General features: G+C 38.5%; 2 protein-coding genes across 2 annotated transcripts in view; both read left to right on the top strand.

The window, feature by feature from the left end:
• Positions 1-3,407: 3,407 nt before the first annotated feature.
• On the top strand, positions 3,408-29,762 carry LOC145776635 (uncharacterized). Its single transcript, XM_082587866.1, has 17 exons — positions 3,408-3,491; positions 5,165-5,347; positions 5,705-5,862; positions 6,292-6,460; positions 12,190-12,606; positions 13,522-13,673; positions 14,161-14,308; positions 15,120-15,227; positions 15,458-15,634; positions 17,630-17,803; positions 22,027-22,211; positions 22,603-22,829; positions 23,141-23,354; positions 23,787-23,925; positions 25,052-25,226; positions 26,413-26,606; positions 29,282-29,762. The coding sequence occupies exons 1-17, from the start codon at positions 3,425-3,427 to the stop codon at positions 29,344-29,346; spliced, it is 2,952 nt and encodes a 983-aa protein (XP_082443992.1). The 5' UTR covers positions 3,408-3,424; the 3' UTR covers positions 29,347-29,762.
• A 24,065-nt stretch (positions 29,763-53,827) lies between these two features.
• LOC145777646 (uncharacterized) overlaps positions 53,828-63,830 on the top strand; it is a 12,814-nt gene continuing 2,811 nt past the window's right edge. Inside the window, exons 1-3 of the mRNA XM_082589079.1 lie at positions 53,828-53,966; positions 55,918-56,111; positions 58,102-58,186. Coding sequence (XP_082445205.1) covers positions 53,894-53,966; positions 55,918-56,111; positions 58,102-58,186 — 352 coding nt within the window. The 5' untranslated portion in view covers positions 53,828-53,893. The remainder of the gene's footprint in view (positions 53,967-55,917; positions 56,112-58,101; positions 58,187-63,830) is intronic.

Genomic DNA, 63,830 nt, shown 5'->3' with positions numbered 1-63,830 from the left:
TATAAATGAGATAGAAGTATCTGATGCAAAAAGGAGCCTCAAAGCAAATAAAGCTTCAGGCATTTTTGAAATACCTTCTAAATTTATCAAAATGGCTAATGTAATTAGGCTATATGCCATTTTTTAACAAAAGTACTGAATAAATGTGTTTTGCAAAAAATCTTTCCTGATGTACTCAAAAAGAGTCTGATAATACCTGTACCAAAAGTTGGTTCACCTTTAGGCTACACTTTACAGATTTGCGACCAATTTCTTTATTGCCAACTTTTGCCAAAATTTTCGAAAATTTTTATATAAACGGATGATGAATTTTATTGACAAATATAATATTATAACTCCAGCTCAACATGGTTTTCGTGAAAATGATTCAACAAGCTTAGTATTGACAAAAATATATGATGATTTACTTTCTAACTTGAATGATCACAAATGCACATGCTCGGTTTTTGTTGACTTAAGTAAAGCTGTCGATACAGTTGATCATGGCATACTTTTAAAAAAACTTCACCATTATGGCTTTTGTGGCAAGTTTTTAAACGTTTTAACATCTTATCTAACAAATAGAATGCAAAGTACAAAAATTAACGCTAAGAATTCTAATTTCAATGTTGTTAAATGTGGTGTCCCACAGGGGTCAATCCTTGGTCCCTTGCTTTTTCTTCTTTATGTGAATGATCTTCCAAATGCATCTTCTTTTTCAACTACACTCTTTGCTGATGACTCAAACTTTCATATGTCAGATAAATGCCTGTCATCTCTACAAAAAAATGTCAATAGAGAAATAGGAAAAATTGATGTGTGGATGAAATCCAATAAACTTTCATTAAATTATAGTAAAACTACTTATATGATCCTCTGCAACAAAAAAGTGCAGCAGAAAATTTTAGTCTGTCTATCAGTGGCCGATCCATCGAAAGGAAGAAAAGTAGAAACTATCTAGGTGTAACTTTGGATGAGCGATTGACATGGGATAGTCAAAGCAGCTTGCAAAGGTCTGCGGCATAGCATTTAATCTGAGATACATTGCCTCATTAACAATATTACAAACTTTATATTAGGCTATGCTTTGTTTCAATCCAAGATCCAGTACTCGATTATAAATTGGGGAAGAGCAAACTCTACATTGCTTACTCCACTTCAAGTGTTACAAAACAAGTTCATCCGATCCTGCTTATTTTTGCCGAGGTTAACAAATACAACTGTTCTTTATCACCAATTTAATGTGCTCAGAATTGACGATATTATTAAATTAGAGACTGCAAAATTTATGTACAAATATGTGCACAAAATGCCGCCCCTGGCCTTTGCTGGCTGCTTTATTTTTGTAAACGAAATTTACCATCATAAAACCCGTCAGAACCAAAAGAATGATTTATATTTGCCTTCTGCAACGTCAAACTCTGGTAAGAAGATGCTATGTTTTAATGGAGTGAAACTATGGAATCAAATACTAAAAGAAATACAAGAAAAGCCTTACAATGCTTTTGAATTTAAATATAAATGTTTATGAAAGAATTTGTGCTGTGATCACTCCTGAAACATATCATCTGCTTAGTTCTCTGCACATTTTTTTTTTATGTTGCCCTATGTTACTCTACTGTTAATGTATTATGTAAAGTGCTGGTATTGTGCTATATGTGTTAATGTTCTTAATTTTGGGTCTTTTGTTTAAATGTTTGGGTGGCTGCTGACTTTGGTGACCTTTTGGTCTTTCGCTGCCATCCTTGTTGTTTGAATTAGTTGTGTTTTTGTATATTTTTGTTTTTTTATTTTTCGCCAACAAAACAAAAATAAACTGAACTGAACTTTTACCAGCCCAGATTCATGATTCTCGCCGATTGAGGAAAGTTGATCATAGCTTCAAGGTGAGTTATGCCATTGCCTACCAAAACTATACAAACACAAAACATTTAGGCTAATACAAAATAAATTATCCAATATTATTTAGCACACAGTGTTACATTGTCGTTTGTTAGAGATATTTTATTATCTTCTACTGTAATTCAAAATGGCTGCGGTAAGAACATTGTCTGCCACTATCAATGATGGTCCCAATAATTTTTTGGCCCAAAAAGTGGATTTAACGCATTCCAAATTGCAACCAAAGCGCTTTACCAGCAGTTTGAGTTCACTTCAAGCGATAGGCCAGTGTAGAAGAGGAAGTGCCTTTTTTAACATTGTTTGACATCAAAATGATTTAATCAATAATCATATTAAATACTTTTATCAGTGTTATTCGATTATCATGACGTCACACACGTTTCCAAGGAGAGATTTTGAGTTCACAATTTCACTCTGGCCTCGCTGCTGTCTACAAGTCTGATGAACAATCTCACTATTCTTGTCAATCGCAAGCTTTTGATAAATCAAATAACAAAAAACGGATTTCGATAATGTGCAAACCATTAGTAGCTATTGAGGAGACTTGAGCCATTACCTATCTAAGCTATATAAAGGCCATGGCTATATAAAAGCATATATAAAACTCTTCCGGGCACCAATGGCTCGACTCTCCTTATGTCCCCTTGCTCAGTAAAACTTAAGAGTTTCATTAAAACAGCGCTACAAAGTTGATAATATTATTAGGCTATGATAAAAGACATCACATTTAACAATATATTACATATCTTACAAGGAAACTAACTGCTACTATAGGCTACTTTGTGGCTATAAAACTTGATACTTGCAACTCCGAAATCCACTTTTAGCCTTGATTTTCACATTGTCCTACTTCAACGAGTTATAGCCTACTAGATATAACTTCAAAATTGATAGAGTCAAAATGGTAGTGATGTTACATAAAGGAACCCAAATATTAGATTTCATGTTAGCTTTTAATTGTAGGTTGTGTTCAGCCTATCTGTATTCACATTAATAATAATCATATTCACACTAATAATAAGCTTAGGCCAAAGGCTACTTATATTTTATGTTCATTGCGGCAACATTCCGCAGACAATCAGTCACATAGGCTATCCTGCTCGGCTAGGAGTGGCGAAGTGGTGTCAAATCCAAGTCTATTGTAGCAAGGACATACGCTCCAACCACTGCGAGTTTCAATGAGGGCAAGGACTTCTACCTTACCAACGTAGTCATCGACATGCTGGTTGTTTAAGGAGTAATTGAAGGCAATGCAAAGAAGCAATATACATAGATTATTATTGCAGGTAGTAATCCCACTGTTTTACAACAACGTTTTTGAACTGACGCATCATCAACGTGATGTCATTTCCAATCGGTTTGCCATAACATTATTGGATGCCATTTAAAATTGCCCCGGGCCATCTTCTCATCGATATCTGGTTTTTCAGCATCCAAGTTCGTAGCAAAGTTTCTGATGTATCAGCTTTAGATTTTTTCAAGATAGAAAAAATTAATATACGCTACAGTATCTGCTTAAATCGATTTCAAAATTAGCTTTACAATGAAAAGGAAGGAAGCCTTAGTTTTGTTGCTTCTTGGCGTTTTGGCTTATTCGTACGGCCAAATTAGTAAGTACAATTCTATCGTAGTAAGCTACATAAATTAGGACTACTTTGACACCCCTTTGAGTAAAAAATTTTTTTTCATACGTAGCCTTCATCATTTTATTGAGCTATGACTCTTGTGGTAGAAAATATAGAAGAAGTTAGTATTTATTTAGGATTTGTAACCCTAAAGGGAAAGTTATTGGGTAAAGTTACAGGGGTTTTTCAATATGTTTTTTGTGTTTTGGTTTTAATATGGACAACCTTGCCTGATACAAATAAATAAATAAATACTATTATTCATAGCCTACATGAATTTTTGTTTTTAAGAAGTGTTTAGCCTACATAGTACTGAAGATTCTAGACTATAGCCTAACTAAGTGATTGTGTTGTATTCAACTTAATAAAATACGATTTTATTAATTTACGCCTTCATACTGATATTCAAATTTTTTAGAAAGTAACAAAATAATGATTTTACATAACATGGCAAATTATATCCAAAATCCTGATTGAATCATTGTAAGCTACTCGAAAACAAGTAATTCAACAAAGGCGACACCTTTGCAACAAATGCGAGACATAAAACGTTGTGCAATATGAGCGAAACAATAAATTCTTAAACAACCATTAAACATTAAATTAGTGAAATCGTGACTTTAATTTATTTGTATGAAGTAAAGTGAGCGCACTTGCAGTGAAACATCCTGTTCATCAGACAAAGATTTATGCATATAAACAGTTATACACCTACCGTACGTGGTAAATAAACATTGCATTTAACCGACTCACAAAAAGAATTTTCACCGAGCCAAGCAAGACCTGGGTCCCGAGAGATTGTAAAAATGTTGAGGACAAAATAACAAATCAAAAGATTTCTTACAAAGCAATGTCATGATTGGAGGCAGAATCGTGCAGCAGTTTACAAGATCTTGGAGACCATGCAATCTAGGAGGAAAATAAACAACAAACGCCCTTTTCAAACGTTATATGATTTATATAAACATTGCCAAAGTAAAATCCAGCTTTTAACTTGTTCGAGCTTTGAGATAATTTATCCATGTAAATAGAAAAGAGGTTTGGATTTAGCACGCTTCCTTGTAGGACTAAATTAAAAACTTCAAAAAGGTTTAGATATTGTATTTTTCAATAACTAGCTTAGGCAATTAGAGTCAAACCAGGATCGAGATTTGTGATATTAATTGACAGTTAACCTTTTAGTGAAGATAGAACTCAAAAATGATGATTATCTCAACAAAACAAACAAACTAGGCTTTGTGGTATTCTATAGGCTAGTGTTGGCTATAAGTGAATCTCTGTAATCAAGAAAGAACGCTTCGGAAATAGCTTAATTTTCCACTCTTGATTATTCATTAAATTCCGTTGATAATTAGACGTGTTCCTTGACTATTGTTTTCGAAATGCTAAAGATTTTTTAAGTCTGGAAAATGTTTGCATTAGGCCTATGTCAAGCGAAGCTGCCTATAAATATCAAAAAAATTGGCCTTTAAATACTTCAAGATCATTCGAAATGTGATTATTATTGTTATCAATTAGGCCTATAGGTTTTAGGCTGCAATCTATTTGCAGCAGCCTAAAGAATAGATAGTGAAACACTGTATAACTCACAAAAAAATTTGGCAGAATATTTTGTTTTACATCGTATCTGCTGTAATCATACGCTTATTTCATTTCAGGCTCATGCAGTCTTCTTACGCTTCCTCCTAACGGGATAATCAGCAGATGTACTAAAGGAAGCTTGAAAGGATCGAGATGTACTGTGAGATGCAAGTATGGGTTTCGTCAAGAGCAGACTACCAGAACATGCACTTGCTATACAATCTTCTGCGTGTGGGAAGGAACCAATCCATCTTGTGATGGTATAATAAATTAATTTTATGATTTAGCCAATATATGCAAAGACATCTGTTTTTCTTGATTACGTTACGGCTCTTTGAGAATATGATATGAGAATATAATAGAAGAATTCTGCAGGTGTGAGAGCCGTAAAAATTTCGGGTTGGACAAAAATTCAGATGCTGGTTATTTGCACACATACAGCCTATGCTAAAGCTTTAAAAAAAGGATAAAAATATTGAAAAATTTTCTATTTTGTGTGTTTTCTAATTTGAAATAGGTATCAAAGTTTACCAAGGAAATAAGTGACCTAAATCTACCTACTTCGTGTGTTACTATTTCATACTATAGGCTAGTTGTTATCTTTAGTATGGTTTCAGTGGAAGAGTGCGAAAACCCAGATAACGAACACGGAAAAGTTACCATTGTAGACAAGTGGTCTGGAGGGTTTGCCGGTTTGATAGAATTCAAATATGTTCCACCTGTTTTAGTTGAAGGGTGGTCAATTATCTTAAAATTTGACAAAAGTTTAGGACGGGTAAGTTATAATTGTATCCTTTTAATAAACTATTTTTTTTAATTCTTGAAAGCATGATTATAACAAGCGATAGCCTATATCTTTTAATTAGGCATTGTATTTTTTATTCCAACAGTGAGATACAATTCTGGTAAAAAGACTGCTTTGTTGAACCATAACTCTACGAAATTAAGCAACACTTTAGCATTTACAGCAACACAAAAGATAAACAGAGCTTGCCAACCCTTATTGACATAGCGAATTTATCGCAATGTAATTCTGTTTTTGAAATACTTGGCAAAGGCTAGATGTGTAGCTTATAGCATATAGGTGGATTGAAAAGGAGAGACGTCAAAGATTTTTAAATATTTACTTAGTTGAAACATCACTACTTTGTAGCACAGTGGCTGATCCAAGGAAGGGGACGACCATAATTTATTATGTTTTTAGAGAGCTCAGCTTTCGAGCTGGTCTTCAGAGCCAACCTCAGTTAGTTCAAATCATGATAGTTTCACCTTGAGCAGCCCACAATATGATTTTAATTCGACACAAAGAGCATCTTTGAATTTGCGTACACTTTTTGTTGTAAATGGAATCAAAGGGGAAGCACCTACAAGAGGTAAGTTCTTTTAAAAAGTTTGTCATAGGCTACTTTGTCTGTTTAATTGTGCAAAAGATTGTTATTTAAGTTGAATTATGCACAGGATCAGTGGCTCCGAGAGGGGGGGGAAGTCGGGCTACCTTCCCCCCTAGCATAACATTGTAAAGGAAAAACGAGTAGTTTTTCGTTTTGTCACTTTTGAGGGGGGCCCATTTTTACTACTAAAATAAAAAATTTATCAACTTAAAAATAAACAAATGTTTGAATGAAATGCGTAGTTACAAGTACTTTTCGATCATTGTAGATGCTACTTTAGATGTTTCTTATCAAGAACAAACCATTCTCCTTTTGAGTCCGGCTGTGTTATGCTGCTTCAACACGTGAAATCTGTTGCTGTTAAGCCTGCTGATCTCTGCATCACTGAACGTTTTATCTTGTTCTAACTTGAAAACTAGTGCTGCTTTGGCTAAGCGTGTATTATGTTTGCTTGACCAACTGTACCTTGACATGAAAAACTGCGTTTGCCTGGCATATGATAATGGATCCAACATATTTGGAAAAGTGTCCAAGCAAGATTGAAGGAAGTAAACCCTTCTTGCCTATTTTCTGCTTAAGGATGTCATTGCTTAAATGCACTAGAGTTGGACTTCATGGTGTGCAGTGTTGTCCAAATATTATATCAGTTTTGAGTAGTCTAATTAATCGACTATAAGCTTATGTCATCTTCAATTGCAGCCAAGCCAGATAGGAAATTTTAAAGAAAGTTATCCCATTTCCAAGCAGCCTACCTGAGCAGTTTCAAACCTGTGCTTCTCTGCATTATGTAGATCACAGGTCTAAGCGAGATTCACTCTACTAACCTATTTATGCAGCGATAAAGAACTGTGCAATGTTTTTTCGGCCCCAGAGGAGGCCCACACGACGACGACGAATGGACAATAAGCTGATGGATTTAATGAAGTTAAAGGAGGATGTAATTGAAGTTACAGAAAGCTGGAAAGAGTTGACTACTCGCAAGCTTAAGTTGTTATGGGAACTATGAATTAAAAAAAAAAGATTTTATTTTTCTGGGGACGGAACGCTACAACAACTCCGCTTCACCAGGTCAATCTTACAAACGAAATTTATTCTACTGCACGCTATGTTGCAAAGGATTCGCTAGCTGTTGGTAGTTTATTCACAAATGTATCAACAATCTCAAAAATATCGATAGGTTTGAAGTCCTATGGAAATATCATTGTAGGCCTATATCTGATGTGTAGTTGCAAGCATGTGAAGCAAATTTAAACAAGTTGTACAACAATGACATTTTGGATAAGTTTGTAGGCTACTTTTAAAAGAAAGCTACCCAGCAAACTTGAACTGCAAACCGCAACGCATCACCTCAGGCTCATGATATCTGCTCAAGGAAATCATTGATTGCAACTTTCGAAACACTTTTCCAAATATTTTTGTTGCTCTGAAAATTTGTTACGTAAACCAGTACCTCCAGCGGTTGCAGGTTGAAAACGCGGTTTTAGCACACAGAAATTTGTAAGATTTGTTTACGCTCCACCACGACTTAAAACCGAGTGAACAGTTTATGCATGTTGTGCATCAAATTAGACCTTTCAAAATCTTTATTATTTGATGCTGTGATCCGTAACGTTGCATTGCAAAAGGTTCAAAATGGATTGAATGCTTTTTGAGGTATTTTCTTTGCCCACACTGTGTCTGTGTGTTTCCAATTCTTCCTCTGTTAGGGACGGTACATTACGGGACGCGCAACTCCGTTGTTCCTTCAACATTAGAAGGGTTAATTGCCAATTTGACATTTTTTTACGCTTTACTGCAGGCTTGCTTTCAACTAAAAACCTTAAATTACTTTAAAACCAACTTAAATCTTCTTATATAACCCAAAAAAAGTAAAATATTTTGTAAATTAGAAAAAAACGTAACCCTTCTAGTGTTGCGGATAAGCCAAAAGTGGATGAAGTTTCGCATCCCTATGATCTACAATCCCTATTCCTCTATCTACGGTAAGTTATACTAAAATTACCACCTATAACAATTTCGATTCACAACCTGACTGAAGCCAACGCAGATGCAGTGACGCAAACTTGTTAAAGGAGGAGACGTTATCGCCGACCCAAAAGCGATTCTTCCAGGATTCCACACAACAAACAGACAAGAATTCATCAGCAAATACGCCCACACTGCCCAAACACCAGAGAGTTTGCACAAACTAATGCATTCTTTGAATATGGTGCATTTTTCTTGGAAGTGTCTTTATTTGGGGCCAGAATCGTTTTGGTACGGGACCTAAATTATCCTCCCAACGGCCATGGCCAAAGGCACCATGTATGAGGTGTGCATGTGAACATCATATAACTTCACTGCAATTCTTTCAAGAGAAAATATTGAGCAACAATGGCAATTTTGCTCTAAGTGTAGTCGAGTGATTTTTGTTGATTTTCAGATTGAAAGCAGTTTTTTCATATAAATATATACGCTGTTTAAAATCGAAACTTTAAAGGAATTCAATTTCACGATGAGGCGATGAGGAAAGTAGCCAAGTTCCACTTAAGACACATGATGCGAGGCATGATACAAATTCGTCACTTGTATTTTTGCTGAAAAATGTTTTTTTAGGGCCCACTTTTTGTATTGTTTCCCGACCAGTCATGATTTCTCTCGGAGGCCCTGCACAGGATTGCACAAGTTTGGGTAGCTAGCCTACCATTCGGCGCTTATACTGACTAGCAGTTATTTTCAGAAAGGACAAGAAGACATGTCCTCCTAAAGCTGTGGTTCCCAACCAAGAGGTAAATTAACCCCAAAGGGTAGAATGCGATTCTTCAGGGGTAGCGCGGCACCACAACCGCGCTAACAATTTATAGCATTGAACATTTTGACATAATTCTTGACTACTTACTTGTGTGAGAAGAGATTTGCTACTGTGTTGGGTTTGAAAACGAAAAAGAGGAGTAAACTAAACATGCAAAGCGATGCACGTATTGCACTGAGTGTTACAGAGCCAAGGATTACAGCATTGGCCCAAAAGATGCAGTGGCAACCGATACGCAGAATGCTCTAGCTTCTTAAAGAAGTTTTTCGTTTAGTTTTTTCTTGCATTGAATGATTTTAAAAACTTACTGAAAAGTAATGCATAAAACGATATCCTGTATTGTTTTGTTTTTTTCTTTTATAAAATGAAATGTTGAGTTTAATACAGTATTCCATAATCGCTAAATTTATTTGGGTAACGGCTCGAAAGGGTTGGGAAACACTGCCTTGAAGGAATATATACTCAATATCAAACAAACTAGACTCCTGCAAATGTTTCTAGAAAATTACGTCCCCACGTAGATAACGCTACTTCGAAGTGAAAGTGGATTGATTACTATGCAGTTACAATCACTGCGTCATTGACTCCAACACTTGTGGTTGACTTGAATGGTTGATTTGAAAGAATGGTTGACTTGTTGATTGTGCTCTTTTTTAACAAAGTAGTAGTTAATTGAATCGCTATAACAATAAACGTAAGGAATAGGCCTATATGTACCAAGTTCATATCTGTAGCGCACCCAGCATGGGGCTAAGGGCGCTCAAGCCCCCCCCAAACCAGCCACCAAAAAAGAAGTTTTTGTATGTTTCCCATTTATACCTTATGCTTCCAGGTTAGTTATGAATAAGACACAACAATACAACAGGGCTGAGCATTATAACAATATATTTTACATATTTACAAATAGTTTTAAGTCGAAGCCTTCATCAGGAACCTGAAAATATTTATAAAAATCATAAAATGCAATAAGTTTCAACTTCTTGAAGGTAAAGTTAATAATAATAATAATAATAATGTTATGGTTTTATTTATTGTCGCTCTACAACAGCTAAGGTCTTTTAGCGACAGGGCTCATTTTTAATTTATATCAGGTTTACGATGTTATCACATTATTACCCGACTCATTCTCACTGCGATTTGCAGGATAGAACACAATCGGTACCGTTTTTAAAGTCTTCGGTTTGACCCGACCTGGAATCGATCTCAGATCTACCAGCGCCAGAGCCGAAAGCGAAACCACTCGGCCACTTAGCTGGTGAAGGTAAAGTTACATTAGGAAAAGGCAACTACATAAATAACTACAACAAAATTTGCACCACAGGGAACGTGATACATCAAGTAAATGTTGAGAAAAATGGACGCGCCTCCAGCAAATGATTGTTTGATTAAATTTGGGTTGTAGCGTTTGATTAACTGCTTCCTGAATTTTGGTATCAAATTGGGATTTGCCTTTGCGTAAAATTTTAAATGAGTCAGCAGAGAATTTTCGATCTGTGCAAAAAGAACACTCCATGATATGGTCTTTGATGGCTCTTTTTTTTAACTCCCTAAAGTTCAGATGCTCTGTACTCTCGTGGTCAAATGTCTGATGGACATTCCAATGTAGCTTACCGTACGTCAATGCCGAATCACACGGACATGTAAAACTGGTATACGACATTTGAGCAGAGAGACGAAGGCGTCTGGGATCACGGCTCAGACGCTGGTCACGCGGCGCTGGTTCGGCTCTCGGGGTGTGCGCGTGAGCAACGCATTTCAGGACTACTCTCCATTCAGCAGCTTCTAACTCTAATAAATGAAATAATTCCCCAGCAACAACACTTCAACAATCGGACAACGTCACTCTGCCAATCTCGGTAACCGGCCCTTAGTCAAGAGTCTCTACAAGTATGCGAAACTACCAGAAATAACCTATCAAGCCTTTGTCAGTCCGAGAATAAAAATTCAAAAACCAAAACCAAACTTTAGTTGAAAATTCGAACTAATTTTGAATGTTTTGTAAGTAGAAAAAAAGTCCACATCAAATTTACTGTTTACAAAATTAGTGTTTTGTTTCAAACTGTTTTCGCGCTAGTTGTGGTTTTTGCACTTATTTGTGTTGGCAAACAGAAAGCTAATTTTATTTTGTCATACATGACAAAAAAGTCGAGACCTATAGAAGATTGCGAGAGTGGACGTAGGGATGAGGATGCTTCTTCTTCTTCTTGTGTTTGAGGCCGCCACAGATCACGTTGTTACATCCAGGCGCAGCAGCCAATGGATTGTGTGTTCATCGAGCGTTGTGAGGTCCACCTATGGGTTGTGGGCCGTGAGTGCCTTTAAATATTAATCAAAGGGATGGGCATTGGCCTATTGTCACTGTTGTCGTAAATCACTCGGCCGACATTTCTGAATTAGCCCCCCCCTCTAACTTTTTTTCTGGGTGCGCTACTGGTTCATATCGTAATATTGCGCTAAAAATGAAGTTATTAAAAATCTGCGAAAGTGTAGTTCTAGTTTTATTTCACTCTTGGACCTGGCTTCGGAATTATTATGCGTCTATCAATATCAACATCTCTAAATGAACAAACTTAAATTATGAAAGTGCAGTACGAAAAGCTCTTCATCGCGAACAATAGCGCATTGTATCCAACTCCCAAAACAAAGAAGAATCATAATGATGATAATTAAAAGCGCGTGTCGGAGCGTTTAAAAATTTACATATCATAATTAATTCCATAATCCGAACATGCTAAAAATGATAACCAGCTATATTTTGACGTTTAGTCAGTAGCCTACGATTGACTTCATTCCCAGATAAAAACTGTCTTTTCTGCCAGAGCTATTTTATTGTATAGGCCTACGAAAGATTACATTTTAATTTTGTATTTAAACCAAAACTAAACATTCCTCTTTCTGAACATACATTTCTTTGGAACAGGTTATATTGGAATGTATGATCGGAGGATAACCGACGTCACATGTTACAACCCTACATCCGGGATGCAAGCAATGAATGTTTTACCACTTTTTGCTGCCTCCACGTTAGCTGGAAGGTCAACCTCTACAACTTCGGAATTGCTGGTGCCATCTACCACGAAAGAGATAACGACCACACAAACTGCAACAGAAGAAACATCTTTATCACTTACTTCAACATCCACTGCATCGCCAACAACATCTCAACCAAATGAAGCCGTCAAAAGTTTAAACAAAACTTCGACAGACAATGGACCCACAAATTCACCGAGAACTACGGAAACCAGTCTTCCTGTTGAAATAACGACAACTGCAAATTCTACTGAGTTCAAACTGATGCAGCCCTACCTAACTTCAATAGATGGAATGGGGTGTAAACGTAAGTTTATTGAAGCTTCATGGAAGTTACCGAACCTAACTGATTTTGTGTTTTGGCATGTTTAATCGCTCTGTTGCATCATAGTTCGTGGATGTTTGTTTTACTTATAATTCCTTGTGACATCGCAATCTCAGAGCAGAGGTTGAAAGACATCAGCTTCTGTGATATCACAAAACTACCAATGTCCCCTATTACGGTTGAGTTGTGTCATACAGTAGGCTACGGTTTTTTTTTCAACAATAGCCACTCCCAACACGCCAATATATCAATTGACGGCAACATCGTACCGTGCTAAGCTTTCCAAGTCTGCAGTAACACTTTTCTTAACGTTCAGTTTTTCCTCAGCAGAATAACAATATTAAATTGGTGGCATGCTTTTAGTGATGTTTGAAACAAAAATATTGTAAAATTATGTCAACATTTTGAAATATTTCCTTCAATTCTTTGTCCTGGTTTCATTTTTGTTCAAAATTTTTTATCTTGTTTCCTTTTGAATTCCAACAAAGCATTGAGTCATCTTTTGTTCAACTCAGCATGAGAAAACCAAAAATGGAAATTTAGCCGGTTGTAATATGCTCCCGCCTCTTAAAGAAGTTGTTCGTTTAGTTTACCACTACCTTTAAAAACAGGCTTGTCTCAAAATTATATGAAGATTCTTTAGAGCAAAAAATATTCGGTGCTTCCTTTAATTTTACCGGCTTGCTTGAGTAGTTTCAGGCCCCATAGAATTGTCTCGCGCTGGGGTACAAATGCACTCCATGGACTTCTCTGTCAACGTTTGACTGTCATTGCCTACTGGCTAGTGGCTAGCCTAATAGGCTACTGAAGTTTAATGTAAACTTTGTACAATACGCCATACTGTATTAAATAAAAGACACTAAGGCTTTTGTTTCTTTAAATTGCGGCTTGTTTTAGTGCAGCGTGGAAACACGAGCTTCAGAACTCAGAACGGATGGATCGATAGAAATCAAGCTTATTTTAGCGGGAGTGTTATTGTGAGAACAACAACCACAACTGAAGACTGGATAGCTGTGGTTGTCTTTGCACGCCCCTTGAATGAATTAGCGGTAATAATTTCATCACTCTTTAACCTTAACCATCACTTTTTAACCTCTACTCTACAAGTAGGCTATGCGAACCTACAAGGATAAAGATTCAAAACCAACCAACCAACTGCTTCAACAAGAAATCCTTCTGATAACCTTACCCATTATTTTGTTTATTATTTCATTGCTTATAATTTTATTACTTGTTTTTATTGTTAATCTTAGTTTTGTTATAATTTTGTTTGTTGCTTATGCAACGCCAACAAGTACAGCCAGGGAAAAATGACTTCCTTTGAGGCAATGAGAGCTTTACTTTGTTTCTGAACATAAGCACGACAGCACAAGTTCAAAACGACGATATCCTTAATGCCAAAATTCGAAGGCAGGAAAGCAATATGCACAACACCTATAGCTGCTCATCAAAAAGTAACACAAGGGCGTGGGATACATTGTTAATAGTCATTAAAGTTTTAGTGTGACAGTGTACAGTACTTTACTTTCTTTACAGGTGTGGAGGACAGTGGTTGCCGGCAATGAAAGTGATGGTTGTTTATGGAAGCTGAGACCAAAGAGTCACGACTTCGTATTACATCCAGGAGTTCTAGACATTAATTTCATAGCAGAGCTGAAAGAACATGCTGCTGTCAATCCGCTCGGTGCGTACAAATATCGTAGATTAGCCTTTTGTATTTTATTATTATGAGAGTTTTTATGACAACAGAACACTGACTTTAAGTTCACTACATGCATACGAGAGCTGTGCACGAAACAAATTTAAGATATAAAAACGTCGACGAAGAGTGTAAGCCTACTGCTTGAAGAGCTTTAAAGATGTATCGCTTAGTGCGTGCAACCTTGATACTTGACGGTACACAACTCTTGCAACCGATCGAACAAAATTGAAACACATTGTAACTTACATGAACTCGATCTTCAGCTAAGAGGAACTGCGTGTCACTAAATAGGAGAAAATCGGCACAATATGACACTGTAGTGACAATAATGTCTCATAGGCCTATCAATAACAGGCATTTCTTGCACGTGCCTAATAGAAATGTAATGGGCTGTCTGTTTTGTTCTCAACAAGTCTGCAAAGTATGTAACATCAAACTAAAAATCTTCATAACACGATAATATACAATATATACAGCAATACGATATATACATAAAATGTTTCAAAACGTCTCGGCCATCACTAGTACGTAAGTTGTACGCAGCTGGTATTTTAAAATTCACTTTTGATACCCGAATTCCAAAATAACTATATATTTTCTGTTTTTATTCATAAAACTACCAAGACATCAAATCAAATCAGCTGCAGACGTTGAATGAATGTAAAAAACAGTTGATTTGATTTCTGGGTATGATTACTAACAATTTTTATTGACTGCATAAGATAATTTACAGTATAGTAGCACAGATTGTTTCAAGTAGAAAAATCAAGTAATATTTACTTGCATTTTACAGCTGATGTCTACCTCTGCTCAAGGTACTTTGAAACTGGAGATCCAATAAGACTTCCGGTAGATGGAGTTATTGAGCCTGCCCCTCCAGCTAACGTTTTAACAAGCATAAGTGCGTTATGAAAGTTGCATGGTTCTGTTTTTGTTGTCACAAAAACATTTATGCAATCGACATTGTAATGTTGGTTTTGTGCAAGTTAAATGTGTCATTTAGATTTGTGAGAACATTTCATTTTATTTTTTGTTATATTTTATGTGCATTATTGCTACCTAGCTGCGCAGGCAAACGTATCTTTATCATTGTCAAGGAAACGTCTTGTTTCACAGTTGGTATTTTTTCAGTCATTGTCACGACAACAACCGTTTCGACTCCAATGGCGACGTTACCTACAACCTCAACATCGCCTCTTCGACCTAGACCTTCTCAAAGCTCTTCCTCCAGATGCGACCCTTCCGCCCCAATGGGTATCAGGTCCGGAAACACTGGGCAATCACGCCCCCGATGGAGGAGATCGAGAGGTAAGGTCTATGGCACACATCTATGCAAATTTTACAACAATTGGAAAAAAGTAATTCAAAGAAAGAAAATTACGCATTAACAAAAGAGTCAAAAACAAAGATAAACAACTTCGTTTCGTTCTTGCATTATAAAGTTTGAAAACTGATTTATCGGAACACTTGACTGCTGAATTCAAATCAGAGTTCAAATTTCCTACCTCATTGCATTGGCATAGTGAAAAACTTACGTGTAAAACTTTCACTTGCTCAAAAATTTGAGTCAGCATAATATTCTATTAGGCATCATCCATCAACAGTATCATAGCCGATGCGGCCTTTGATGAACTAGATGCTCAGTTCGTAAATTTTTCCAGTGTTCCCTTTGTCGCGCAGTGTCCCAAAGTGTTCTTGGTTGGCTGATTGATGTATTGAAATTGGATATAAATGTTGTTCTTTGTCTGCCACGAGCACGTTTCCCGAGAAGGCGGCCGCTTAGACAGAGATTTTCGAAATCTTCTTTTCTGATAATGTGACCGAGAAATTTGAGTTGCCTTTGAGTTATGTTGTTCAATAGTTCTTTATCTTGATGTACCTGGTTTAAAACTTCTGCATTTGTGATGTGATCAGTATATGAAATCCTGAGCATTCTTCTGTAAAACCACATTTCAGCTGCTTCAATGTTACGCCTAGTTTCTGTGTTGAAGGTCCATGTTTCACAACCATACTGGAGAACAGACCACACTAACACTTTGAGAAGCCGCACCTTCAGAAGAATAGAAAGCTTGCGATCCAATAGAATAGGTCGTAGTCTATTAAAAGCGTCTTTAGCTAGGCCTATTCTTCTTCGTATCTCTTTCTTACATCGTGCGTCCGCTGTTAAGAGAGAACCAAGATAGTTGAAAGAAGACACTTGTTCAATTGTGTTGCCTCCCTGGTGAAGTACAAAGTGGGGTTCAGGACTATGTTTGGAGATAGTCATGCATTTTGTTTTTTTGTCATTAATTTCAATTCCATATTTTGCACTGATGTCTGAAGTTTTGTTAATTAGTGTTTGTAAACCTTCCGGGGATGTCGCTATGAGCACAGTGTCATCAGCATAGCGAATATTGTCTATTAGGCATAAAACAGCATAAAAAGTAGGCTATAGCGTTACTATATTGCTCGGTAACAAGATGGTCTGGGATGAATTTCAAGTTTTTCTTCAACATTTAGGGCAAGAAATAGTCAAGAAATTACAAAATCATCTGGTTCCAGAAAGGCAATACCGTAATTTTCTTTGCTATGAAATATTGCAGTTTTTGTCAGGATTTCAGCCGTTAACAAGTAAAAGTTGATAGGCTATTATTGACTTTTGTTTATAAATATGCTTATTTTTCTGCTTTTTGGCATTTTTCAACAGTGATGTGGATATGATAGATAGATGTCAATCAATACAGTATTTAAAAACTTTTCACATAATTGTTTTCATGAAGTAGAGCGCTTGTATTATGCTGCCTGAAGAAACTCCTAAAATTTTAAAAATCATGAGAGGTTTGAGGCACCCTTGACCCTACTGTCGAGCCCAGACCTGCTAGCAGCACAACCCAGGGGGGAGGGGGACATTGACAATTCCGACACTGAGCTGGTTATCTAAAAGAAAGAAAGGTTTCGTCACCTTTCACATTTGAAGAGCTACGTTCCAATTTGGCTCAGGGCTACATCAATCATAACAAGATGGCCGACTATAAGCGGTTTGGAAAGATAGCTCTGAAACTACCTTTTTATGGTTACCCAATTGGGTCGACGTTGCATAAGTTGCGACTCAAACTAGGTCATTGAAAAAACAGTTCTCAGCCATACTCTAAGTATTGTAGCCAAAAACAGACGTGGAGTGCGGTAGATTTTTTAATAGTTGTTTTAATTAAACAAGTGAAATTGTTTTTAAAAGCATGGCACCACAACAATTAAATTTCGAGACAGGATGCAGACAATGGCTACAAGTATAACACACGTCCAAGATTAATTGTTTTTATGCAGATGGTACCAAGTACGACTACAATGAACTGCTGGTGAAGTCAATCCTCTTCTACGAAGCCCAAAGGTCGGGATCACTACCACGAGGAAGGTACAAGCGTGTTCCTTGGAGAGGCGGCTCGATGTTGAAAGATGGATGTTCAATTGGAGTGGATCTCAGTCGCGGCTGGTTTGATGGTGAGTCTCTTCTGGTTGTTTACTCAGCGTTATAAAAATTAAATGTTGTTCGATCAGACTTGATAGTGAGCTGTGTGCTGGCTTGCATTTACGATAGCATCTGCTTCAAAAGTAGCCTACACTTTTGAAATACACTTTATAAAAGCAGCTTGATTTTTCGCTCGATAACACTATTGGGCTTAAAGGCATACTAAATAAAATTTTCAAACGGGAATCAAACATTAAAATGCGTAAACTGAACATTCAAGAATACATTTAAAAAAAAATTACCGAAATAAAATTGTTTTCAATGGCGCTGGCAAGGCCCAAAGTCCAATATTTCATTTATTTTCATTTTTTTTCAAAATGACCAAAAAGTGCAAACACAGCTCGAGAATACGTCGTAAAAGACAACAATAACAAAAGCCACGTTACAACATCTGATGTTTTAACATCAGATCTGAGGTTTTGAGCAAACTGTCTGATGTTTTGACGTTGAAATCTGATGTTTTGATGTACATACATACATAGCCTACAGTTAAATCGCCGGCAGTAACAACTGTTGCGTGATTAGCTGATTGCTCGTCTTTTATTACGTAGACTGTACAGTCGCACGCTTCGCTGCTCAGGCCCATTCTGGTTTTGAAAGCTCTGACAAAAGTACGCGCGGAATGCTGATGAGACCGCAATGGGGCAAAATTTTATGGAAAATCGTTTTATGGTAGCAAGTTAAACACAAAGAACGTGGAAAATTGCCAAGTCAGGTTTTTTCTTTAGTACCCCTTTAAGTCTCATTAAGAGTCATTATCCTATCATGCTTTTGCAATTTTGCTAATGGTTCATTGAAGTTTTTCCATTGGATATATAGTTACATTTCAACTTGCTAATGATAACTTAAGTTAATGCATCAAAAACATGATTTAAAATGAACATGTATCAAAAGCGTCAACGATTTGCCAAAGTTGCTTTGGAAACATTTCAACTGATGATGGAATCACAATAACTGTTTTATATTGAATTGATAAAGCACGTGAAACCTTGCCAGTTTTGGACGTAGAAATTAAAATTAATGCCATTGGATTTGATACTTGGGTTTGGCCAGGGATGGAGGAACCACGTGGGCCTCGTGGGTCTGGGCCCACCTACTTTATTTTCTGGGTGGGCCTGGCCCACCCACTTTTGAAAGCCAAATTTTTTTGAAAAGGTAGTGAAAACAGCAAATTAGAGAAGGATTTCCAAAAAAAAGCACTTCACTCATTTGATACACACTAGTTTGATTACACAGGCCAACAAAACAATTTTGACACAAAAGGTGAGAGTCATTTCAGAGTAGACCTATTTCAGGGCCCTGATTCCAAAAATGCACTTAGTTTTTTCGAATTTTCGAAACTACCAGGAATTGAATTTCGAACCAAGATTACATTCTTCCTTAACAAGGATAAAATTTTAAGCAGCTACTTTATTGATAGGCCTACGGTATAAATGGCCTTCGTACCTTGATGGGTGTTGCTCAGTAGGCCTATAGTAAGTCTACCATAATAAAGAGTTGCGTTTGTTCATCGATGGCTTTGTTTTGCTTATTCGTCTAGTTTGTTAAGAAAAACAATGTATGTATTTTATTTGTACTTAGTAGCTTAGTTAGTAAGTCTGATATTGTTGATGTCAACAAATATATTAAGGTGATTGATTTCAAATGGCGTTTATACAACTCAGAAATGTGCCTAGGATTACTTTCAGTTTTGTCTATGTAATAAACGACACGATGTTAAATCTATAGGGGCTCAAAATAGCAAAAAAAAATGTTTTTGCTGTAGGCAATCTTAAAAACTAGAGCCAATTCAAAAAAAAAGTGCATTTTCGAAATCAGGGGCCTCGAAATACCCTACAATGACTCTCACATGCCGTGCCTTTAAAAAAAAATTTTTTGTTTGCTGTGTTATCTTTGATAGCTCAATGATGAAATCTAATCTTCAAACTTTTCTGTTGAGCCCACTGTTGATGGGAAGCACGTGTGGGTGTGGTTGCGTGTGGTGATCTATAAATCAATCTAATTGTTCTCCAAGGTTAAAACAATGATATCATTACATACTATGCAGTGCATGCACGTCGGCCTACTGTGTAATGCTGCAGATTATTTCTCCCAGGTTGGTATTATAACTGTGTGTGTATATTGCCTTTTTATTTGTGTGTACATCGCCATATTTTGTACAGCGCTATAGAGCAATTTAACAATTTTGTAATTTATTTGGCCAAATCGGACCCAAAAATGGAAATTTTTCGCTGGTTGGCATAAAAGGCAATCATGAAAACACAATGTATAAGCGATTTGAAGTATTAGGAATGCAGCAATGTTATGGGAGGTCAGGGGGGCGAAGCCCCCCAGAAGTTTGATTAACTTTGACTGCTACGCCTTTGGGCCCACCTACTTTTAAAATGGTTCCTCCATCCCTGGGTTTGGCGCAACCAACCCATACTAGTTTATTTTTGAATTTTGATGCGTATATGCCCATCGAAATGGTAATCTGGTTTAATCACGTGCCTGTTAGCTCGTGCTAAAATGATTTGCGCGAATTTCAACCAAAAAGAAAAGGCTGAAAATGAGGCAAACATGAAGCATTGCTTGTCCATTCTGTTTGTGGGAAAAGAATCTAAAACGTTTGCTTGTAAAATCAGACAGTTTATGAAAAATAAATTTGATGTGAACATTTTTCCTATTTACAAAACATTCAAAATGAGTTCGTATTTTCAATTAAAGTCCCAGGCGCCTTCGTCACTCTGCTCAAATGTCGTATACAGTTTTACATGTCCGTGTGATTCGGCATTGACGAACATCCGTTTGTCTGACCACGAGAGTACGGGAGCATTTGAACTTTAAGGAGTTAAAGAAAAGCGCCATCAAAGACCTTATCATGGAGTGCTCATGTTGCACAGATCGAAAATTCTCTACTGACTCATTTAAAATTTTTAAGCAAAGGCAAATCCCAATTTGACACAAAAATCTAAGAAGCGCTGTTAATCAAACGCTACAACCCAAATTTAAATAAACTATTATTTTCGGGAGGCGCGTCCATTCTCCTCAACACTTAGGCTACTAAATGTATCACGTACCTTGTGGTGCAAATTCTTTTGCAGTTACGTAGTTGCCTTTTCCTAATGTAATTTGTTTTTTTCCGTCGGTTTTTTTCCACGCTATTGCTTTTAATCGCTGCGTATTTCTTACTTAGTCAGTTAGCTGGTTACCTTCAAGAAGTTGCAATTTATTGCATTTTTACAAATATTTTCAGATTCCTGATGAGGGCTTAAGTCAAGCCGAAAACGTTCAACTGTTAAAACTATTTGTAAATATGTAAAATATATTGCTATAATGCCCAACCATATGCATGTTGTATTGTTATGTCTTGCCTGTGTTTGATTCAAGAACGCAAACTCTCTCTCGAAAATATGTTTCCTTATAGTTGACAAAATCAACAAAGCCATAAACATTTTTCAACTGGATTACAGGTTAAATATAGCTGCACCACCTACGAAAGCACATGTTTTCTCATCTAATGTAATCTATTTCATTAAATTGCTTTAGTTTTCATCTAGATTTATTTCCAATGCATGGCTAAGCTTCATTTGGATACATGTCACAGACTCACAGTAACACAATTTTTCCTGAAATTCTCCCATTTCAAGAAACTTTACGTTTCGTCAATCGTATCTTAAGTCACGACTGTGACTTACAAAAATGTGGAAATTTTTCTCTTGACGCAACGCAAATGTAGCTTGTGCATGGAAAAAAGTAGCTACGAAAATGATGGCAACATGTGAAGACACGAGAAGAGATTTGGCGTCACTCATAACCTGCCGTTTTACGCCACTTATCACAAGTGATATGTGTATCTTAAATTGTGTCTTCAGATGAACAGTCTGCACGAATCTTCTCTGCTCTTGTTTTAGCCAAATTTAAGTTCGCTTTCGTCAAAGTAATTTTAGCCAAATTTAAGTTCACTTTCGTCATTTCGTCAAACTTTGTAAGCGTTGTCCAGTTCACAGAATGAAGTATTTTTGTAGGCTATCTACCAATTGATGATGGGTTTCAAACATCAGTTTCGAAGTACTATAATATTGCTTTTTTGCCTGTTGATCAAATTTTAAGCTAATAAGTTTTCAACACAAAATAAACTTTAACATTTTTTTGTAAATTAGTGTTTTGCTAAAAGTGTTTACTTTAAAATACAACGATGGTATATTCCCATCAGCTGGGGACCATGTGAAGTTTACATTTCCGACCGCTGCCGCTGTGACTACTTTAGCCTGGGGTGGAATCGAGTTTAGATCTGCATACAGAGATGCTGGGATTCTTACACGATTCACTGGTTCCTTCAAATGGCCAGTAGAGTGGTTAATCAAAGCCCATACTGCTCCATACGAACTCGTTGCTTTGGTGAGTGTGTTGCTTGTAGGATCGTAAATACAAAAAAGTTAGAAAAACGATCCGCTTTTGCTCAATACAATTATTATTTTTCAAAATTTGTCTCTGATGTAGCCTGGTAGCTTACACTTGGTTGCTGCACACTTTTTTCTTAGGTTTGATTATGGGATGATTTGGTGTATGTAGCTGTTGAAACACGTTTTTGTAGTCGGACACACACGATAATGTACAAAGTACCTGTTTTTTAATTTATTGGCTCGATAAACTTATTGAGTTAATTTTTTTAACTTTAAATCTTTCGAAAGACCGTAATCTTGGTTACAAGAAGATGTTAAAAACATGACGAGCTTTTTCAATCTTTCGATCAGGATAACGAATTCTACAAATTGTTTATATATCGTAGGTTGGAGACATTAAAGCAGATCACAACAACTGGGGAAGACCCGAAGACTGGAATTTGCCGCGTCCAGTTTACAAAATTACAAAAGAAAACCCTGGGTCAGAAGTGGCTGCTGAAACCGCGGCAGCTTTAGCCTCAGCGTCAATTTTTCTTAAAAACTCTCATCGCCAAATTGCTTCCAATGCCCTAGCTCATGCCAGGCAATTGTATGAATTTGCAAAGAAATACAGGTAAAATGGAAGCCAGAAGTACACTTTGGTGTGAGACCTTGGCTAATAATAGTTCAGCAATGGATTTTCTAATATACCGTAGCCTATGCTTCGGTATGCAATTTCAAATAGTTTACTTTGCAAGTCCATTTAAAGCAGTCTTTGACATTCTGTTAGTGTAACTTTACAGATAATGATGGCTCTGTCCTTTCTCCTTAACTCTTTGTGACAAACACTACCAAGAAATTTAAGCAAAAGTGTTATCGTGTAAATTTTCTTTAAAAAAATATTTCACCGCATTCCCCTTAACAATTTCTAAGCCAACTGTTTAGGGGCGATTACCACGAATCTGTCCCTCAAGTGATGGAGTATTATCGATCCTGGAGTGGAGATTCGGACGAGATGATATGGGCGGGATGTTGGCTTTATAAAGCAACTAAAGAAAGCAAATACTTAAATGACGCCCAACGATTATACGCCCAGATTGGGGGACCTTATTTAACAGAGGGAGAGTACTCTTGGGATAGAAAAATGATCGGAGCACAGGTAAAAAAAGCTTTGTAGATACTCGCATTTATTTTTCTAACCTAAACTGCTTCAATTCAATGGAGTTTACTTTTGCAAGCAGAGCGATTAACGGAAATGGTGTTCAACGTACTGTAATTTAAATAATTCATTTGTTAATGTCTTTATTTAAACAAAACAAACAATCATTTGTGACTTCTGATAAGAAAGTATTAATATTTATATTACTGTTTATCATTACTATTATAATAATGGTGTTTATTATTCTGTGCATTATGAATCACTGTAGTAGGCCTGGGCGTTGTAGTGACGTACACTTTCAAACAATTAATACTTGAATGTTCAAACTGTGAAAGAAAGCTCTGTTCTATACTTCTACTCAGTCACTAATCATAGTTATATGAAAGTATTAATATTCAAATATGTTTGTGATATTCTTGGTTTTTTGTCTAGGTGTTGTTGGCCAATCTCACAGGGGAGGGAACATACCGGGCTGGGGTGCAACGCTTTATGAACAAAGTAATAAGACTCACAAAAAGGACTCCACAAGGAATGATATGGATTCGGCGGCACGCGTCTAATCGTTATGCAGGTACAAAGAAGTTAAAGTAGCAAACTGCTGAAACTAACCTCGCAAACGCAATGTCAAGTTGTAATGGTAAGAAACTTTCCCAGATTGAAAACCGTTTTAGTAATTGTATTTACAACGTCAGCACAAGCAAAAACTGCGCTTATGAACAAGAAAACGTCCAAAATCAAGCGACATTGGTTCGATTCTCGGGGTGTGCGCTTGAGCAACGTATTTCAAGGACAGTTTTTTTTCTTTGCGCAACGCTCAGAGTTCAAAATGAACTCTACTGCACCTTGCAGGTTTACGTTTTTCCGTATGAAATGGATTTGTTTTCTGACTCGTCACTAGCAAGGACAGCCTCCCCACCTTAGTATTATGAGTCATGGTTTGACCAGTACATGCCATTACTGGTACCGTTTATAAAGTCTGTCATTTGACCGGACCTGGAATCGAATCTAGGCCTACCAGCATCTCATCCGAAGGTACAAACCATTCGGCCACTGAGCTGATAAAAAGCAATCTTAAAAAAAAAATCAAACAAGGACAGCTCTTCATTCAGCGGCATGTATTGCATGGAATCATTCACTAACAACAAAACTTCAACAACAAGCGGAAAGTATTCTTTGCCAATCTCGGTGACCGGCCTCCGTCAGTGGTTCAAAGCCTCTACAAGTATGCGCAACCTCTAGGATTATGCTCTCAAAAAAGAAGGTTTCTCAGTCACATTACCAACAGTTCTGAGTTAGGTGCCTGGCTAAGTTATTTACAATATTCTTTTTCAGAAGTAGTTTTTATATTTAAAGGTCAATGTATAAGGTCTAGAAAGAAAAACATTTTGAGCATGCATGTAAACTAGAACTAATTGTAAGCCAGAAAAAATTGAGGCTTCAAAATAGTTTTAGTTTTTTTTGCATGCTTAAGCATTGTTTGGTTAAATTTGAAGAAAAATAAAGCAATTATCTACTTTTTTATTGCATTGTAGTCGATGTGATTCTAAAGTAATATTATAGTTATGAATATTTATAATAATAAATAACTAATGACAACTTTTTGCTTGTTATTCTCAAAATAATAATGTAATATTAAATAAGATTAAACCATGAAATATGTGATAACACAAAAAATATTATTTGTTTCGTTCTTCCAGCAAACGCAGCCATGATTGCTCTGATGGCAAGCAACTTGGAACCTCCCTTGCCTAACAGAGAACACTACTTAGCATTTGCGAAGCAACAGATCCATTTGCTTGTTGGCGACGCCGGCCGTAGTTACGTAGTTGGCGTGGGAAGTAACTATACAGCTCGACCACACCACAGAGCAAGGTGTGTACTGTGTAGGCTATCTGGCAAATTTTTGCATTTTGAGAGGCATAACCTATCGTGATTATACCTTCTCAAAGTGAAACCAAAAATGTAAATGTTCAGATTTTCTTTGACATCACTTACTATGGATTCATTAAAAGTAGACAATGACCATTGACCATTGACCAATCTTCCATCCCACGCCAAGCTCAATCTTGAAGTAGTTTGAATAAACATTGGATATTAGCTATTATAGATTATAGAACTGATGCCAATTTTGTAAATTTATTTATTTATAATAATAAGAACTATCAAACCAACATACGACCATTTTCAGGGGCGCCGGAACGATTTTTGACTGGGAGGCAGGATTATGAAAAAAGGGCACTTTTGTTGCTGAAAGGCATTTTTTTAAGTTTTAACATAAGATATAGCGATAATGCTCATCTATCAGCTCATTATCCGGTAATGATACAAGTATCCGGTATAAAAAGAACAAGGGCATCATGCTGTGTTATAATGATGTAACCTACTGTGATACAGAATTTTGTGTCGTGAACATTATTTTGAGGCAAAAATGAAAGATTATAAGTTAATTAGTCTAAAAGCGAATAGCAAAAACTATAATAAATCAAATTGTGCAGTAGCTTACATGACCTTAAAAGGGCACCATTACCCCACCATCCACAAAAAAATTGAGCGCACAGGGGCATCCTCCCCTGCCCCCCTCCGCTTCCGGCGCCCCTGACCATGTTATGAAGGTCGACGTTTGTTGGACATTTAACTAATTTTTACTACAGGGGAAAAATTGTACGGGTGGCGTTGAAAGTTTTTTGACTATGTAGCAATAACTTGCAACGATACCTGGCTGACATCCTTACAAGATGCCTTGTGTGTGTATTAGTTAGTTATCCAGTAAACAGATGATGCCCAAACTTGAATCCAAGCACCGGGAAATGAGAAGAATGAGAGAAGAGTGGCCATTGCATTTTCTTGGCTGCGTTTGCTTCAGCAATTATGCCCACCCAATTTCTTACATCGAGGTGAACAGCGTTTGGGTAGAGGTGAACAGCGTTTTGCAACAGGAGTTTTGAGCCAAGAATCGAACCGGGGTCATATGACTTGAAACCAATCGCTTTATCCACTGCCCAATCCCACCGTCATCGTTATACAGTACACCATCATTATTTTCAAATTGTTTTTCTAGTTCATGCCCTCCTCCGCCCGCTATATGCAACAGGGCAATATCTTACTTTGACCCCAGACCGAATCATTACATTCTGTACGGGGCTCTGGTTGGCGGACCTGATGCAGACGGAAACTTTGAGGACTCTAGGCAGAATTATGCGCAATCGGAAGTCGCGGTTGATTACAATGCGGGATACCAGTCTGCAGTTGCCGGTAAGATTCTGTTAATTGGAATTTTTTAACCTTTTCTAACACTTCAAATCTTAATTTCTATAATTATAATAAAGGGTGGTTTTGAAATACAGGATGACGCACAATATAACACACAATAGGTGTACAGATGTTCTTACAAAAGATCAAAGAGTATCTTCACTGTTCGTGAAGCTTTCAATCACAACGTTCAGTTGTGTTTCCAATCTGAAATCGTGTAAAGGTGAGTCCCATCATTGATTCAAGCCTCGGGGAACGAGAAGATAAGGTTCTCATTAGACTAAGCCTTCGGCATTAACGAGAGTAGGGTGGCCAGTTCCTTTCTCTCAGCCGCCTTTCCTTCAGCAACTACGCCCACCCAATTTGTTACACCCTGGGTAGAGGTGAGCGGTGTTTTTCAACAACCAGCTTAAGCCGGGAGTCGAACCAGGATTGCATGATTGGAAAGCGAGCTCCTTATCCGCTGCGCCATCCCACCGAAATCGTGTAAGCATCGAAATAAAATGGAGGAGTTTCATCAGGGCCGTTGACAGAATTTCTCAGGCCCGATACCAGTTTATTTTTGGGCTTCCTTTATCGACAAAGTTATGAATATAGGCCTAAAGGTTATGTACAAACTTTTATTGATGTTGTTTAAGCATGGTCATTTAACAAATCTTGCGCAATCTTAAAATTTCTTTAATCGCAAAACTTACTCTGTCTAGCGGTTGCTTTTTTGAACTTTTATTTGTCACATGGCGCTAGAGTATTACTTCCCGATTCCATTGATGTTTCACTGGTCATTCTAGGCTCACCAGAAGAGAATTTACAGAACTGCAGACAGTTAGAAAGTTTTTAATTTGATTTCAGAAAGGTGTTTGGGTCTAGGTCAAACATTTGCTGATTGCTGCAATCAGAAAAGCGGTTTTGGTCTAATTTTTAGTGCAGAAATAGGGATAGTAATCTTCTTACCTGTGCCATTTCAGTTTTTGAGTTTGAACAAATATTAGCCTGTTTACTTTAAAATTCGTGTTTCCGGTAATATTCGTAGTTAGAGAAATCACTATACTAGACTAAATTCTCATTTTGCTGTTTGGTAATAAAAGTGGCTATTTTACCACCAGAAAGCTGAAGTGGGCCCGGTACCCAGAAGGGGGCCCGGTACCTTACCATCTGACTGCTGAAGCGGCTGTTTTAACCTCTGATGGCAATTCCTTTATATCTGATTATATATTAAGATCTTGATAATGTTTGAAGTCGTGGAGAATTTTTTTAATTTGAGCCCTTTAAATATTCCGGGCCCGGGTCCAAAAGTACCACCTAGACCCCCCTGTCAACGCCGCTGCGTTTCATTGAAAGCTGTAGCTTGAAATAGCTAGGCAATACGGTAAGCAGAGATGTACGTATACGCGGCATACTTGCGGCGTAGACTTTTTGTTTACGCTAACGCTTGCGGCCACATTTTTTTGGATAGTTTGCGCTTGAGGCTACGCCGTAAAGTTTTCGCGGTTTTTTAGCGCATAGCGTCAACGCATACTTTTTAATGCCTTTTTTTTGCTACAACACGCCAATACCTTCCAGCGCTGCAGTTGATAGAATGTTTTCAATGGGCAAAGACATATTGGAACCAAAACACAGCACAATGTCAGATGAACACTTTCAGATGCTTGTGTTTCTTCGTGGAAATTCAAAATAAAACTTGTTTGTTTCGAGTGGTTTGTACCGTGTGAATATTTGGCACCTAGCAAACAAAATTAGTTTACGCTAGTGTATGCGCTGACGCTGACGTCGCCAACTTTTTTTACAAGTTGCGTTGACGCATACGGCGTATGTTTTTTCGAACGTTTGCATTAACGCTGACGGCGTCAAAATGTTTTGTATGCGCGTACATCACTGACGGTAAGGTCATAGAAATAACGCCCGCCCCGATAGCTCAGTATTTTAGTGCGTGACTTCTGGAATGAAGAAGCTTCAAGATCAAGCTACGCTGATTCGACTCTCGGGGTGTGCGCTTGAGCAACGCACGTTAAGGACTGCTCTCCATTCAGCAGCAACTAATGGATGGAATAATTCCTCGGCAACAACACTTAAACAATCGAAAACTTCACTCTGTCAATCTCGGTGATCGGGCCTGAGTCAGTGATTCAAAGCCTCTACAGTTTACAAGACTGTAGAGGCTTTGAATCTGCCAAACTGCGAAACTGCCAAGATTAAGCTCTGCAAGAAGCTTTGTCAGTCCGAGGATAAAGATTCAATCAACCAATCAAACCTACAAATCATACTCAAACAGATCAAGTTTAAATTGGACTTCCGAACATTATGTTTTTTCATATTATTGGAAAAAATGACATCAACAGTTGATTGCATAGATTAAAATACTTTACTGAGATGACCTTATGAAAATAAATTTGGCATTAGCCTATTACTTTTAACCATACGAGTTTTAGCTGTTTTTTTTTTTTTATAAATCTACGCATTTAGGCTAGCGCGACTATAAAAAAAACTCATCAGGAACATTCGAGAATCCACGGTTTACTTGTTTGAAATTGCTGTTTCAGCCTACTGTTTTAAATAAAACTTTTTTCACGATTCTTTTAATTTCCGCTGATTAAACAAAACATGAAAACAGGTTTCATACTTGAAGTGAAGTTAGATGTTGCCAAACATTAAATAAACATTAATATTTTGTGTGTTTCCAGGTCTGAAGTTCCAAGCCATGAAAACCAGACCAAAACGAAAGTCTAAAAAACGACGGAGAGGATGACGACAATGAACTTTCGAGAACATACGGCAGCACTTCTTTTCTCTGTACACCGAGATGTTTAATGTTTGTCGGGAAAAGTCTCTTTTCCAGTTGTAGGCTATCTCAAATTCATTAACGTATGACTTCTTTTTGAAGCTTCACCCTCAGCTTACTAAAAGAGACCTCAATTTCGGATAAGTTTCATGTAATCATATTTTTCGTTTTTGGATTTTTTTTTTCTCATTCAGTTTTGCAACTGTAGGATACTCTTGCAAAGAAATTTTCTTTATCACGTGTTCTGGTCTGTTCAGTTTTATTCTTTGCCATTCACAATTTTGCTTTATGCTCATAGCATTGGTAACTTTTACCTTCCACGTATTCTCCAATCCGTATTCCTGTTACAGTCATTAACTAGCCATCAATAAAATTACCGTGGGAATAAATGTGCTTCCTGCAGTCTACTACTCTACTGTATACAGAATGTAACAAGTCCAAGCTATGAAAAGTCAAGCATAATTGACAGCAAGTTCAGGTTTAAGATCCATTGAAAGTTTAACAGTGCAAGAAGAAAAAGTAAATGCGGCTAATCTGTTGGTTGTTGAGAGGATAATTTGATCCCTGTATCAATAATATACCCATGCCTCCAAATTAAGATAAAGTAAACCGGGGCGTGTTGTCACAAGGGGCGTGTTGTTACAGCAATTTCTTGTACTTGCACTGACTGCTTTGAGTCTATATTTGTATCACGTGCTTCGTTAAGAGTCATCTTCATTTTGAGGTTAGCAAAGTCAAGAAAAGACAGCAGGTTTTTCTTAAATTAAATTTTTATCAAAAATTTGGTCATCGATGTAAATTTCACTAACTTTTCAAAATTGTGTGACGCTTTCGTAAGAGCAGTCTGACCGCAAGTATGAAACTAGTTTTATAGCTTATTATGTTAGGAGTTTAGCTGACACTTTAGAAGTTAATAGCGTGCCTTTTCTAGCCGCCATTAAAACTTCACACAACACGCCCCGACGTACAAGTTTAATGCAAGAATATTATTAAATTTCATTGAAACGTTCCAAAAAATTTCAAAAACTGGGGACTTCACCCCCATCAACACAAGCCATTTCTTTGAATTCTGTTTAATTTACGGATTTTTCTATTAACTTTAATGAAAACGTAACGCCAAAGTGCTAAAAAGTACATTTTAGGATTTCAAACCGTAAATATTTAACATAATTTTAAGAGGGCCCTTTACTAGAATTTGGGCGGGGGCCCCAAATGGACTTGATGCGGCACTGGTTAGCAGGTTTTAAGTTACTGCAAATGTGCAAAAGAACAGTTGCTATGTTGTCACAATTTTTTTTTTACAAAAATTTGATTTTCTTAAAATCCTTTTGCGGTTAAAAAGTTTAACTAGTGGAAATAGGAAGTGTAAGTGGACAGCGTACGAATGATATAACCAAATCACTAGCATTGTATATAGCCAAAGCTCAAATCGAAAAACCCCAAACCTGTGACAACACGCCCCTGTTTGCCTTACCATTAAAAACACCGTTTAACATCTGAAAAAAACTTGAGGTGGGGAAATAGCCTACCAGTTAATCCACCGAGGAAAGATGTAGAGCAGGAGTGCTTCCAAAATACCGTGTGCGGAGGAGGGTGACTAGTCCTCACACTCTTTGGTCGACATTGCCTTACATGCGAGAGTGGAAGCTCCGATGTTGGGTTGCTCAGTGAATGTTTTATCAGAAGCCACTTAGGTTTGCTGTACGTACCAAAGCGAAGCAAAATCCTAAAAACGGATTTAGGTGCTTTGTGCTACATAACACATGACCAGTGTCACAGGGCTGGGTTTTTCCGAAACACGCAAAGGTAGAGTGCGTTGTTCTGAACATCGGGAGTCACCAGTGCGAGAAGGGTGACTAGTGCTCAACCCGTTGGTCGACATTGCCTTACTTACTTAATTATCTTCACAAAAGTATGTGGCCATTATGATTCCTTGGACATCTTTTGTTTGCATGCTTTTTAAATTGACACAATCAGTTGTTATTTGAAAGTGAAGTAATTGAGGGTAATTAACAGGCCTTAATTTCTATTTCAAATTAGAATGGTACGGTTAGGACAAAAACCGCCTTCACGGCGGCGAAAGCTCTAAATAATTTCAAATAAATTTTATTGATCACCAAACCTGGTTGTTTTTATTTAATGAAAAACTAATTAGCCTACTGACTGTCAGTTTGACCATCTCAGTTTCCAATGAACACTTTTTTATTGAAAAGAACAGTCGTTTTCATTTATTCTTAGTGCTATCAATTGACTATGTCACAGGCAAGATAAAGATTATAAGTAGGATTGTGCTAATAATCTGCGTATAATGTGATTTAGTGAAAACAGGACAACTTTAAGCTAACAATAGCTCTGGTTTATAAATTGAATGTACGTACTTTTGCAGTTGACACTAGAAACAACCAAAAAAAATACTTAAAAGGCACTGTTCGGCATTATTATTGGAAGCGTTTGAAAATTGAATGAGGCTGTTCACCAGGCATTAAATTAATCTCATATCATTCTCATATTCATAATCTCTCATATTCATAATCTCTCATTCTCATATTCATATTCATAATCTCATGTAATTGGAAGTGTTTGTTAGTTTTTTCTCGTTTAGGATTACAGTTTTGGGAAACATATATTTTCTGAATAGTTTTACTAAACAGGACAACTTGAAAGTCAAAACCAGTAAATATTTGACGCGTCTTTTCCATGAAATCCAACAGGTTTCAGCATGACTGTGACTCCAGGTTTCAGCAGTGACCCCAGATCAACCGTAGACCAGATCACTCTGATGACCCAAGACATCGAGGACAGCTTCTCAGCAAAAAAAGAAGGCTGGTGCCGTGTCTGTCGATCTCACGGCTGCCTACGACACTGTATGGCACAGCGGCCTTGTCTGCAAACTACTCCGTCTCCTTCCTGACGGGCACATGGTCCATATGATTATGAAACTTGTGCAAAACCGCAGCTTCACCCTTTCCACCGATAGCGGCCGACGAAGTAGACTACGTCGACTCAGGAACGACGTCCCACAGGGCTCTGTCCTGGCTCCCCTCCTCTTTAACACTTACATCTATGACCTGCCTGACACCATCTCCAGGAAGTATGCTTACGCAGACGACCTGGCTCTCCTACATCCAGCCGGAGATTGGCAGTCAATGGAGAGGAACCTAAACCAGGACATGTCAACTATATCAACATATCTCCAGAAATGGAAGCTCCAGCTCAGCAAGGCAAAGACAGTGTCGGCGGCCTTCCATCTAAACAACAAGGAAGCAAAACGTGAGATCAACATTACCACCGATGACGAACATCTGCCCTACTGCGCCGAACCCACCTACCTCGGCGTAACCCTGGACAGGTCACTCACGTACTGACGACACCTGGAGTCACTGCGCAAAAAACTATCTGCACGCGTTGCACTTTTGAGGCGGCTGGCTGGTTTCGGCTGGGGAGCTAACGCGAAAACCCTTCGCACAGCTACCTTGGCCTTTCTCCATTCTACCGCTGAGTACTGCGCACCAGTGTGGTGCCGCAGCTCTCGCACCCGCCACATTGACACCGCTATCAATGACGCACTATGCACTGTGACTGGATGCCTGCGTCTCACTCTAACGGACTGGCTTCCCATCCTTGCAGGCATCCAACCTGCTGAGCTTCGCCGTAAAGGAGCCACGATTTCCCTTGCTCGTCGCGCACTGGACCCCGACCACCTCCTCCACAGTACATTCCAGCGCCTACCTGGAGAACGGCAGCGACTGAAATCAAGACGCCCATTTGTGCCCGCCGCACGACAGCTTCTGAACAACGTTGAAGATCTTGGAATAAGTGCGGCACACTGGACGAACTACACATGGAACACGGAGTGGCAAAACAACACTTCCCGACTCTGTGATTTCCTACCCGACGTCGATCCCCACCCTCCGGGAATGTCCCTTGCAAGACTTGCGTGGGTCCGGCTTAACCGTATCTGTCGGTCTCGCCCTCTGCTAATTCAGCAATTTCACATAGAAGCAGTGACGCTAGAAACCTGAGATTTCTTGACTTTTACTTTTTTTTCTTGCTCCAAATTTTAATCCCGAATATGTTGGTATCGGATAATTGTGAAGTTCACAATAAACCTTTTGTCACAGCCAGTTATGAAATGCAGGAAAATTTCGGGTTTATTCAATAGCTTGATTGACAGTTTACTATTAGCGTGCGGTTTCATTTTGTGCTTGTCAGTCAAACGCGACGGCGCTAAAATTCCAGGCAGCAAAATCCGTCTTTTTACATTGATTTAACGTCGATTTTGCTGTCTGGGTAGGGAGTCGCGATTTGACGCGATATGAGTCATTCTTTGCTGGCGGACAATAATTAGGAAGGTAATTCGTTATTTGCGCAAATTGCTTTGTAGTGCAAAAAGTGCATGGAATACTGTTTGCACAGAAACGGAAAAACAAAATTGATGAAATTCTGTGTTCAATACAAGAAGACTTTCAAAATGAAATGTCAACTGAAAAATTTGACCAAGAAATGGCGAAAATAGGTCTAAAACCGAGTCTTTATCACCTTTTCTACCTAAAATACACAATCACGAATATATTTTGCGAAATCAATTGATTGAAGTGATAGATAAGGCTTTTGACCAACGGCATACTTTTTCCCGGTGTTATTTGATATAAGCCAACGGAGTAATTAGCAATAAGAGAGACGTAAACCTGATGGTCTCGGCCAGTAACTCTTGCCGCCAAAAGGAAGCAGTGACAGATACGGTTAACCGCCTACGAACCGGCGTCGGTCGCTTTCGCTCAGACATGTACAGATGGGGCCTGGCTCCCTCACCGGGATGCGAGTGTGGTGCCACAGACCAGACAGTGGACCATGTCGTCCATGACTGCCCAATCCACCAACCACCACATGGAACGCTTGGACTGAAGACCCTGGATGACGAGACAGTCGAGTGGCTGATGACCTCATGCCCAAACATATAGTCCGGAAGAAGACAGCTCATACGACGAAAAAGAAGAAGCATGTAAAGTGATCTTTCAAGAAAAGATTTAACAGAAAAAAAAATTTAATGCAAAAGCTTCTCACTCAAGCACTACTCATGCATTTAATTATCTATGTTATGATATTTATCAGTAATATCAGTTATTTATTTATGTATTTATTCTTTATTATTACTAGCTATATTATGCTATTTAGAGTACGTACTGTAGGCTATTATCGGTATTTTCTTTGCAATTTTGCTTAATTTTTTGTGACAACATTTGCATCATGAACCATAATGCTCAGTTTTACGTTGATACAACATAAAATTTGACAAGCTTGGCCTTGACACTGTTTAACGTTTTATAACTTCAAAATATTGATATGCACCACTCCATTCCTAGATAGTAAAAATAACAGATTTTGCTGCTTGGGTTGTTGCCTTTTGCGCTATCAGACACTTGAAATGTGAGTTTAAAGTTTGTTAGAATCTGATGATATTGGTTTATCATCGGGAGGCAATTAATATCATAATCCTAAAAAATTGAGGTATCTGTTGAGTACCGTATAGCATAATTTTAGTAAACTTGTGTAATTTCTTGTCAAAGATTTCCAGCTACCTTAGAGAGCATGCAATTTTCTTTTGAAAGTTTAGGTTTATATGAAAATACTTGTCCAATCTTAGGTATATTCAAAATATAATAGGTCTGCTATTTATCGATTGTCAGTCATATCATACCATTTTCGTTTTCAAAATAAAACAAAAGATTGGCGAGTCTTGAATAATGAAACCAAGAGTAGTTGCTCTCTAATAGCTTCTCAATGATGTTTGGAAAATAATCAACTTGAAGCAGGTGGCGTGACTTGAAGGCCTTAGGCATAAAAAGGAAAAAACCTCAGAGTAGAGACAACCTTATCTTCTAATTCCCCATGTCAGGAAACTAGTGTAAGGTCAGAATGTAATGTGCCATTTTTTTGCTAAACAAGAAGCTTGTAGTCCCGTGGCAGATCAATCGTATTTTTAAAGAAACGTTGGAAATAGAGCTGGGTATTATCTGTAACATTTGGTGGTAGCGCACTAGTGGATGAAATAATTCCCCGGCAACAACATTTCAACAATTTTAAACTTTACTCTTCCCATCTCGGTAACCTGCTCTGCATCAAAAGCATCTACATTACAGGGGTTCTTAAACTTTTTTTTAACGCGGATCCATTAAAAAAAATTGGTTCGCGTGGACCTCCTTTTGTGGCCTAGTCCAAGAAACTTTTTTGATCAGCATGAATTGAACATAACGCAATTGAATTAAAATGAATTGGTAACAAAATTTATATTTTATTAAATTTAAGAAATAGCGAATACAGATTGTTTTTCAATATCTTCGATTTAATTTCATGTGAAGAACGCTGCTGTTTGTCTTCAACAAGAACATGAAATTGTGGCTTCGTCTTTGATAGAACAACATGCATGTCATCCTTTGCATTCAACCGGTTTCGACTCTTTGTTTTGATAGTTACCAAGAAGGATGAAAATCCTGGCTCACATAAATATGTAGTCGCAAAAGGGATTATAACAGCCATGGCTCTCTTTACCAAAAGAGGATATGTTTGCGTCAACGAGTTCTAAAATTGCCCAATACTTTTCGAATTGAAGGGCATTCTTAATGATTCCATTGCCCTTAGTTCAATGAACTCATCTTTTGCAAGGTCCTAATCACTGATAAATTCCAGTTCAACGAGGAAAGTGTAACGTATCCAATAATTTAGGGTAGTCCTTATATGTAGTCAAAAATTTAAGTTGGAGGAAATTGTATGGGCGCCCCTTACATTGATTCCACTTGATGTAAAAACACTTATTGTAAAATATTTTCTATTCTAAACGAAAATTAAGGTATGCTTAATGCAAACGAAATTTCACGTGGCTGAATCCAATTAATATGATAACACAAAATGTTAGCGGTTATCAAATTTTCTACAAAAAAACAATATGACGAATGTCTCTTTACTCTTCTACAATAGTCCGTCTTTCTGATTCTCAACAAGAGCAGCTTTAGTTATGTGGGGCAGTTTCTTTCGGTGCTCAGCCACTACTTGGAGGATAAACTGTGTTTGTTCCTCTGATTTTGTCCGCAACCCATTATATTCCTGAATGAGGGCTACACCCCTCTCTGCTGTGTCGTTCGTAACACGAAGTGTTCCAACAGTTTTCTGGACCTCAATGAATGCTGGCAAACTGGACCATAAATTAGGATCTTCTTTTAGAAATGAAGTTGAAATACTCAAAGTCTCAAAGAAATTCTTCGTGTTTTTTGTGACGAAGTCAGGGATCTCCTTCGTTCGTATGTCTTGGTCTGACAAACTGACTTGCTTGGCTAAATGTTCTGCTCCTTGTTCAACCAATGCCTGAACCATCTTTCTCTTGTCTTCTAAGGAAATGGAGGCATCAAAGAATGAAAATTCAATAGTTTCTTCAGACAGGTACCAAAAGTGTCGTTTCAGTTTCTTTAGGGCAGCGAGTGATACTTGGTCACCAGATGTCAACAATTCTTTAGCTAGGTGGAGGTCATTCTTTGGGGCTGAAATTCCAGAAGGAGAAGAAAACCAGCTTTTAATATAGAACTTTACTGCAAAGAAACATAGGTCTTTGAGACCCTTTAGCTCACGCTTAGTCAGGCAAAATCCACTGTTTCGGAAGATGAATATCTTCATGGTGTAAATGAGACGAGACATAAATCTTGCTCGGTGCATGGCTCCAGGCTTCATGAACCTTATCCCTCCCGTGGAAATCCCCCTAAGAAGATAATCGTGATTTCGAGAAGTTCTCTGTAATCATCTCTGAAATGTTTGCTGTCTAGCTGCTCCTTGGCATAGGACAGCACCCTCTGCTGAGTTTCAGTATCCAATTCAGCCAGTACAACTTCATCCTGAATTCCAGGAGTGTAGTCATGATGCTTAACCTTAGGCCAGAACTGCTTAAACCTCTTGAATAGCTGTATTTCTGGGGCAGATGAAGGGCCAAAGCAAGACGAAAACACCTCCTCAAGTATAATCTCATGAATATGGTGGCGGCATTCCAGATACAGAGCATCATGTTCAAGCTTTGCTTCAAGAAGTGCACAAGCTCCTTTAAGTCGCCCAGTGTTGGCTGCTGTGGTGTCAAAGCTGAAGGCCTTAATGTCTTCCCTGATATTCCACTCATCAACAGTCTGGATTATGGCATCACATATGGCCTGTCCTGTTCCAAATGGAAGTTTAGGTACTGCTAGAAGCTGATCAACGCCATTAGAAGAAACTATAATGGGCAGTCTATCAACTTTCTCATCTCCTTTCAAATCAAACATCAGCTTTCCATCCCAGTGAATCGTTAGCGGTTTTCCATAACTCTGAAACGCTGCTTTCAGGTCCCTTGACCTATCTTCACGATACTTTCTGCGATATCGTCGAAGAGAAGAACGGTTAATAGCAAATTCTGAAAGATTCAAACCTGTTGCAGATAGCACAGATGCTACAGTGTGAACTGCATGCCTATCGCTGATCCTACCTCTGTCAAGAAAAGCAAGGACATTTAAAAATTTTCATTCTGCCACGTTTTTGAAGAGGTGAAGGTCTGAAGTCAGATGATGAAGGTCGTATGAAATCTTCGTCTCCTTGTGAATCCTCTTCACTTGAAGAAGAGCTGCTCTCTAGAACAACTTTATCAAACAGTTCCTTCCTGGCTTCGTCACTAGCAATTGTCCGTTTCTTCATTTGTTTCACTTTTGTGAAGAAAGGCGTTCTTCCCGGCTATCAGCACAAGGCTGATTACTCACTAGCACAGCGAGCTGCAGTGACGCTTCGCTAACCAGAACGGTGTAGCTTCCACGCCAGCCATTGAGACCTCCAATTAAACGTTTAAGTTATTTTGGCAGCCGATTGTAGCATCGAATAGACAGCGATAGACACGTGTTTCGCCCATGAGGCTGGGCTCATCAGTATCGCACCGTATTCTTGCCACTTGAGTAATCGACCGCCGCTTTACCAGTCAGTTTAACTCTTATCTTTGTGGAAAGAAAGAGCCAACAAAACCAGCAGGTGCCAGGGGTAGGTCAATGTGAAGAAAGGCGTTCTTCCCGGCTATCAGCACAAGGCTGATTACTCACTAGCACAGCGAGCTGCAGTGACGCTTCGCTAACCAGAACGGTGTAGCTTCCACGCCAGCCATTGAGACCTCCAATTAAACGTTTAAGTTATTTTGGCAGCCGATTGTAGCATCGAATAGACAGCGATAGACACGTGTTTCGCCCATGAGGCTGGGCTCATCAGTATCGCACCGTATTCTTGCCACTTGAGTAATCGACCGCCGCTTTACCAGTCAGTTTAACTCTTATCTTTGTGGAAAGAAAGAGCCAACAAAACCAGCAGGTGCCAGGGGTAGGTCAATGTGAAGAAAGGCGTTCTTCCCGGCTATCAGCACAAGGCTGATTACTCACTAGCACAGCGAGCTGCAGTGACGCTTCGCTAACCAGAACGGTGTAGCTTCCACGCCAGCCATTGAGACCTCCAATTAAACGTTTAAGTTATTTTGGCAGCCGATTGTAGCATCGAATAGACAGCGATAGACACGTGTTTCGCCCATGAGGCTGGGCTCATCAGTATCGCACCGTATTCTTGCCACTTGAGTAATCGACCGCCGCTTTACCAGTCAGTTTAACTCTTATCTTTGTGGAAAGAAAGAGCCAACAAAACCAGCAGGTGCCAGGGGTAGGTCAATGTGAAGAAAGGCGTTCTTCCCGGCTATCAGCACAAGGCTGATTACTCACTAGCACAGCGAGCTGCAGTGACGCTTCGCTAACCAGAACGGTGTAGCTTCCACGCCAGCCATTGAGACCTCCAATTAAACGTTTAAGTTATTTTGGCAGCCGATTGTAGCATCGAATAGACAGCGATAGACACGTGTTTCGCCCATGAGGCTGGGCTCATCAGTATCGCACCGTATTCTTGCCACTTGAGTAATCGACCGCCGCTTTACCAGTCAGTTTAACTCTTATCTTTGTGGAAAGAAAGAGCCAACAAAACCAGCAGGTGCCAGGGGTAGGTCAATGTGAAGAAAGGCGTTCTTCCCGGCTATCAGCACAAGGCTGATTACTCACTAGCACAGCGAGCTGCAGTGACGCTTCGCTAACCAGAACGGTGTAGCTTCCACGCCAGCCATTGAGACCTCCAATTAAACGTTTAAGTTATTTTGGCAGCCGATTGTAGCATCGAATAGACAGCGATAGACACGTGTTTCGCCCATGAGGCTGGGCTCATCAGTATCGCACCGTATTCTTGCCACTTGAGTAATCGACCGCCGCTTTACCAGTCAGTTTAACTCTTATCTTTGTGGAAAGAAAGAGCCAACAAAACCAGCAGGTGCCAGGGGTAGGTCAATGTGAAGAAAGGCGTTCTTCCCGGCTATCAGCACAAGGCTGATTACTCACTAGCACAGCGAGCTGCAGTGACGCTTCGCTAACCAGAACGGTGTAGCTTCCACGCCAGCCATTGAGACCTCCAATTAAACGTTTAAGTTATTTTGGCAGCCGATTGTAGCATCGAATAGACAGCGATAGACACGTGTTTCGCCCATGAGGCTGGGCTCATCAGTATCGCACCGTATTCTTGCCACTTGAGTAATCGACCGCCGCTTTACCAGTCAGTTTAACTCTTATCTTTGTGGAAAGAAAGAGCCAACAAAACCAGCAGGTGCCAGGGGTAGGTCAATGTGAAGAAAGGCGTTCTTCACATTGAGGCGAAAAGGCGAAACACGTGTCTATCGCTGTCTATTCGATGCTACAATCGGCTGCCAAAATAACTTAAACGTTTAATTGGAGGTCTCAATGGCTGGCGTGGAAGCTACACCGTTCTGGTTAGCGAAGCGTCACTGCAGCTCGCTGTGCTAGTGAGTAATCAGCCTTGTGCTGATAGCCGGGAAGAACGCCTTTCTTCACATTGACCTACCCCTGGCACCTGCTGGTTTTGTTGGCTCTTTCTTTCCACAAAGATAAGAGTTAAACTGACTGGTAAAGCGGCGGTCGATTACTCAAGTGGCAAGAATACGGTGCGATACTGATGAGCCCAGCCTCATGGGCGAAACACGTGTCTATCGCTGTCTATTCGATGCTACAATCGGCTGCCAAAATAACTTAAACGTTTAATTGGAGGTCTCAATGGCTGGCGCGGAAGCTACACCGTTCTGGTTAGCGAAGCGTCACTGCAGCTCGCTGTGCTAGTGAGTAATCAGCCTTGTGCTGATAGCCGGGAAGAACGCCTTTCTTCACATTGACCTACCCCTGGCACCTGCTGGTTTTGTTGGCTCTTTCTTTCCACAAAGATAAGAGTTAAACTGACTGGTAAAGCGGCGGTCGATTACTCAAGTGGCAAGAATACGGTGCGATACTGATGAGCCCAGCCTCATGGGCGAAACACGTGTCTATCGCTGTCTATTCGATGCTACAATCGGCTGCCAAAATAACTTAAACGTTTAATTGGAGGTCTCAATGGCTGGCGTGGAAGCTACACCGTTCTGGTTAGCGAAGCGTCACTGCAGCTCGCTGTGCTAGTGAGTAATCAGCCTTGTGCTGATAGCCGGGAAGAACGCCTTTCTTCACATTGACCTACCCCTGGCACCTGCTGGTTTTGTTGGCTCTTTCTTTCCACAAAGATAAGAGTTAAACTGACTGGTAAAGCGGCGGTCGATTACTCAAGTGGCAAGAATACGGTGCGATACTGATGAGCCCAGCCTCATGGGCGAAACACGTGTCTATCGCTGTCTATTCGATGCTACAATCGGCTGCCAAAATAACTTAAATGTTTCACTTTTGTTGCCTTTTCATTCTCTCTTTTCTTCAGCTTCTTGTCCAATCCTGCCATATACCCTCTCCTGCCAGGTTCCCGTTGAGCAACCAAAAATTTTATGTCGTCTTGAATGTCAATCATTTCGAGAGCATTACCATGAGAAACATCAAACAAATTTGGATATTCTGCAGTGAAGATTTGTTCATTCATTTTCTGCGTGTCGGTCTTTCTATTCTTATTCTTTTTTAGGTTCTCCCATGCTGTGATAAGACGATCCAACTTCTTAATTGCTCTTCTTTCATCCCTTACTGGAATCTTTGCTCGGCTCCAGTATGCGAAAAGTTTCTGGATATTATGCTTGGCTGCCTCCCTTTTGTTTCCTTCATGATCTTTAGCCGGTAAACGTACACGGCGAGAGCATCATGCACAGATGGCAATTTTGAGCCAGTAAACTCATCCTTTACTGGCCCAACTAAGTATATCTCAGACTGTTTTCTTGTAGATTCTGCCATTAACGCTTACAGTACCTGAAAAAACAAGACTATTATATTATTATTAATCAGGCTGCTACAATATTCAGTAGCCTACTCAGCAGGTAAAACACGGCGCAGAGTGCAGACATAGCATTGTGACATCACTCAGTACGATTTGCCTGCACATGTGTTCGGCGTGTCTATCTCTTGATCACGGCGTGGAAAAGAAATGCCAAAATTTTTTATAGTTTGAAAGATTTGAAATAAGGATCCCCTATAATAACTATCGTTATTAACTTCTCATTTGATATATGCGAGCCCCCAGTAGAATGAAAGTGCAGTAACACATGTGCACCCATGCCTCAATGCTATTACCGACTGTCACAATCAATGTGCAATGCCTCGCGATGGGTTGCTTTGTATCTTGACCGAACGCGCTGTTTTAATTATGAAATCCTGAGCGTTATGGTATTATCGGTCAATGACCAGTAGTAACCTTTGATTGTGGAATCGTTGTTATGTAACGTAATTCTAGATCATTCTGTAAGATGCGAACTTCGAACATTCTGTTGTTTTCCACAATTGCAAATATCGTTTGTCATGATGTCACAAGGATGTTTACCGGTGGATCTTTGATTGCGAGGTCATTGTTATGCGGTGTATTTTCTAGAATCGTTTTTCCCTACGTGACAATCTAGAGGCTTCGGCTTGTTTACAATTTAATGCAACTTGACAGAACCATGAGTCCTATGATGTAACATTACGTAACCTTCTCGAAGTTACTAGACCGAACAAATCTTCTATAAATAGTGGTGTAATTTGTGTAATTATTATTATTATGGGAGTTGTATTATGATGAGTTGATTATTATTATGAGTTGGTATTGGTAATGAGAGATCATTGTTGTAGTAGTAGCAGTTGTTAATAGACGCAAAGATTATTGTTGATCGAGAGTTGAAGTATTGAATACGAGTAAAGCAAAGTTGATGCTAATATAATTTCTGATTGAAATTAGAATCGTATGAGAAGCTGTGAGTGGATCACGTTAGACTCGATCAAAAGCCGCAAGCGTTGGAATCTATTGCTGTTTACTGTTACTTTGATTAATTGCTGGAAGTGGTGAACCATTCGTTGGAGTCCTTCAAGCGTTTTCATATATATCATTTCACTAGTAGAACTATCCGTGAATTTAATTGACTGCTTTTCGGTTAAACCCATTAAACTACGTCATTGAACCTTTCCAAGTCTTTTTCCTGGTAAGAGATAGAAAGAAATCGTGACTCCGACTTAAGCCGTTATGCGTAGAAAGTTTAAGCTCTTAGAGCACACCTTACACGTCAATGATTTTTTTTTTTAATTTGAGGTTTTCCATTTTAACCAAATTGGAACAGCTTGAGAGGGCGCCCGCTTAAAAGTTCAAAAGTTGACAAATAAGGACCACCCTAGTAGGCGGGTCAATATAAGGTTTGACCCCAAAAAAATTTATACAAAAAGTTTTTTTGTTCTAAGTGTATGATTAGGTTGTACTATACCCCAGAAAAAAAGTCTACAAAAATCTGACCCCGGGAAAGTGGTCAATTTACATAATTTGAAAATGGTGACCCCCAAATTTTTCAATGTACACACAAATTTTTTTAGTTCAATTAACACACTATAAATGTATTAAACACATATAAACATGGTATCTATGCACCAAATGAACATATCAGAAACCGTCTGTGATGTTATTATGATGTCATGGAAGACATAGGCGTCGATTTTTTAACATTAAAGAAAAAATCTGAGGGGGCAAGATGATAAAAAGTGTGAAATATGTACCCAAATTTGAACGGTTCCATAAAATTACACTGTCAAAGCTACAAAAAAGAACAGAAAAGTAGGGTGGCTGCCCCCCAAACAATTTCTACTGGGGGGCGCGCCCCCCTGCCTCCCGGGAATCGACGCCTATGATGGAAGAGTATATGCACTAAACGTCAGAGAATGTCAGAGATGAAGTATACCATTTTTCAAGTTATGATTGTTACATACTAGTAGTCATCACAATTATCATCGGTACTGTCTGTGTCGTCTTGATCCAATGGAAGGACATTGTTTGGGTTTTCACAGGACACAAGTTGGCATTGTCCACAAGCAGAGGTACACGGAAATCCGTACCTCCTACATGTACATCGCCGTGTTGTGCAAGCGATCGTGCAATCGATCAGATCAGATCGATTCAGATCAATCAGATCAGATCAGATCAAACTGATCAGACAGATCAGATCGATCGATCGATCGGCACGCAGGAAATGGAATATTGTAGAAGATGCAGTTGGTGGGAGTCGGGTTGGCGCAACGAAGGATGACACTGAAACTACTTTCTTTTTCAACACAGAATGTCGCAAAGATGCCAGCGAATCGCTTTGCTTTCCAGCATAGAGTAGAACTATTAACTGTTTGCCATACTCTTCAATAGCATCCACCCTCTGGCCAGGTTGTGTAAATGCAAGTGCCAAGGATTCTAGCTCTTTGTCGCCTTTGGTGGCTTTCTGAAAGAGTGTTCTCTTCCCTATTCCGAAGATTCGTGAGGTGGTATCGCATCCTGTAAACGCATGGATGAAGAGTAACTGAGAACATAACTGTTGTCCAAGACATTCCTTTAGGGTATTAATATTGTACACCCTCTGATCTTTTGACCTCTTGTCCAAACGAAAATACATTGTCTTCTTCCCACTGTCCATATGATAGAGGAGAAGGATCAAGAGATCTGTGTCTTCTCCAACCAGGGTTGTAGTGTGGTATTCAGAAGCTGCAATAGCTGCCTGAACAATATCATAGTCGGCATCTCCTTCAGCGTTTATACCTGTGGAGCCTTTCTCTCGCAGTTTGTTGCTTATCATGTTGATCAGCCCTTGCTTATTGCAGCCCTGTGACAGGAATTTCTCCTTGTTTCCAGTGAAGACTGTTGCTGGAGTGAAGCTCACTTTCGGATGATTTTTCTGCTGACGGCGTTGGTGGGTGCAGTCCTTCACTGATGGTTGATCACGATAACCGTCGAAAACGACTGTCGCCATCCCGTAATTGCGTAGGGTAAAGTCGACATAGCCATCCGAAATGGCGCCGTATGTGCTTCCCTTCGTCCATTGTACGCGATGCATGAGGGAACCACAATCAAGGACATACTTCTCGGTCTGTGGTACTTCGTTGGTAACAGCCTCATCAGATAGGCTGCTTGCGTACTCATCGATTGCTTTAGCAAGCTGTGTTTTCTCTGGCTTCCTCATAATGTTGCTTGTCTCAAACAGGGCAGGTGGGAATGGGCTCAGTTCGTATTCTAGAACCTCCTCTAGAGAAAAGTCACCTGCATTCGATATGACCAAAAGTCTCTGAAAAAGTAGGGCGGGATCGATGGATCTATCTTGGGAAACTTTGATGCAACATGAATCACGTAAAGTTTTCACTTTGTCCTTCCGTTTACTTGCATATTATGTAAAAACTGGCTGACCTTCCATTTTTTCTAAGATTTTCCTCCCGACTGTTCGATAGTCATCAACATTTACGCCATCTTTCGCAATCACTCCAGTGATGATGTTCATCAGCGTTGGATCCGCACAAAATGGAAAGAATGATTGGAGCTTTTCTTTGATTTTCGCGAGGTCGGCCTGATCTCTCTTCATCCTTGCCCCACTCATTTCCTTATGCTGTGCACTCGTTGTAAATGCTACGCTTGTTGAAGTCCTCCATCGCATGATTGTACTCTGAACAAGCTGGTGAGGATAACACCCACAAGGCTCGCTGCTCCTCGCTCATTCCACTACCCCTTGTCAAGCCACCGGTTGTCTTTAGTGATCTCATCAATGTCTGTTCAATTACAAGGTCCGAACCAAGGCCAGCCCAGACTTTGTCGGCTCGCCTGATGACATGTGATCCATCCTGAAATTTCTTGAAGACAGCAGAGTCCTTTATTTTGAGGTTTTGCATGTTTTGCAAGTACAAGTATGCTGATTTCAAGTAGTTGTGGTGCCCTGCAGCAGCAAATATTGGTAAGCACTCGGCAACAGCATTAAGATGTCTATCCCAGGAACCAATTCGATCTGCCATCAGCAGCATTCGTGTACATTTGACCATGTTCATGTAAGAAATCCAAAGCTTACTTGTCCTGGATTTATCAAACAAGCCAAGTTTCTTCTTGTCAAGTGCTTGCTGAAGTTTAGCATTTGTCTCCAAAGTAGCTACTGTTTCCAATGTGGTCTTTCCTTCTATCAACAAGGTGTAGGGGAGACCGGGGAGAGATGTTACAGGGGTGGGTTGTTACACTCCCTTTAATTTATTATTTATATTATTCCAACTGCTGGAATTAAGTTTATTGGTCCAGACGCTTGTTTTCTCTTTCCAAACAAAGTTTCAGCTGTTTTGAAAGGTGTAGTAGCAAATTATTTATGAAAAGTGGTTTTGGGGTATCAAAAGTAAATTTTTACATTGTCAAAGAAAATGTGATTTCTATAAAGAGAGGAGTGATATCTTTTTGGTTTCAAAGTTACTGTAGGCTTCAAGTGCTGTAGCTTAGATTAATTAAAAATATTTTGGAGCTGATTATCAAATGTTTGACATATCTAGACATTATTCAGTCAACTTCCATAGGGGTGAGTTGTTACAAGGTGTAACATCTCTCCCCTACCAGAAAATTTACTTGATTTGGTATTTAAATAATAAAGTTTTCAAGTTTTAAATTGCTCAAGCAGTTAAATTATGCTCCACTTCATCTTCTGTGGAAGGTAGCCTACCAGTGCAGCATCTGAAATGCCTTAAACTACAGCAGCATGTGTTGAATTGGAGGATTTACCTGAAGGCATAACAGCATCTCGGGTTTCAATTCGGCCCTTTCCGAAAGCTCCAGCAAGAGTAGGTAAACATACTTCTCGAAAATTTTATTCTGCTGTTGTTACTTCTACTCCCGAAAAAAAGAAAATAGAAGATGCCTTCATTATCAGAGAAGCTAAAAAGACTGGCCACAACAAACAAGCCAAGCGAAACCTTTTGAAGAAGAATTGCAGCCAAAAATCAAAGGAGTGGTTCTGCATGTTGTGTGATGATTCATACTCAAACTCTGCATCAGGAGAAACATGGATTCAGTGTGTACACTGCAAAGGCTGGTCTCATGAAGCTTGCACTGACTTTGAAAACCAATATGTCTGTGAAAACTGCAATGAGTAGTTGGGTAGAGATTGTGTGTTTGCTACACCCAGTTATAATGCATTGTGTTTGGTGATGTTGTTGCTTGTTTGTTCTTGCTTTTTTTTCAATTAAACTTGGGTGTTCAATAAATTCTGACAGACTTTGTTAAATATGCCATCAGTTTTAGATGTTTTCTCTTAAAAGTAGACTTCTTAGTTATAAAAAATAGCTGATACCAGTCTAAAAAAAAAACTGTAACATCTCACCCCATACTATGTAACATCTCACCCCGATACTGGGGTGAGATGTTACAACTGACTCATAGGTATGTAAATGCATATATTTTTTTTAAAGCTCAATTTAAAAAATAATTAAAGTTGCGATTATAACAACCAGTCATGTGGCAATAGTGTATTAAATTTGCAGCAACTTTGCGCAAATGGTAGGAAAGAAATCTTACATTTACTGAAAACTGTAACAACTCTCCCCGGTCTTCCCTACATGTCCTCACACGACTTCACTGAACCAGCTAACTCGGAATCACTATCCATCATTTCAGAGACCAGCATCCCATTCAAGCATTTTTCTATCAAGAGGTGGCCCCGCAAAGCTCTCTGCACAGCTTTGCCACCCATCATATGCTTTACTGCATTGTCCCCATAAACAGTTTCGAGAATGTCCATCAGACCTGACCCTTGTGGACAATGCCAACTTGTGTCCTGTGAAAACCCAAACAATGTCCTTCCATTGGATCAAGACGACACAGACAGTACCGATGATAATTGTGATGACTACTAGTATGTAACAATCATAACTTGAAAAGTGGTATACTTCATCTCTGACATTCTCTGACGTTTAGTGCATATACTCTTCCATCATAGGCGTCGATTCCCGGGAGGCAGGGGGGCGTGCCCCACAGTAGAAATTGTTTGGGGGGCAGCCACCCTACTTTTCTGTTCTTTTTTGTAGCTTTGACAGTGTAATTTTATGGAACTGTTCAAATTTGGGTACATATTTCACACTTTTTATCATTTTGCCCCCTCAGATTTTTTCTTTAATGTTAAAAAATCGACGCCTATGTCTTCCATGACATCATAATAACATCACAGACGGTTTCTGATATGTTCATTTGGTGCATAGATACCATGTTTATATGTGTTTAATACATTTATAGTGTGTTAATTGAACTAAAAAAATTTGTGTGTACATTGAAAAATTTGGGGGTCACCATTTTCAAATTATGTAAATTGACCACTTTCCCGGGGTCAGATTTTTGTAGACTTTTTTTCTGGGGTATAATACAACCTAATCATACACTTAGAACAAAAAAACTTTTGTATAAATTTTTTTGGGGTTACCCCCATTTTTTTCATATATTGACCCGCCTATAGGTCCATGATGTATTTTTAATATTCTCTGCGGCAAAGCACTAGGCTAACTTCTGAAAGAGTTTTGCTATGCTTCTAAATGTCTGCACATGTTTGTGTGCAGAGAAGATGGCAGAACATTAGGCTACAAACTGCAGATCCATTTTGAAGCATCAATTCTTCCAACGATGAGAAATTAGGATAGTTGTTGGTCTCCAATCTCCTTTTCCACAGAGATAACTTGTCCTGAAAAGCTTTATGTTTTTCAGAAGCGTCTATAGTTGTAATGGCAGGGCCCTGAATAGAACTATTTACCTCAGTCATATGAGTAAAAACATCCGCCAAGTAAGTTAACCCTTGAATAAACTCTTCACTGTCAAACTTCTTTGAGAGTTCAATGTTTTTGTCTCTTAGAAAAAAGAAACTTCCATTCGAAGTTTAAATAAGCGCTTCAAAACTTGTCCTCTTGACAGCCAGCGAACTACTATATGATAGAGGAGAACTTCATGTTCCGCTCCCATTTCTTGACATAACCTTTTGAATATTCGATGGTTCAAAGCACGAGCTCTGATTAAATTAAGATTTTCACACCACCAGACAAAATTTCTTTCAAATTTGTTTTCGATGCTAATGCATGACGATGTAAAAATGAGATAACAATTATTTGGAAACGCCAAACTAGAAATCCTCAGCGTTGTTTGAACTTAATCTCTTTTTTTTTTTTAATTTATTCCATTTTTGAAATTATAGGCCTACACTAAGATTTTCATTGGGCCTTCATGGACCCCCTAAAACTAGTCCGCGTATCCCTCGGGGGTCCACAGACCCCAGTTTAAGAACTCCTGAATTCTACAACTATGCGAAACTACCAAGAATAACATATGAAGGCTTTGTCAGTCTGAGGATAAAGATTAGCTCAATGGTTAAGTCACCAACTCAAATCAAGCAGCGCTGGTTTGGCTCTCGGGTTGTGTGCTTGAGCAACGCATTTTAGGACTGCTCTCCATTTAGCGGCACTTCGTGGATTGAATATCTCACAGACAACAACACTGGGCCTTTCTGAAGCTTAGAAATTATGTAGACACTAACACGCTGAAAATTATACATCACAGTCTTATTTATTCTCATCTTCCATACTGCATATCCAGCTGGGGTGGTGCTTGTGACAATGCACTATCATTTAATTAAGCTACATAAAAGAGTTGTTAGAATCATGACATTCAGCAACTATACAGCTCACACATTGCAACTTTTCATAAACTACAGCTGTTACATATACATTAGGGTGGCTCGTTTTTGAACTTTTTTTTTCAAATTCTCTTGGGGTAGTGGGGAAATGGTGCCAATGAGTGAGAAAACAATCATGACAAAATTTGAGATTTGTAAAAGATTGTCTTCAGGCTCCTCATTGGGCCCAAAAATCGAAAAATGGGGTCAAAAACGCAATTTTTTTTTAAAATATTTTTAGTTTGGGTAGATACAATATTGTTTAGATATATCTAAATAACCTATAAAAAAAAATTGAAGTCATTTGAACTATTCCTTCAGCTTCCTCACAGCTTCTGAAAATTTTCATTTTGCTGAAAATTTCGCATTTTTGTTTGTGGATAATTAGGGTAATTAGATATATCTAAACAATATTGTATCTACCCAAACTAAAAATATTAAAAAAAAAATTGCGTTTTTTACCCCATTTTTCGATTTTTGGGCCCCATGAGGAGGCTGAAGACAATTTTTTACAAATCTCAAGTTTTGTCATGAGCGTTTTCTCACTCATTGGCACCATTTCCCCACTACCCCGAAAGAATTAAAAAAAAAAGTTAAAAAACAAGCCACCCTAATATACATGAAATCTATAAACTAGGAGTAGCAAAATACATGCATAAAATCCTTTTAAATTTATTGCCAGAAACTGAATGTGATATCTTCCACAGACTATCAGAATGCCACTCACACATTCACACAATACTCGCTAATCATCCAGCAGTAACTATTTTGTTTTAAGGGGGCAAACTGAGTTGGGTAAAAGTCGGATGTTAGTAAGAGGTCCTAAAGTATGCCATGAGGTTCCAGGTGAAATCAATGGTCTTCAACTTCTTTTAAAAGAAAGTTTAAACGCTACCGTTTTGAATTAAATTTTAAATGAAGAATATTAACTGCACTGTATATATGGTACCCGGACATTTTGCCGAAACCCATTTTGCCGAAAGACATTTTGCCAAAACCCACTTTGCCGAAAGACATTTTGTCGAATGGACATTTTTCCGAAACTCATTTTGCCGAAAGGACTAAACGCCGATTTGACAAATTGCCGAAATTATTCAAATGGATTATATGTATTATCACAACCTAATAACACATAAATATCATTTACAAACACATTTCACTCACAAATTATGTGCTACAGCGCGTAAGTATCCGACAGAAGTGTGATATGTATCGATATTTTCCACAATGTGTTTTAGTCTATCGTTCACAACCTTATATTTTTATTTGGTGGCGATAATTGAACTCCAGCTGATAACTGCTCCAGGATTAGTTCGTTGTGCGATTGTTTTTTTATCAACTTTACTGTCAGTCGACTGGAGGTGCCATCCTTCAATGGAATAATGTTAGTACGAGGAAGATCAACAACTCAATCGTGTGTATTCCAAAGCGATGGAACGAAGGCAGGACGACGACGACGACCACGCTGCAAGATACCAATCCAGGTAGTTTCAAAATATACAACAAAGTCATGAAGTACGACATCAATGGCGTCGTCAAGCGATGCCAGTAGCTCGTCGAACGCCTCCGTTACACGGTCAGTTGGAATGAATGCTAGCGATTGGAACGTTTTGATGAGAAGGGCGTTGTCTGGGGATTCTCTGTACCACTGCTGAAGATCAAGTTCCTGTACCTTCCTCCACAGGCATTGGCCGAAGTGAAACAGTCAACCTTTAACTTCAGCAGCCGGAAAGCGGCCCTTAGCGATTGGATTGCGGCCATTTCAAAATCCACCATCTGAGGAGCTGTGGAGACTGTATATAAAGTAATTTGTAGGCAAACAACAGAAGCAAAGTAATTACATTTTAAAGGTTCTGCTTGCATGGTAACGAGACTTTGTGTCAATTCAAAGTAATTTTTTTCCAAATTGTTTCGGCAATTTGTCCATTCGGCAATTAGTCCTTTTGGCAATTTGTCCATTCGGCAGTTAGTCCTTTCGGCAAATTGTCCATTCGGCAAAATGTCCTTCGGCATAATGTCCTTTCGGCAAAATGTCTTTCGGCAAAATGGGTTTCGGCAAAATGTCTTTCGGCAAATGTCCGCGTACGGTATATATAATTAGCCTACATTGTAATATTTGTTTCATCTTGTTGGCATAGACTACATTATTTTTTACGTGTTATAAATGTCAATTAATATCGTGAATTTTTTTTGTGTCTTTTGTATGCTTATAAGCAATATTTAATCTGTATGCTATTTTCATGATTATGAGGTGTCAGCTGACTCGATGACTAACTGGTATTTTCGCTGTCTCCTCATCACATGGCACATAACAGTTTAGAACATATTATCTCTTATTATTCTTATGCTTGTGTTATACGACAAATAAACTGATTCTGATGCAACAAGGGGAAATTTCGCTCTGCGAATCTCATTAATCAGCCATGCTTTAGTGATTTACAGCATCCACAAGTACGCAAAACTACCAGGAATACCCTATCAAAGGCTTGTCAGTTCGAGAATAAAGATTTAAAACCAATCAACCATCCACCAGAAAAACGCAAAAAACTTTACAATTAATTTATATGTTGTGTAAATTTTTTATCTTAAAAACCTTCAGCTGCATAAGGTAACGCACAACTGTCAAAGCCTTCATGCTTGTAATCACCTCATCAACGGAGAAGAAATCACAAAAAAAAACGTTGAATGCCATTTTCGATTATAACAAAACGGCATTATTCAATGGGTTAAAGAGCAGCACTTGTCAGTGTAGTGAAATCATTCTTTAAGACTAATGTGAACTTAGATAATTAATTGCATAAATGGCAGTAATATTATTTTGTATTGTTATTGATTCGATTGCCGTGACGTCACACACATCAAGGGGAAGACTTCGCAACTTCCTCATATTATATGCCACTGGCCGTTCCACTTAACTTTGTTAAGTAATATGGCCAGTGAATCAATGTAGAAATGACGGATTTTGTTGTTTGAGAATTGACAGCAATAAACAAATGAATATGCATTTCAGTTTTATTCAATCGTGTTCTGCAAAAGTAATTTACCAATAGACTTTTTCATAAACGCATTTCTAATGCTTATGCTCTTGATAGTTTATAAAAGCAGTTAAACCTATAAAACGCTCAATGTATCGAAGCCCTGTTCGTCGTCGTATCCAGGCTTACACCTGGTGGTTGAAGATTTAGATTAAGTGGACGGGAAGGCAAGGAAGCCAATCTTCGTGTCCACCTTCAAGCATGCCTTTAGGTGTCCTACCAAAGACACAGCTGCATGCTCATGAGCGGTGTCGAACCGGCGCCCTTTCGATTGCCGTTCTAGGGCTCTCACCACTCGGCTATGCAGCCGACGATGCAGCCGAAGTCCTGGTGCTGATGCTGTACAAACACCTGATGCCACGGTTATGAGAAGAGAGAGTTAGACATAAACTTAATTTGTCAGACATGTAAAATTAGTAAACAATTTGGGTATAGCCTACGATAGAAAAAAGTCTACAAATTCAAAGTTTAATGAACTAAAATGACTTGACCCTTTAACTTTAAAAGCATTTTTATAAGTTAGTAATAAGAATTTAAGTTCAATCCAAGCTTCATTAACCGAAAAAAAAAATCGATTCAAAAACTTCAAAATTAATGACACAACCTGATAGAAATTAATGTTTAATGCTTCAAGGCAGCTTTTATTTCATATAACAAATCGTTCAACATTTCTTTTTTCTCGCAGTTTCCTCAATGAACTAGCAAAAAGCATGTAAAAGCAAAAAAAGTGTTTATGGCACTAACGGTGAGGTGCAGACAGAAAGTTTGCCAAGCTCAGAGAGAAAGCAGTCTCTATATAGCTTGCAAATAACTTCTTTAACTCGTAGGCTAAAGGTAAATTGTTCACGTTTTTAAAACCTAATCGGTTTCAATGTAGCTAATGGCAAGGCATTTTAGTTAAGCGTTTCCTAAAGCAAAATTACTTTCAAATACCTGAAACAATATAGGCTACTGGTCTCATAAGTGTAGATAGAACGATCTATTTCAGCCTAATGCTGTGTGTTCGCTATGGTAAAAGTTAGCTATTACCATAGCGAATCCGCTGCATTAGTCTAAGTTAGATCATTCTACCTACACTTGTGAAATAGAGCGAAATGCATATGACATACCGTAAATAGGGCTCTGCTGATTCTCCATGCATTTTTAATAAAAATTACTGAACTGATACTTGATGGAGAATCGCTGGCCAGCTGCTTCTTAGTCGGAAGATCCTTTATTCTTAATGGAACTCAATAAATGTCTTATGAAATAAGTAGCCTACGATCATGCTGCTAAAAGCGAAACTCAATCTAACATATCGATTATTTACTGTATAGACAAAATTTTGTCACATTTTGTCAAAGCAATTAAAATTAGGGACAAAATTAATAGAAACGTTATTTTAATGTATAATGATAAAAATTAGTTTTCGCTTTTATTTGCAGAGAAATCGTGCAGTTGTTTGTTGTTTTTAACCTGAAAAGGAGATTTTCGTTATTTTTAGTTAAGAATGAAGTTCTTAATTTTCATGGTTTGTTTCCTGGTGTTTTGTATCCGCCATAGCACGGAAATTAAAGCCACTCGTAAGTCACTAACATTTTATAATCCTATAAGTTTATGATACGACTAATGTATAAAATATTTACTGTAGATTTGTTGTTCTAACATTGCTTTAATTGGTATTTACAAAAGAAAAACTGTCAGGAGTGGTTGGTAAAATATACTTGAATTTCGACAAAGTTTGTTAGCAGCACCGTACTTATTTGATTGTATGGGGCTGGTTATTAAATATTCTTTTAACATTTTTTTCTAACAAATTTATTAATAGTAATAATTGTGTTATGGTTTATTTATTGTCACTTTACCACTACAGTGGTCTTTTAGCGACAAGCCTCATTTTAATTTTGCATCAGATTTAAAATGTTATCACATTCTTACCCGATTCATCCTCATTGCTTTATCTAAGAAAGAACACAACCGGTACCGTCAACCAGGGCTACTTTGAACGGTAGTCTAACTTTGAACACTGATATAAAAATCCGACTACCCATTGTAGGCCTATTAAGGCCAGTAAAAGGCACACTTTAAATTGCATTTCACGGAAAACTTCATCAAATGATCGTTATGAATTGTCCTTTCCAAAAATGGCAAAATAATTGTATTGTTGATAGTAAAAACTGCTTTGAGAGTATTTTCTGAAAATTTAAACTTTGTGCCACCAGATAACAGTTTTAAGTAGGCTGGAAACTTTTATGCCGATCTTGGAAAGTAAAGAGCTTTTGACCCAGTTTTTTTTAGAAAATGGTTTCAATTTCATTAGCATGTCGAGGATAATTGAAAACTAGATTTAAGTTGAAAATATCGCTCGTAATTACGGAAGTTCTAGATAGCATCACCTTTTTAGTTCAGGTTTCACAGTGTTCAAAGTAGCCCGCACATTTTCTTTGGGCTACACCACTGTGATTTACTGATGTTTAAAGTAGCCCTAATATGTTGCTTGTTGCTGTATTGAGGTTGTTCGTTTGCGCCATGTTTCCCATGCACATGGCATGAACTGTAGTGTTTGTTGTCATTTCAGTTCACTCTTTTTACATTTTGCACATTACCATTGAGTGGGCTGGTGTTTTGATCGCTGTACACAACTGCTTTTTCACGTGATTAAATTTAATATCACTTGCCCTGTGATTTATTAAATCTTGCAAGAAAAGTAGTAATTATTGCTGCATGATTACGTTACGTGCAGTTTTGCTTCATGATCCAGGGCAGTAGAATATTTATTCATCAATATTACGAGACGCGTCCTGGAGAAATTTTTCATTTTTCTGGGGGGGGGGGGGGGGGTAGGGGGCTTGTTATTGACTATTTTAGCAGTTATTTTATCATGAAACTTTTTTAAATGGCAAAACTTGTTCAAAATAATGCTACGTGACATATAAGATTGAACAAACTGCTCAATTAGGGCCTAAAATATGCATAATAAGTGAGTGTTCAAAGTTAGAATACCCCAACCCTAACTTTGAACACCCACAAATTTGGCGGGAAAAGCCCCAAGTTTTTACTTGTTTAAAAATTGCTTACACCTCCTTGAGCGTCTACACACAGCCCCAATTTTGGCTAAACCTGAGCTTTCTAACTTAAAAGCGCGTGAAAATACAAGCAAATAAGTGCAAAAAGTGTTCAAAGTAGCCCTAGTTGATCGTTTTTAAAGTCTTCGGTATGATCCGACCTGGATTTGATCTCAGACTTTCCAGTATTAGAACCGACGTCGATGACCACTCAGCCACTGAGCTGGCATCCAACAACTTTTTGCCGCAAATCCTTCGAGTGATGTGTCGAGCATCAACCACCCGGCTTAGTTAATTATAAAATTCCTGTCGTTGTAATTAAAAACGTCTTACAATAGTTTTAGCACTAGCTCATGCGGTTCATAAACCAAGGTAGTTTGTAATCTTGTAAATAGACTACACTCCTTAAGGAGTGTACTTGGAATTTGCTTAAGAATAAGATAAAAGTTTACCAAAAATATTTTTGCAGGAAAAATTTTGGCCGCATTCAGAGCTGCTTTGGAAAAGCACAAAAATACAGCAAATGTAACTTCGAACACCTTTCTCAACCTCACAACTACGACAACATTACCAGTGACAACTACAACTGTTGCAATAACGACAACAACAGTTGAAGCAACAACAACACATGAGACTACAACATCAAAACCCCCAAAACATCGGGTAAATTTTTAGTCTAAAAACTTAAAACTTTTTTATTTATTGCCTTTTGTAATGGGTTATTTTAGAATCTTTTTTTTCTGCTTTTGAAAGCAGAGGTTGTAAGTCTTTTGATTTGAAATATGCTTTTAATTTAGGAAAGAAAAAGCTTAGTGCTTTTATAGATTTGATTGTTTGATTGTAAATGAACAATTGTAAGCTTAAGATGTCATGGATCCCTGCAAATAAAAAAACACATTCAAGCTATAAGAAAAAGCAATAAAGAGAGATAAGTAGAGAATGTTTCATTAAGTTATACCCAGAGTCAATCCTAAATTGAGCGAGAAAGGATTTCTATTAAACCATAAAACGTAATTTATCTTCTACCAGCATTTATGAACGGAAGCATGGTAGATGACGTTAAATTGACAGTTCTTCATTATTCTTCTTCTTCTTTCCTGTGAAACACAATTGTTCAGATTTCAGGGCAGATGATGGAGAGCCAGGTGAGTGCAGCTTTGTCCAGTTCTGCAATGTCATGCATTCCATTTGGCGCCTTCTAAATAAGACATTCAAGAACAACATGGCCAGCGCGGATAGCTCCTCCTCACCGCATTTACAGGTCGATGAGGGAGCCAAATCCTACTTGTGCATATTGGAATGAAAGCTACCGACTCATATTCAAACGCAAGCAAGACTTAGCAGAAGGCGACATTTCTTTTGTTGTCTTCAAAAGAGCTTATTCTTGTGTTAAAGCGCCGGATTCTCAGTGACGTAGTTAGAAAAAAAAAACTTAGGAGCAAATGCAACTGTTGGAGGGCAAATATTTTAATGTTTAAAATAAAAAGTTTGTTCAAAAATATAGCTACTGAATGCAGCCAAACATTCATGAAATGTCATTCAACATGTATCTTAATACAATGTCATTAAAACATTGTAGTAGTATTAAAAACATATTTTGTTTTTGGAGGGCGGGAGTAAAATAATTTTTTTAGGTGGAAATTGCTCCCCTAACCCCCTCCGTGGCCACGTCCCTGCTACTCCTTACTTTGGATTTTGCGGAGCGAGTGTGCACGAAACATTATGAAGAACAAACTCACTTTTGTACTTACACTATCTTGGTTTGTTGCATCATAAGTTGTTTACCTTTGGATGTTGAATGATAGTAAATGGTATGAAACCGGCAAGATATTTCTGCCAAGATCAGCATTCTGCACTAATCAAATCTATTTTCAAGAAAACAAAATTTGAATATATTCTGCTTAAAGCAAGAAAAGCTAACAGCGGACCATGAATAGAATTCTGAATGGAAGTTAAGTACCACCAGACTTCATTTGTTCATTTCCGACGCCGACACCCATCCCATCGGCCTGACCCAACAAAGACGGGCGTGGGTGCACCTCAACCGTCTTTGTACGGGCGTTGGGCTTTCCCGCGCTACCATGCACCAATGGGAATGGCTTCTTCCTCCTACTGTGAATGTGGTGCCGAGGAACAGACCGCAGACCACGCCATCAATGACTGTACCATCTTCAAGCCACCTAACGGAGTGGAAGGTCTGCGCGACTTAGATAATCACACCAAAGACTGGCTGCTATCTAGTAGTCTTCCAGTGTAGTCCGGGAACATCGTGAATCTAAAGCGGTAAAAGGGTAGACTCTCGGCTCCAGAGATATACGACGAAGAAGCTTCAGGTTTTAGAATGACAAAAACTGCTGTTGATGAATTTTTAAGTGTATCAATACAAATTGATATAGGCCTACGTGTTCTCGGTTGTTGGTTCTAAGCGTCAATGGCAACAAATATAAGTTACTAGACATAGCTTTTACAGGTAATGTTTGTATGAATATTCCATTAATAAAAAAAATAATGAAACAATGCCAGAAAGTTAAAGAATTATCTTTCGTAGAACAGAAACGGCATCACCTTTGCCACCTCTTTTTCATTTGAAATATTTATTTGTAGCTTTTACCACCACAAAAAACGTAAAATGATTTCAATCACATTTTATTAGGTCGTTGATTGCACAAAGTTTTGTGCCAGGAACCGTTCAAATGGCAAATACAAAATAAACCGATGTGGATGGAGGCGGGATAAATGTGAGTAGACTATAACCAAAATTAAATGAAAAAATAATAAATTCAAAAATAAAATAAGTTTTCAAAACATTGCGATATTAAAAATAATCCAAAGTTGTGTGGTAATTGAATTTAAATTAATTCAATTGTTATTTTTTCATTTTTTTTTATAATATTGTTGCGTTTTTTAATTTTGCAATTTGAAGTACTTTTAAAATTCTGTTCAGAAAACAAGAAAACTGTGCGCAGCAAACACAAGATGATTTGTCATCTTAAAGTCTATAGGCCAGTTCTATTGTATGGCATAAAACGAGATGCTGCTCAAATCTAAGGCAATTTTTTTGAAATTCTGATTTTCTGTTCATGGAAGCTTAATTTATTATTATTTTTTATTATTTATTTGAGTCAGACAAAGCTGTCCATATCCAAAACAAAACAACGAAATAATGAGTTGCAACTTTTTAATGTATTCAAAGCCAAACGTACAGTTTGTAAAATACTTCAAAAGGAAGTTGCTAGTTGTTACGTATATCTGATCTTCAAATTTATGAGTTAAAAGGAATGACAATTTTTTGCTTAAATTACGAATTAGGCTTCAGCTAATTAGTTGATCATAGGAAGGATTATTCCTGAACTGAAATAAAGTTTGCTGAAAGTTGATCATGTTAGTTTCACCTGCTTGCAAGGTTTTAAACCTAGGGTTCTTAAACTTTTTTTTTAACGCGGACCCATTAAAAAAAAATTTGGTTTGCGTGGACCCCTTTATGGCCTAGTACGAGAAACTTTTTTGATCAGCTTGAATTGGACATAACGCAATGAAATTAAAACGAATTGGTTACCAAATTTTGTTTCTATTTGAACAGTGGCGCGGGAACTATTTTTCTCTAGGGGGGCCGAAGCTTCCGTAGTGTTGTCAGCTTCTGGGGGGCTTCGCCCCCCAGACCCCCCTTATGCAGGTGAACTTTAAGAGCGGGTTGTAAGAATTCGGTCCCTTCGTGTGCACAAAACGACGCCAAATCACACACTTTGTTATAGTAACAAATGAAGAACGGTAACAACAAAGCAGCTGTTCAGGAAATCAATATGAAATACGCTTCCGAAGAGTGGTTTTCGCTCAAGTGTTTTTTCTATAAACTGTGTCATGAGTTCTTTGACATCGACAGTGTTTTAGTGGACATAATCATGTTTTTATTTGCGCCCATTGCGATAACATACAGTACACTGCGATCACAGATGCGATACGACAAGAAGCAGCGAAGGGACATATAGTTTTCGAGTCAGCTGCTCTCCTTAGTTTGGCTTGCCTTTAAGTGTCTTTCGCCGAGACACAGCCGCGTGCTCTGGAGCGGTGTCGAACCCACGTCCTTTCGAACGTCGCGCAGACGTTCTCACCACTCGGCTACGCAGCCGACGAATGCCGACGAATGCCGATGACTACGCAGCCGGACATGCATCAACGCAAGATGAGTAAGCCTTTTTTGTGTCATTGAGCTTCTCAAGCATGTTTTCAGGCGTTTAGAGCAGAAAAAGAACGTTCTGATGATGCAGCTGAAATCGGGAGGCAAAGACAGAGCTCCACGAATTTCCGCGTTTCTTTGAAAAGATCTAGTGCCTGGAGGTTTAGTTGCGATAGTATCTCAGCAACCTTTTTAACGCAGTTTGCGATTTTTCCACTTACAACATCGCTGAGCAAGGTAAGTTGCGTTTTTAGGAGATTATTCTGATGGCATCGGGTAAGCTGATCTCAGTATCAGACTTTTCGTCACCGTTTGCACAGCTCAGAAGGGCCTTCTCTCTGTTGGCTGCTGTAAGCAGATCCGCCTGGTTGAATCTTTGATCAAGCTCAGCTTGAACCAAATTAAGGGCTTTAGTGTATTGCCGTTTCCACGCTCCTTCTCCCGCAGACGACAAAGCATCCGATTCCTCTATATTTCGAAATCTTACTGGAGTTTTACTCACTCCGGGATCTTTTGGCGTCTTTAGGTTATTAGCAGACGTAAAGACGTTCGCTGCTTCCATGGGCTTGTAAATGGATTCATATTTTCTGAGATTTTTGATCCGTTTGTGGAGAATGGTGATGGATTCTAAAGCTGTAGAAGCAGAGATCTTCTTGTTTTGGAGCTACCTTGCGACGGCTTCTGCAGGCTGAAAAACTTTACCGCTGCAGGTAATCGCAAAATAAGGTCGCATCGTGCGTGCTTGTTTTACCAAGCCGAATATCTTTGTACGTGCGTCTCCTCTCATTGCACTATCTTCTGTCATGTCTGTCAGACATTGCAACAGGGTAGGGTAGCACTTAACAACACGAGCGAGGGCAGAAGCACCAACGCACCAACGAGTAGGACACAAACCCAGCAAATTGCAGGCAACTTCATTGGAACCAAAAAGCGACATGAATAAATATTTACGTTTAGACGATTCATGAATTACAACTGCAACTGTTTAAACGACGTGGGCATCGGCAACAAGCCTCACCTCCTTTACAACGTTATGTACCTTAAATTGTCAGAATTTTCTAGGGGGGGCTGAAGCAATTATTGAAAATTCCAGGGGGGGCTGTATTAGCTCTAGGGGGGGCTGCAGCCCCTTAAGCACTCCTACTTCCCGCGCCCTTGTATTTGAATTAGGACCTTCTGATGATCCTCCTTTTAGGGTGAAACAGGGTGTCAAGGGTATAGAGAGTAGTAGCCTAACTATATTTGATTTGAGGTAACAAAATTTATGTTTTATTAAATTTAAGAAATAGCGAATGCAGATTGTTTTTCAATATCTTCGATTTAATTTCATTTATGTGAAGGATGCTGCTGTTTGTCTTCAACTAAAATATAAAATTGTGGCTTCGTCTTTGGTGGGGCAACACGCATGTCATCCTTTGCATCCAATCGGTTTCGACTCTTTGTTTTGATAGTTACCAAGAAGGATGAAAATCCAGACTCACATAAATATGTAGTCGCAAAAGGGATTATAGCAGCCATGGCTCTCTTTACCAAAAGAGGATTTGCATAAACCTTTAACAATCTTAACCCAGCCTAGCTGACGTCTAGCTTAGCTGCAACTGATAAAATTTTACAATGTTCAAATCGCGATAAAAACAACAATGTGGCAAAGACAACAAAACAACAATTCATTTTTGAAGTTATACACTAAGATTTCCATTTGCCTTCATGGACCTCCTAAAACTAGTCCGCGTACCCTTTGGGGGTCCACGAACCCCAGTTTAAGAACCCCTGCTTTAAACTATTATACCAATGACAGGATCGTGTTAGTCATTACCTGGTACGCTATTACCTTGTTTAATGTTTATGTTAGCCAACTCAGGCAGCCAATCAGCATATTTTTTTTACATTAAAATTAAAAGCTAGCTTGATACCGCAAGCTCGTTTTTCCTTTTTGTTGATATGTTTACGTCTGAAACCAGTACCACTGCAATATATCAATCAATTAATCATTTTATTTTTCGTCATTAACGCGTCCGGGACGAAAAAGATACTATAACTACAAAAATCGATATAAACCTACCAGCACGTTAAGGAACGGGAAAAGGTAGCAAAACCTTGAAAGGTTTAAAACGTGCCTGAATAAAAAATTATGTAGTAGGCTATATATCAGTAGTTAGCACGGCCACAAAACCCAAAAAACAAATAGCAAAAAATAAAACAAAAACAGAGAGAAGCACACATGTAGTAATGAATGACAGCCTAATGAAAAGTGTTGTGGATTAAATTTGCCAGTTCCAATATTGATGTGGATGAGCAGTCATAATAATAGAGATATAGGATATAAACAGTTTGGCTGATTGTGTATGTTAAAGACCTGCAACGAATTATTATATTATCTGGTGCGAAAATCTTTGTGGAAGACAAAAATTTCTTCATTTATAAATTCTCATGGATTTCATATTTGTTTGGAGCGCTTAACGAAACCAAATTTATACGATTTCGAAATGAAAAGAAAACAATTTAGAACTACGTCAAGATGAAGCAAATATTTTTTCAGCTTAAAGTTGGAAATGATAAAATTAAAGCGAGTTGTCTTAACAAGCGGTGGAAACTGTAGCTTGGGTCGACAGTAGCGTAGTTTTGCTTTAACTGCACTGCTAGGCACATCAACAAAACAATGCTTTAAAGCAGTGTTTCTCAAACTTTTTTAGTCCATCGCCCCCTTTTCGTTATTGAAATAAAATTTCGCCCCCTTAATTCTGTCAAGTAAAATAAACATTGATAATAGAGTGATAGGCAAATTTAGTTTTGGGAATTTAATCAACGAAATTGACAGTAACATGATAATGTTCAATGTTCAACGGGATGGATGAACTTGGCGACTTTTACAAAGTTTTGAAATGTTTGGCGACATCTTTGTAACATAGAGTCGAAGATCATCCCGTTTATAAACTAGCAAGTGATATCTTTGCTTTGAAAGCATCAATGTCACAGCCGAAACCCCCCTTTCAACCATATATGAAGTAGGAAACGACAAAATCCACATTCTAGCTTTTTTCCAGAGAAGCTAACATTTGCCAGCAACCTGCCACCAAAACAAATCGTATCGACTATTTCTGAATTTCACTCTTGACTCATCATCTCTTTGCATATCAATGAACTGCTCTCGAAGTTCCACTTCTATGTCTGTGGGTTCGGTAAAAAATGGTTGTACCATCCAGTTTGAAACATGGAGGTCCACGAGATCTGCAAAGCGAAGTTTCATGTCTTTATGAAGCATGTGTAAATGTGAGCAGTATTTTTGCCGAACTTGTTCTTCTGTAATAACATACTCGCTCAAACTGGGAAACTGATTAAAGACATTTTGACCCAAACTTTGTTTGAATAAACATAGCTTTGCAATGAATGAGGGAATCACGCTTTTGCACTTGATGAGAGTTAGCATTTCTCCCTGAAGCCTTTTGTTTACTTCGTTTATGGCATTGAAAATGTCTGCCAAATATGCGATGTCAATCTTTAAGGGTATCACATCTTCAGCTAATGTCGCGTCAGTGCTTGATAAGAATTCGACAACTGAAACAAAAAGGGCATAAAACCGGCTCATACAAGCATCTTTTGAAGCCATCTTACTGCGATATGCAATAAAAGACATTTAAATTGTTCTTCATTTTGGCAACAAAGTGAACGAAATAATCTGTCGTTGAGAGCATGCGCTTTTATCTTGTTGACGCATTTTATCACAATATTCAGTGATTCATTCAGTTCAGGACTGAGACTACGGGCAACCAAAATGCTGACGGTAAATTATACAATGTCAGGAATTTATCTTTTTATCAGTGCAATGAACCCTCGATGCTATTCAACCATTGCCGGAGCATCATCAGTTGCGCTTGCGCATTGTAGAATATTCTTCAGTGAAATCCCCTTCTCTTCGTAGAAGTTTTTCACTGCATTAAAGATGCTTGTGATGCCCGAATATGTGTAGGAAGACTGAGCGCAAAAATCATTTCTTTTTGTTCTCATATTATGAACAAAACGCACATATCCAAGCAACAGCGATACATTGTCAGTCAAGGTGGATTCATCTATTTGCAGTAAATGGTTTGCGCGTTGGACTGTTACTGGTGGTTTGAGAAATTCACCCCCTTTGAGTGTTTTCGCCCCCCCGATCGCCCCTTTTTATTTTTTCGCCCCCCTGGCGCTCGAAATCGCCCCCAGGGGTGCGA

This window comes from Aplidium turbinatum, chromosome 9 (assembly GCF_918807975.1).
Source record: "Aplidium turbinatum chromosome 9, kaAplTurb1.1, whole genome shotgun sequence".
NCBI classification, from domain to species: Eukaryota; Metazoa; Chordata; class Ascidiacea; order Aplousobranchia; family Polyclinidae; genus Aplidium; species Aplidium turbinatum.
This window is presented reverse-complemented; position numbering and strand designations above follow the sequence as displayed.

Coding starts and splice junctions, on each gene's coding strand:
- LOC145776635 (XM_082587866.1), top strand. CDS start 3,425: ATGAAAAGGAAGGAAGCCTTAGTTTTGTTGCTTCTTGGCGTTTTGGCT. Junction 12,607..13,521: donor AGATGGAATGGGGTGTAAAC/GTAAGTTTATTG, acceptor GGCTTGTTTTAG/TGCAGCGTGGAAACACGAGC. Junction 23,355..23,786: donor GAAAAATGATCGGAGCACAG/GTAAAAAAAGCT, acceptor TTTTTTGTCTAG/GTGTTGTTGGCCAATCTCAC.